This window comes from Pteronotus mesoamericanus, unplaced genomic scaffold (assembly GCF_021234165.1).
Source record: "Pteronotus mesoamericanus isolate MK-2021 breed Mesoamerican mustached bat unplaced genomic scaffold, CSHL_Meso_final contig_44, whole genome shotgun sequence".
NCBI classification, from domain to species: Eukaryota; Metazoa; Chordata; class Mammalia; order Chiroptera; family Mormoopidae; genus Pteronotus; species Pteronotus mesoamericanus.
Window position 1 is genome coordinate 5726112 of NW_026555166.1, and position 60950 is coordinate 5787061.

The 60950-nt window shown below is 41.8% G+C and overlaps 2 protein-coding genes, 1 long non-coding RNA gene and 1 other non-coding gene across 5 annotated transcripts; 1 reads left to right on the plus strand and 3 right to left on the minus strand.

The window, feature by feature from the left end:
- Positions 1-17451: 17451 nt before the first annotated feature.
- LOC129073996 (small nucleolar RNA U3) lies at positions 17452-17666 on the minus strand. The gene has a single exon (XR_008529484.1). It is a non-coding gene; the product is annotated as a small nucleolar RNA U3 (small nucleolar RNA).
- Positions 17667-34716: 17050 nt separating this feature from the next.
- LOC129073954 (uncharacterized) lies at positions 34717-39965 on the minus strand. The gene is made up of 3 exons (XR_008529480.1): positions 39737-39965; positions 37551-37653; positions 34717-34805 (listed from the first exon to the last, which is right to left on the minus strand). It is a non-coding gene; the product is annotated as an uncharacterized LOC129073954 (long non-coding RNA).
- Positions 39966-40349: 384 nt separating this feature from the next.
- On the plus strand, positions 40350-47587 carry MAT2A (methionine adenosyltransferase 2A). Of its 2 annotated transcripts, XM_054577645.1 has the most exons (10): positions 40350-40567; positions 42626-42703; positions 43026-43148; positions 43551-43663; positions 43748-43891; positions 44067-44285; positions 44528-44710; positions 44862-44995; positions 45658-45713; positions 46754-47587. In XM_054577645.1, the coding sequence occupies exons 1-10, from the start codon at positions 40477-40479 to the stop codon at positions 46864-46866; spliced, it is 1254 nt and encodes a 417-aa protein (XP_054433620.1). In that variant the 5' UTR covers positions 40350-40476; the 3' UTR covers positions 46867-47587. The 2 variants fall into 2 exon arrangements, with proteins under 2 accessions (XP_054433620.1, XP_054433621.1); XM_054577646.1 differs by having other exon boundaries at positions 45658-46895.
- A 238-nt stretch (positions 47588-47825) lies between these two features.
- On the minus strand, positions 47826-59799 carry GGCX (gamma-glutamyl carboxylase). Its single transcript, XM_054577644.1, has 16 exons — positions 59519-59799; positions 59156-59326; positions 57986-58144; positions 57465-57630; positions 55782-55860; positions 55225-55331; positions 54202-54365; positions 53604-53869; positions 53324-53455; positions 52798-52949; positions 52193-52362; positions 51843-51973; positions 51409-51556; positions 51034-51229; positions 47943-50596; positions 47826-47854 (listed from the first exon to the last, which is right to left on the minus strand). The coding sequence occupies exons 1-15, from the start codon at positions 59526-59528 to the stop codon at positions 50404-50406; spliced, it is 2244 nt and encodes a 747-aa protein (XP_054433619.1). The 5' UTR covers positions 59529-59799; the 3' UTR covers positions 47826-47854; positions 47943-50403.
- Positions 59800-60950: the final 1151 nt, after the last annotated feature.

The window sequence follows — 60950 nt, forward strand, 5'->3', positions numbered from 1 at the left end:
CCCAACAAACTCACCTTCTATATGTGTGGGGCTAATTTTCTCAGGGGATCCCCAAACTAACTGTAGGTCTCTCATATTTAGCACATTTCACCCATCTTCCCTATCTGAACCATCTCTCCCCTCCCTTCCCTCTGTCTCTTCAAAGCTGCTCATTACAGCTAAATCACCTCTCTCATCTTCAGGGGGAGGCAGCCTTCCTCAGTTCCTAACTCTTGATAAACTCTCCACTACCTAGAATGCCCGCTTACCATGGGTGTGTTGTTGTCTGTACCACACATCTTTCCATGTAATTACTGGCTGTCTGGGGCTGTTCTGTGCATCTATGTCTTATCTCTCCAGGAGACTGTAAACTTGAGAGCAGGGACAATGTTCATTTTTCTGTATCTTATATAGTCCAGTACCCATTCATTGGGCAATCAATCAGTGATAGATTTGACCTAGATTCACCAAATTGTGATATTTAAGAAGAATACATGGGGGAAATGTGTATTTTTTATAGCTATAAAAAGAAAATGTGGAATGCAAGGTTGGATTATGGTCTGATCACCACAATATAAGCTATGTATTCATATGAGTAAAACTGGAAGGCAAGGGGTAGGAATAAAATGTTGTCTTAGAGTGATTTGTTTTACAAATCTGTGACTATTGGTAGTGCATTTTGTCGATGTAAGAACATAAAAACCTGCAGAGAATTTTTATAAGACTTTATTTGAGTCAAACTGACAACATGAGAAAGCAAGGTCTCAAATGCTCTGGAGAATGACAATTTTGCAGTTCCCTTTATACATTTGGAATTAAAGAGGGAATTGAGGAAGATTACATGAAAGTAGGAGAAAGCAAGGTAAGGAAATCTGTATGATTGAATTACAGGATAGTGTACAAGATTATGTGCTCTCTTGAGGGTGGTTACACCTCCAAAGGGCATGAAAAAAGAGGATTATTCTGGCTTTTAAAATGTGTGTTAACCTAAACACACAAGAACAGTGGACAGAGCTTGCTTAAGGCAAGGAGTTTATAGTCCTGGAGCTGACTATCCACCATGACCTGCCCACTTAGGAATTTATGATCTGATCACCCTGTGAGGTTACTTTCAGTTAGATTTATAACAGAGCCCCCCCCCCTTTTTTTGGTCCACAATTGTTCGTGGATTTGAAAAGATTTTGAAAATTACATGGAGAGCTTTAAGTGTCATGGCAACATTCCAGTCTTGGGTAGAAACTCTTTAAGTCTTTCTTAGGAAGTAAGAGGGGAGGGGAATGGGGTGGGCAGGACTGACAGTCCTTTAGAGATTTTACTCCAATCATTTACACATAAATAAATGAGCAAAAAGGAAAAAACCTCAAAGTTCACTTTTTCCTTGCAAATATTATTTCACTGGGGATGGAGCTGAAAAAGAAACAGTTTTAAAATAACCCAGTGAAATCACATGAGCATAAGGGTTTGGGGTTTTTTTTTTCCCCTCTTAACAAGAATGGGAAACTCCACCAGTTTCCTGGTTCTTCATACTCTGAAGTTCCAGTAGTAGGGAGTGGGACTAGGAAAGGGAGAGGTTGGGTATACTTGTCCACCTAGACAAGAACTGTTCTAGACTCTGGCTTTTTTTGAGTCCTTAGTCTTTTTTACATATTTATTTTGTCCATATCAGATATGGATTCTCAAAGATGAGGACTCTACTTCTTTTCCTGCAAAAGAGATAGTCCCACAGTATACCTAACATCTATAAGGAAACCTAAGAGGTCATTGGTCCAATCCCCTCATCAGATGCAGGAAAACTAAACTCAGAGAATGGGCATGTGCCAAGAACATGCAGCCAGGGATTTTGGTGGGGGGAGAGGTTTTAGAGAGTTCTGGCATGTTCAGGCCTAGCCATTACACCCTCACTAGTTAGCCTGAATATTTAGAATATTCCTCTCGTAAGTGTATGTTAAGCATATATCCTTTGGGCCAGAAAAATGGTAAAAGACCAACAATAAACAAACCACGTTCCCTAACATTAAGTAGCTTAAAATTCAGAGGGAGAGATAGGGAAAGTTCATGGATGAACTCAAAGCAGAAAGGAGGGAGGATTGCCAGAGGGATGTCAAGGTGGGCCAAGAAAGACTCTGCCAGTATTAAGCTGGGCATTGAAGGGTTTCATGACAATGCAAATGAAGTCAGACCAGTAGCATTGATGTAACAGATACTTATTGATCAAATACCATGTGCCAAACAAAGTTCCAGGCACTTGAAAAGAAAATCTCTGCCCTCTTGGAGGTTACATTCAGGTAAAAATGGGAACAGATATTTCACAAAATATATAAGTATAAGCAGGTTACACAAGCTGGGGAGAATATGAAATTGTGTAGCCATTGTAGAAAGCAGAAAGTCAGTTTCTCAAAATATTAAACATGGAACTATCATTAGATCCAGCAATTCTACTTCTGGGTATATATTTGCCCCATGCAGAAATCTGGGGTAAGAGAGGTCCAGACAGAGCAATCAGCAAGTACAAAAGCCCTGAGGCAGAAACAGCAAGGAGGTTACTGTGCCAGAGCCCCTGCCATGAGAATCCATTGGTTTAGCTCTGTGCCTCTTCAGTCAATACCAATAGTACTAGGGAAACTGCTTAAGAGTAGAGCTGAAAAAACCTTCCTCAGTCCTGGGGGAAAATGCACAGTACATAGGTCTTTATTTGGGTGAGGGGTGGAGGGAGTGATGTGGTTTTATTAAACTTGTATCAAAGTTACTGTAGACACTAGCAACTATGCTTCTTTTAGAAACATGACCACTTAGACCATAAGCGCTACATGTGACCATAACTTCATTTCTCTGGAAAGAATTCTGCTGGGACAGGAACTGAGAGTTCTTTCTCCATGACCTCTGGGTGAGTTTGTGTTCTATGAGAAATTGGGTTTTGCATTTCTCATTAACTACTCTAATAGTTCCTGGGTTTAGCTGTCAGTAAACCCTTTTATGACTTTCGCCCTCATGTAACGAAGAATAAAGGTTAGTAAAAAACTCATCCAAGGTAGAACATTCCAACAGTCTGAGGTGATTCCTTTTCATAAAACCTAAAGTTCATGCCAGGGGCATTACAGAGAAATAAAGCCAGAATAGTCAAGTGCAAATGATACCATTCGTTATAGATAATGATGTGAGACAGAGCCTATATTTCAAGATACTTTAATTGCCAGATGCAAAAGGTAGTAAATACTTTTCTTCTTGAAACTTTGTCATCCTGTGGCTATTGCCCAGTGGAGCTGATTAAAGACTCTAGAACATTTCTGCCAACATGTGATGGCCAAGAGCCAGTAATGAATTCAGAATGAACTTTCTCAACCTGCCAGCCCACCATTTTGGCTAGGCCTAAATGCCAGCTGCCTGACTCAGTTTGATTTGCAGCTCCCATGGATTGTTAGTGTGTCCTCATGTAGAAGTTGATATCACAGTAAAATTTTTAGGAAACTAGTCTAAAGTTTAACGCTGAGAAATGTGGTGGACCTAATGGTGATCTCTGGAGGGATCTTCTATGTAAGCCACAGTGTTCTGGAAATCACATGGGAAGAAACAGAAGACAGGAATTTTGAGGTTTAACCATGGGTCACATCTGTGCTGGATATCTTTAGTTTGCTTAACCCACCCCAGAGCCACTCCTTACTCTTGTCTAACTTGTTCTATGCCCGAGGAGAGAGATCTATATTGATTTCAACAGGCTACCTGGTTTCACTGAGGCCAATGAGGATCTCTCAGCAGGACAGGCATGCTGAGTGTTAGTTCCCCTGATTTCCTAGGTCTCTGCAAGCTGCTATATCCTACTACTGCAGGTTTCTCTCCCTAGGCTCTGACAACTGTGCCTTCCCCTCTCCCTTGCAGGTCCAGGTAGCTCTGCATAGCACCACACTGTTCCTTGTGGTTTCCCCTTACCCTGTCCCCACTTTATTGAAATCTGCTGAAATTACCCAGTTGGAGTGTGCCCTCCAGGACCCTAGCTGATACAGCTACTAATGAGCTGGGTGACCCTGGTCTCACCAACATAGCACTATGGCTCTGGTTTACTCATCTTTAAAATGGAGATTAGAATGCCAGTTCTTACATACTTGTTTCTCAAAGTTTTCACAGGGTTACAATGGAGATAAAGCACTAAGCAAACATGTTTTTAAAACATGCCCCAAATGAAAGGGCAGGACAAAATTCGAGAAAAATAAAATAAAATAAACAAAATGGAGGCAAGCAATCTACCAGATCCAGGATTCACAACTCTGTATGCTCAATGAACTTAGGGGAAGAATAGATTAACTCAGTGAAAACTTACACAAAGAGATAGAAACCATTTAAAAAACCAGTTAGAAATAAAGAATACAATAATTGAAATAAAGAACACATTAAATGGAATAAACAGCAGAGTAGATGAAGCCAAGGATCAAATCAGTGATTGGTAAGACAAGGTAGCAAAAAAGGATCATTCGGAACTGCAAAAAGAAAAAAGAATTAAAAAAAATTAAGATAGATTAAGATACCTCTGGGACAACATGAAGTATAGCAACAGTCACATCACAGGAGTACTGAAAGGAGGAGAGAGAGAACAAGGGCTTGAAAGACCTATTTGAAGCAATAATGACTGAAATGTCCTTAACTTGGAAAAGGAAATAGACATACAAGTCCAGGAAGCAAGAGGGTTCAAAACAAGATGAACCCAGAAAGTTCATACCAAGACACATCATAATGAAAATTCCAAAGGTTAAAGACAAAGAGAGAATTTTAAAAGCAGCAAGAGAATAGCAGGTAGTTACATACATGGTGCTCCCATAAGACTGTCAGATTATTTCTCAACAGAAACATTGTAGGCCAGAAGGGACTATCATGAAATATTCCAAGTGATAAAAAGCAAAGACCTACAACCAAGATTATTCTCCCTAGCAAGGCTATCATATTTATTTATTTTTTAGAGAGTGGAGAAGGAAGGGAGAAAAGGAGGGAGAGAAACATCAACGTGAGAGAGAAACATCAATCAGTTGTCTCTTGCACATGCCCCGACAGGGCACTGAATGTGCAACCTAAGCATGTGTCCTCACCAGGAATTAAACTTGCAACCTTTCACTTTGCAGGATGATGCCCAACCAACTGAGCCATACCAATCAGGGTGTGGGCTATCATTTAGAATCAAAGTGGAGATAGAGTTTCCCAGACAAGAAAAAGCTAAAGGAGTTCATGACCACCAAGCCAGTATTATAAGAAATGGTAACGGGACTTTTTTAAGAAGAGAAATTTAAAAATATGAATAATAAGATGGCAATAACTATATACCTATTAATAATTAATTTAAATGTAAATGAATAAAAAAGATAGAAGCTCCAATCAAAAGACATAGGGTTGCTGAATGGATAAGAGAACAAGACCCTTACATATGCTGCCTCCAAGAGACATCCCTTCAGATCAAAAGACACACACAGCCTGAAAGTAAAGGAATGGAAAAAGATACTTCATGCAAATAAAAAGAAAAGCTGGTGTAATAATTCTTATATTAGACAAAATACACTTTAAAACAAAGGCTATAACAAGAGACAAAGAAAGACAGTGCTTAATAAAAAAGGGATTAATCCAACAAGAGAATATAACCCTTGTAAAAATTTATGCACCCCACATAGGAGCACCTAAATATACAAAGCAAATATTGATTGACACAAATGAGAGATCGACAGTAATAAAATCATAGTAAGAGACTTTAATGCCCCATTGACATCAATGGATAGATCATCCATTTTCCAGACAGAAAATCAACAAGGAAACAGTTATCTTAATTGATGCATTATATCAGATGGATTTATTAAAGATTTTATTTATTTATTTTTAGGAAGAGGGGAAGGGAGGAAGAAAGACAGGGAGTGAAACATTTATGTGAGAGAGAAACATTGATTGGTTGCCTCTTGCATGCCCCCAACAGGGGACCTGGCCTGCAACCCAGGCATGTGCCCTGACCTGGAATCAAACCAGCAACCTTTCAGTTTGCAAGATGAAGCCCAACACTCTGAGCTATACCAGGCAGGGCTAGACCAGATGGATTTAATTGATATTTTTAGAACATTTCATTCCAAAGCAGAAGAATGTACATTCTTTTCAAGCACACGTGGAATATTTTCCAGTATAGATCACATGTTAGGCACCAAAACAAGTCTCAATAAATTTAAAAGGTTGAAATTATACCAAGGTGGCAGCTGCCTACTATTTGGCATTGTGGCTGCCCTCAGACCCCTTGTGAAACTCAAAATCATCAAAAAGAGGATCAAAAAGTTTATTCAGCACTGGTCAGACTAATATATTAAAATTAAGCATAACTGTCAGAAATCCAGAGACATTGACAACAGGGTGTGCAGAAGATACAAGGATCTTTATGCCTAACATTGGTTATTGGAGAAATAAGAAAAAAAAGCACATGTTGTCTGGTGGCTTTTGGAAGTTCCTGGTCGCCAACATCAAGGAACTTGAAGTGCTGCTTACATGCAACATATGTTACTGTGATGCGATTGCTCACATCTCCTCAAAGAACTGCAAACCCATTGTGGGAAGAGCAGCCAACTGGCCATGGAGCAAAGAAAATGAATACACAACTTGTGTGCACATTGTTATCTGTGTAAATAGAAGAATAAAATTCTGCCATCTGGCAGGAAGGAAGGAAAGAAGGAAGGACGGGAGGGAGGAAGATCATACCACACATTGTCTTTGATCACAATATGAAACTAGAAATCAATTACAAAAAGAAAACTGAAAAAACACATGAACACATAAAGGCTAAATAACATGCCACTAAATGATGAATGGGTTAACAATGAGATCAAGGAAGAAATCAAAAGACACTTTGAGACAAATTATAATGAACATACAATGACCCAAAATCTAAAGGACACAGCCAAAGCAGTTCTAAAAGGGAAATTCAGAGCAATTCAGGCCTACCTCAATAAACAAAAAAAAATCCCAGCTCAACAATCCAACCTTAAATCTAAGGGAACTAGAAACAAAAGCCCAAAGTGAGTAAAAGGAAGGAAATAATAAAGATCAGAGCAGAAATAAATAAATAGAGTCCAAAAAAATACAAAATATTAATGAAACCAAGATCTGATTCTTTGAAAAGATACACAAAATTGATAAACCTTTAAGCAGATTAATCAAGAAAGGAAAAAAGAAGACCCAAATAAATAAAATCAGATGAAAGAAGACAAATGACACAACTTGTGTTTCTGACACCACGGAAATATGAATGATTATAAGAAAATACTATGAACAATTAATTGTATGCCAACAAGTTGGACAATGTGTAAGAAATGGAAAAATTCCTAGATACATATAACCTTCCAAGACTGAAACAAGAAGAAACAAAAAATCTGACTAGACCAGTAACTACTAACAAAATTGAATCAGTAGTCAAAAAACTTTCAACAAACAAAAGTCCTAGACTAGATGACTTCACAGATGAATTTTATAGCAAACATTCAAAGAATAACAAACACCTATCCTTTTCAAACTATTCCAAAAGGTTGAAAAGGAAAAAAGGCTCCCAGTCTCAATTTATGAGACCAGCATTACCCTGATTCCAAAACCAGACAAAGACATTTTTTAAAAAGAGAGAATTATAGGTCAATATCCTTGGTGAACATAGATGCAAAAATCCTGAACAAAATATTAGCAAACCAAATTAAGTAATACTTTAAAAAGATCACATACCATACATAATCAAGTGGGATTTATTACTGGGATACAATTTTGGTTCAACATTGGCAAATCAATTAATGGGATCACCACATAAACAAAATAAAAAATAAAAGTTATATAATCACATCAATGGGGCAGAAAAGACATTTGACACAATCCAGAATCCATTTATGATAAAAACTCTTAGCAAAATGGGAATAAAGGGAACATACCTCAACATAATAAAGGCCATATATGACAAACCCAGGATTAATATCATACTCAATTTTAAAAAGCTAAGCGGGTTTTTTTTTTTAAGATCAGGAACAAGACAAGGATGTCCACTTTCACCATTTGTTTTCAAGGCAGCATTGGAAGTTTTAGCCACAACAATCAAACAAGAAAAAGAAATAAAAGGCATCGAAGTTGGAAAGGGATAAGCAAAACTGTCATTATTTGCACTTGACAGGATATTATATAGAGAGAACCCTAAAGAGTCCACAAAAAAACCATTAGAACTGATAAATGAATTCAGTAAAGTAGCAGGATACAAAATTAATTTGCAGAAGCCACTTGCATTTTTATACACCAATAACAAATTATCAGAAAGATAAATTTAAAAGAACAATCCCATTTACAATTGCATCAAAAATTATACCTAGGAATAAATTTAACCAAGTTGGTAAAAAAAACCTATACTCACAAAATTATAAGTATTGAAGAAACTGAATAAGATACAAATAAATGGAAGCATTTATCGTGCTCATGGATAGCAAGAATTAACATTGTTAAATTGTCCATACTATCTAAAGTAATCTATAGATTCACTGCAATCCTTATCAAAATATCAATAATATTTTTCAGAGAACTTAAAAAATAACCCTAAAACATTTTTCAGAGAACTTTAAAAATAATCCTAAAATTTATATAAAAAAACAAAGGACATCAAATAGCAAAAGCAATCTTGAGAAAGAAGTACAAATGTGGGAGTATCATACTACCTGATATCAAACTATACTACAAGGCTATGATAATCAAAATAGCATGGGACTGGCATAAAAACAGACAAATAGATCAATGGAACAAAATAGAGGGCCCAGAAACAAACCCATGTCTATATTGTCATTAATCTGTGACAAAGAAGGCAAGAATATGCAACGGGATAAAGACAGTCTCTTCAGTAAATGGTGTGGAGGAAGCTGGACAGACACATGCAAAAAAATAAATAAAACTGGAACACTTTCTTACACCACATATATAAACTCCAAGTGGATTAAAGACTTAAATGTAAGATCCAAAATCATAAAACTCCTGGAAGTAAACACAGCAGTAAGCTTTTTGACATTGCTTTTGGTAATATTTTCTGATATGTCTCCCCAGGCAAGAGAAACAAAAGAAACAATAAGCAAGTGAGGGTACATCAAATTAAAAAGTTTTTGACCAGCAAATGGAACCATCAACAAAACACAAAGACAACCTACGAATTTGGAGAAGATATTTGCTAATGATATACCCCATAAGGGGTTAATATTCAAAATTTATAAAGAACTCATACAATTCAACATCAAAAAACCCCCAAATGATCCAATTTAAAAAATGAGCAGAGGATCTGAATAGACATTTCTCCAAAGAGAACATACAGATGGACAACAGACATATGAAAAGATGCTCAAAGTCACTAATCTTCAGAGAAATGCAAATTAAAACCAGAATGATATATCACCTCATACCTGTCAGAACAGCTATCATCAATAAGTTAACAAACAACAAGTGGCGGTGAGGATATGGAGAAAAGGGAATCCTTGTGCACTGTTGGAGGGATGTCAAATTGGTGTAACCACTACGAAAACAGTATGGAGGTTCCTCAAAAAACTAAAAATAGAACTACTATATGACCCAGCAATCCCACTTCTGGGTGTTTATCCAACGAAATCCAAAATACTAATTCAAAAAGATATATGTATATCCCTGTTCATTACAGCATTATTTACAATAGCCAAAATATAGAAGCAACCTTAAGTGTCCATTGATAGATAACTGAATAAAGAAGATGTGGTAGATATCTACAATGGAATATTACTTTGCCATGGAAAAGAATGAAATTCTGTTGTTTCCTACAACATGAATGGACCTAAAGGGTATTATGCTAAGTGAAATAAGTCAGACAGAGAAAGACAAATACCATGTGATTTCACTTACATGTGGAATCTAGAAAACAAAATAAACAATCAAACAAAACAGAAACAAGCTCATAGATACATAGAATATTTTGGTGGTTGCCAGATGGAAGCCTGGGGGCCTGAGTGAAAAAGGTGAAGAGATTAAGAAGTACACATTGGCAGTTACAAAAAAGTCTTGGGAATGTAAAGCACAACATAGGGAATATAGTCAATAATATAATAACTATATATGGTGTCAGGTGGGTACTAGATTTATAGGGAGTTCACTTCCTCAGTTATACAAATGTCCAACCACTATGCTGTACACCTGAAACTAATATAATACTGAATGTCAACTCTATTAAAAAATATAAAAAATAAAATGCACATTGTTTTTTATTAAATATCCAAAAAACTAATTGGATTTCACTGTGATAAACATAAAGACATTAGGTGGCCAATAACACTTAAATCCTAAAATCTATCCCAAAATCAGGAAGGTAGATAAGACAAAAAACATTTTCTTTTCTTTTTTTTTTAAAAGATTTTATTTACTTACTTTTAGAGAGAGGAAAAGGGAGGGAGAAAGAGAGGGAAACATCAATGTGTGATTGTTTCTGGTGCACCACCTACTGTGGACCTGGCCTGCAACCCAGGCATGTGCCCTGACCAGGAATCGAACCAACGACCTTTCACTTGACAGGCTGGAACTCAGTCTACTGAGCCATACCAGCCAGTACCATTTTCAATGTTTCATATCCATCAGGATAGTAATGATTAAACTTTTTATTAAAAAAAAATCTAAAAAACATAGATAAGAACATGTTTTCATTAAGAATAAAAATAGCTTTGTTCGCATTATTGACTACCAAAAAGTAAACTTGTATAGTAAAAAGTTTATTTTGGGGCTTAAAAGACTGGTATCAACTCTAAATGCCAGTCCTGACACATCTTGTATGTCTAACCTTAAACAAAGCTCTCAGTCCTTGATGTTTTTTCAGATTTCTAAAATGGGGATGATAGTAGCTTCCCTTATTTACATGTGAGATAACAGTGAAAGTCCATTGTAAATGAAACAAGGCTATTTTGTAATAGGTCCCCCAAGCCTTCTTTAAGTCCCTCACCTCAGATTATTCTCATCTGATTAGGGCACTGAGGACTGACCTGATTTGAGAGAGGGATGGCTTAGGCCTTGGGGAAAAGCACTGAGGGGAAAAGGCAGAACAAGGGCCACATTTCTGATTACCCTAGCATTGAGGAGGTTTTAGCCGTTCTAGGATGGCTGCAGTCCAGACACAGAAGTGAGTTCAGTGGTGAATAAGACCAGTCCTTGCCCTTGAGGACTTTAACCTTTAGCCAGGGATCTGAGAGTAACCCACTGAAAACTTTTCAAGAGGGGGTTCTGGTCACCAAAATATAGTGGTTCCCACAAAGCTCCATGCTGGTTGTGTAAGGTAGTATCTGCCTCAGGGTGAAAGAAAGAGCTGAACCTCCAAGGAAGCCTGGGGTCAAGGGTGGGACACCAGAGTACCAATGCACTCAGCAGGGCGTGGGCCAGCTGTGGGGCAGGATAATGACTTCAGGAAGATAAGAAGGGGCCAGATTGCTGGGGCCTCAGAGCCATACCAGGCTGGATGACATTTATATTCCATGCATTAGGAAACAGAAAACCACCATGCATTGTTGAGCAAGAGTCCCAAGGTGAAAGTAGATTTTTACTAGGATGGGTTTTGCAAAGATGGGTAAGATAGAATCATGAGGAGATGGGGGGGGGGGGAGAGAGAGAGAGAGAGAGAGAGAGAGAGAGAGAGAGAGAGAGGCTTTTTTTCACTTTTATTTATTTTTAATTATATTTGTTTTGATATATATATTGTTTATGCTATTACAGATGTCCCCACTTTTTTCCGTGCCACTTATAAACATGAGTTAGGATAGGTGGTTCTACTTCCTACCAAAGGTAAGTTCTTCCCAGAATATTTGTTTTCTTTTTAAATGCAGTTTATTTACCCTTCAAAGCAAGAAGCTTACACAACTGTGAGGTGACTGTCATGGCCCTCCAGGTGCTAAATCAGATGAGGTTTCTATTCAAGACCCTAGGTCTTTACAACCAATTGTCTCATGCTGATTTCTAAAGTTGTTTGTTTTGCGAGGGGGTGCGTTTTAAAAAACCTTTGAGCTCATGCAGTATTAATTCACTAGTCTGTCAGAGATGACCACTGAGGTTCAATTTTGCACTTTTTTCTTTCGTAATCAGCTTTCCTTTATTATCGACTCATCCTGCATACTTGGTTCAGTAGCAGACGCCTTTCTGGCTGTCCAGCCTAGCCTTTGGCTTGGCTCAGACTCAGAAGCACCTGGATTGCTTCCCTTTTGTCTCAGATCCAAGTTGTTTATTTATCTTCCCTAGGCTATTTGAGTCATTAAAAGAAATATATTAGTTTGCTATCTCAATTTCTCTATTCCTTAGAATTTTGCTTCCTTATTTTACACAGGATGGATAGAGTTATGCTGGGTATTTTATAGTAGAATTTGGGGAGCGGGGCGGTGGAAGGCCTAATTTGAAACAGAGGGCATTATCCTTTTATTTGTTTTTTTAATCCCCTGCATTATCATATTCACGATCACATCATGAAATGCAATATTTATTGGTACAGAAGATATGGAAGGTACTGACATACATAAACATTAGATTCCTGCTTATAATCCAGTTGGATGGTCTATATAGAATAAACTATGTATTCTGAGTCAGGACAGAAGTGTAGAGGAAGGGCGGTGGTCAAAGGCTAAGGGAGGCAGGGAAGGAATTGGGCCCTGTAGGATGGGTGGGACCTGAGAGATAGCAGAGTAAGTAGCTTGTGGGCAGGGAGAAGCCCCAAGCAAACCTGTGGATGCCTACACAGGCCAGCCGCATCTGATGAACTTGGCATATGCAGTGTGCTAGAGAAGAGGTGTGTGTGCGGGGAGAGTGGATGATAACACTGAGAAGGCAGGGCCCTGTCACAGGGCAGGGGCTCAGAAACCCAGTCTGTGGCTGGCTTCAGGGGCCCTGAGCCCTAAAACTGTGCTGAAAGTGGGGTGTGTTTGTGCAGGCTTCTGCAGAGATGACCAGAGAGGTCAAAAGAGTTTGGGGAAAACTTTGCATGTCTTGTCTGAAGGTTCTGGATTTTATTCTGTGGAAGTCAATGAGTTTGGAGCTGAAAAAGCAGTATCAAAGGGAAAACTGTTATTGTGTAAGGGTTTTTGCTCTTGCTGCTGCTTGGTTTTGTTTTGTTTTGAACAGTTTATCTATCTTCCTGGTTGCTGTGACTCAGTGGATTGAGTGCTGGCCTGTGAACCGAAAGGTCACTGGTTCAATTGCCTCAGGGTACATGCCTGGGTTGTGGGTGAGGTTCCCAGTTGAGGGTGTGTGAGTGGCAACCAATTGATGTATCCCTCATACTTTTTTTAAAAAAATATTTTATTTATCTTTAGAGAGAGGGGAAGGGAGGAGAAAGAGAGGGAAACATCTCTCAGTTGCCTCTCACGTGCCCCCAGCTGGGGACCTGGAAGGCATCCTAGCCATGTGTCTTGATGGGAATTGAACCTGTGACATTTTGGTTAGCAAGCTGGCGCTCAATCCACTAAGCTATGCCATCCAGGAAGTTTTTTATTTTTTAAAGATCCATCCAGCAGTGGTGGGTTAGAATGAGGGGAAACTCAAGCAGGGAGACAACTGCAGTCCCTTGTGGTTCAGGCATGAGGTGAAAAAGGTTCAAATGCAATGATGGAATGGGCAGGAGAAACAAAAGAACTGGCAAGGTTTTGTGGCTGCATGTGATGGGAGAAAAAGAATGTATTAATTTTGAAGTGAATTGAGGTGACTCAGGCCCCAGCCCTGGCTAGGTGTGACTAGCTAGGTTTATGCACAATACTGCCTTACTTATATAACTCATTGCTTCTACCAACAGATTTTGCTGATAAGCTGCCCCTATTTCAGTTTCCAGTGGACCAATTTCTTGAGGGATCAGTGTGCCTTCTCAAAAGGATATGAATGACCAACAAATTTTGAGTTTCTTCTTAGACAGAGAAGCTGGGCCAGTACATCCTATTAGGGTGACAGTGGGTGACCAAACATGTAAGCATTTTCTGGAGAAAGTCCCAGCAGGTCTTAAGGATTCATCAGGTTTCACTGTTATATCTTTCTTTTAAATTATCATTACAATGGCATCATAAAACCATTGAAGAGAGCACAGAAAACAGGAAAAAGAATTTACATTTCTGGCTTTGGCAGCCAGATTAATAGTAATCCTATTGACTCAGGCAGCAAATGCCCAAAAAATAAAGTTGATATTTGTCAAAAACCTACTACAGTCAAGACACTTCGGGATTTTAAAACAATTAAGTTCAATGGCAAAGGAAACTAAATTTTTTAAAAGATTTTATTTATTTATTTTTAGAGGGAGAAGGGAGAGAGGGAGAGAAACATCAACGTGTGGTTGCATCTCACACAGCCCCTACTGGGGACCGGCCTGCAACCCAGGCATTTGCACTGCACTGGGAATCAAACTGGCGACCCTTTGGTTCGCAGGCCAGCGCTCAATCCACTGAGCCACACCAGCCACGACAAAATTAATTTTTTATTTATTAAAAAAATGTTTCCTCAAATCCTCACCTGAGGATATGTTTATTGATTTTAGGGAGAGAGGGAGAGAAGGAAAGAAGGAGAAAGGGGAGAGAGAGAGAGAGAGAGAGAGAGAGAGAGAGACATTGATCAGCCACCTCCTGTGTACCCCTATAGGGGGATCAAACCCACGACCTTTTGATGTATAGGACAATGCTTTAACCAACTGAGCCACCTGGCCAGGGCAGAAATGAATGTTTTCAATATTACTTTCACTTAGGTGAAGAAATATTAAAACTTTTATTACTTTAAGAAATGAGTTAGAATGCTCTTTCTAGATTCCTGTTTGTTTTTTATAGAGCTTTGGGTCAATAGAATTTGCTCCTGTCTGTGGAGCTCTGAGTGGCGCTTGTGAGCCAGAGGGAACCCACCCAAGGCACAAGGAGGTATTTTCTAAGTGGCCTAGGCAGGTTGTCACCTCTTGAGCCCAGAAGTGGGGGCCATTGAAGGGCAAACTCAAAGCTCATTTCTGACAGGTCTGATAGAAACAAAAGATGAACATAGCGGGGACAGAAGATTCAATTTAGCGTTATCCAGATAAGTTGAAAATGCATAAACCGTAGAATCCAGGAGAAAAAAAACCAAAATAGAGAAAATCTTGACAATGGGCTCCAGTAGTCACATGTAAGAATGTTCATAGCAGCACAGCCAGCAATAGCAAAAAAACTGCAAACAACCCACACAGCCACTGAGAGAATGGAGAAGAAAACAGCAGAGTATTCACACAGTAGAATATTATACAGCAACATGCCACAGCATAGACAAATGCCACAACCATCAGGAGTGGTGTGTGAGAAAAGCAAATCAAAGAATACATACTGCATGATTTATTTTATATAAAGTTCAAAAGCATGCAAGACTAGCATATGTTCAGGGATATGTATTTTTTGGATAAAAATATGAAGAAAAACAAAGGAATATCAACAAAACTTAGGAGGGGGCTGAGATGGGGACAGGTGCACAAGGGATTCAATAATATGGGTTTTAACCTATATCTTAAGCTGAGTTATAAGTACTAGGGTGTTCATTTAATTAAATATTTTGCTCATATAACCGATTTTTTGTATGCATTTAATAATTAGATTTTGAAAAACTACATAGGGGCGGAAGTCTCCTGCAAAAGATGTAATTACAAAGCCTTATCCTCATAATCCCGGAACTTGGAACTTGTTAACTCTCTCTTTGTTTAACAATCAGACAAACAAAATGAAAAGGCCAAGTATATGAAAGAAATAGGTTAATAGATGAAGAAAAATAACCCAAGAGCCTCTGGTTTCTCTGTCTTCTGGATCGCATTTGTGTTTTACCATTTCTTCTTCTTTTTTTAAATCCTGACTTGGAGGATAAGTTTATTGATTTTTAAAATTTTATTTATTTTTTATTTTTATTTTATTGGTTATGCTATTATAGTTGTCCCATTCTTTTCTCCCCTTTATTCCCCTCCTCCCTGCACCTCATCTCACCAGCATTCTCCCTGGCTTAGTTCATGTCCATGGGTCATACAAATAAATTATTTGGCTTCTCCATTTCCTGTACTATTCTTAACCTTCCCCTGTCTATTTTGTACCTATTATCTATGCTTCTTATTCCCTGTACCTTTTCCCCAATTCATCCCCCTTCTTCCCCCACTCCCCTCTGATCTCCGTTTCTGTGATTCTGTTCCTGTTCTAGTTGGTTGCTTAGTTTGTATTTGTTCTTGTTTTTGTTTTAGGTTCAGTTGTTGATAGTTGGGAATTTGTTATCATTTTACTGTTCATAGTTTTTGATCTTTTTCTTAGATAAGTCCCTTTAACATTTCATATAACATGGCCTTGGTGATGATGAATTCCTTTAACTTGACTTTATCTGAGAAGCACTTTATCTGCCCTTGCATTCTAAATGATAGCTTTGCTGAATAAAGTAATCTTGGATGTAGGTCCTTATCTTTCATCACTTTGAATACTTCTTTCCAGTCCCTTCTTGCCTGCAAGTTGTCTTTTGAGAAATCAGCTGATAGTCTTAGTGGAACTCCTTTGCAGGTAACTGTCTCCTTTTCTCTTGCTGCTTTTAAGATTCTCTCCTTATCTTTAATCTTGGGTAATGTAATTATTATTGCCTTGACGTGTGCTTTCTTGGGTCCAGCTTCTTTGGTACTCTCTGAGCTTCCTGGATCTTGTGGAAGTCAATTTCTTTCACCAGATTAGGAAAGTTCTCCTTCATTATTTTTTTCAAATAAGTTTTCAATTTATTGCTTTTATTTTTCTCCTTCTGGCACCCCTTGTTCAGATGTTGGAACATTTAAAGTTGTTCCAGAGGTTCCTAAGCCTCTCCTCATTTTTTTGAATTCTTGTTTCTTCTTTCTGTTCTGGTTGAATGTTTATCTCTTCCTTCTGCTCCCAATTAGTGATTTGAGTCCTGGTTTCCTCCCCTTTACTGTTGGTTCCCTGTATATTTTCCTTTATTTCACTTTGCATAGCCCTCACTTTTTCCTCCATTTTGCAACCATACTCATCCAATTCTGTGAGCATCCTGATTACCAGTGTTTTGAACTGTGCATCTGATAGGTTGGCTATCTGTTCATCACTTAGTTCTACTTTTGGAGCTTTGATCTGTTCTTTCATTTGGGCCATATTTCTTTGTTTCAGTATGCCTGTTACGTTGGAAGGGGTGGAGCCTTAGGTACTCACCAGGGCGGGGCAACCCAGGTCTCTGTGTTGTGATGTTGTACATGCGGGAGGGGTCTGGGGGGAACAATGCTGTTTGCTAGGCTCCCAACCAACTTTCAGTCACTTTCCCCGCTACCCACAAGCAAATTGGGCCCTTTGAGTGTTGATTCCTGGATGAGTGGGTTTGTGTACATTCTAGGACCCTGTGGGTCTCTCCAACGAACTCTCCTGTGAGGCTGGGAGTTTCTCCCACTGTCTCACACAATCCCCATAGGTTTTTACAGCCAGGGGTCTTTTTTTTTTTTTTTTTTTTTTTTAACAAGAAACCACTCAGACAGCGTTCTCTCCCTCTAGCTCTCCCAAAGGGAAAACAAGAACGATCATCAATGGCAAGTGACAGTTACTGAAGCAACACCAAATGCCAGCTTCACGCTCAGGAGAGAACACCCCGTCTCTTCCTCGTGGTTTCGGGTGCTCTACACGTTCAGAGAAACTTCTCTAGTAAAGAACTATAGAAATGATCCCTGAAAGTATAGTCTTCAGCCAGGGGTCTTGAGGCTGTCTTTTCCCGCACTGGAACCCTGGATTGCGCAGTCTGTCTCGTTCCCAAGCTGTTCCTCATGGTTTATCTGCACACAAATGTGGGACTTCCCAGACTGCCAGCTGCAGCCTGGTCTGCCTGGTTCCCCAGCCGCTGTCTTGTCACACGTCCTCTCTGCCCAAGCTGCCCATCTCTGCCCCTCCTACTGGTCTGGATGAATGTTTCTTCTTTAACTCCTTGGTTGTTGGACTTCCATACAGTTCAATTTTCTGGCAGTCTGGTTATTTTTTGTTTTTAAATTTGTTGTCCTTCTTTTGGTTGTGCAAGGAGGCATAGTGTACCTACCTACACCTCCATCCTGGCTGGAAGTCCTGTTTATTGATTTTTTTAAGAGGGAGAGAATGAGAGAGAGGGAGGGAGGGATGGGGGGGAGAGAGAGAGAGAGAGAGAGAGAGAAACATCAGTATGAGAGAGAAGCATCCCATATGTGCTCTGACCAAGTATGGAACCCACAAGCTAGGTATTTGCCCTGACTGGGGTCAAACCCACAACCTTTTGGTGTATGGGACAACGCTCCAACCAACTGATCCACTTGGCCAGGGCCCACTTCTCCTTTTTAATATTTCATGTATTATCAAAGTCAAAAACATTTCTGCCCTGGCAGGTGTGGTTCAGTGGATTGAGCACCGGCCTGAGACCTGAAGGGTCGTCAGTCAATTCCCAGTCAGGGCACATGCCTGGGTTGCAGGCCAGGTCCCCAGTTGCGAGCATGCAAGAAGCAACCGATTGATGTTTCTCTCACACATTAATGTTTCTCTCCTTCTTTTTCCCCTCCCTCTCTCCCTTCTCTCTAAAAATAAATAAAGTCTTTAAAAAAGACATTTCTTACAAAAATAAATTAACAAAAAAACATTTCTTGAGAACAGATTAGATTGTAAGGATTGGACATAGGCTGAGTACAGTTTAGATGATAAGAACTGGACAGTGGAAAGCAAGACGTACGTGGTCCCTGCCCCATGAGGATAGAAGATTAAGCAATAAAGATACAGGAGGTCAGGTGCGACACAGAAGTACAGTGGCTAGGAGAGCACAAGCCATCAGCAGGCAACTAAGTCTTGGGAGATGTATTGTAGAGAGTAGTAAGAGCAGATGCTTATTGTAAGCCAGACCATGTTTTAAGCACTTTACTTATTCTGTACACTGTATGTTAACTCATTGAATCCTCACAATAACCTTAATCCTCACAATAATGTTAGGTAAGAGCTGTCAGTATCTTCATTTTTCACATCAGAAAACTAAGGCATGCAGGGGTTAAGTGACTAGCCAAAGGTCACACAGCTAGGAAGTGCTGAGCAAGGATTCAAACTCCAACACACTAGTGTTATGAAGCACCACACTCAGCCGCCCTTCATGCTTCCCTGAGCAAATGACATTCTGGCTGAGACCTGAAAGATAAAGAACCATCAAAGAGGAAGAGAGGAGGAAAATGAGAATTTTGAACATGTATGTATGCCTCACTTGAAGGTGGTACATACAGGAGCTAAAGTAAATATTTTGCCGCAAAAAGTATGAAAGATCCTTCCAGCTGAAAATAGTTCTCTTCTTTTTTTTTCTTTCTCTCTCTCTCTCTCTCCCCCACCTCCCCCCACTTCCCTCCCTCCCTCCCTCTTTCTTCTTTCCTTTCTTTTCACCTAGACCTTGGTCTAGAAGAGGCTGTGCAGGGATGAGGTGCAGCCTGTTCTGGCAGAGGTGGTCTGGACTCTATCAGTTTCTCTGGGTGAAACACAGACCTTGGTGACAGGGTTCCAAGGGTTTTTAAAGACCCATGGCAACAACTGCCAGGGCTCCTGGGAAAGTCCCCAGGCATCCAGAATCCTACGGCTTTGGCAGTCCCTTTGCCCCCTCTTGGCCTCATTTCCCAAATGGACCCAACATCAATCAAGCACAAGAACCTAAGGCATGACCTAGCAAACAGCTGGCAAACTAATTTTAAAATCCAATTTAAAGCTGTGTATGTATAAGTCCCTGTATATTCCTCTAGAGGGTTCTGTCTTTCAAGCAGTAATTTTTTATGGCAAATAAGGTCATCTGTATTTTGATTCCCATCAAGCCTGAGTGCAGGGCCTGTAGCCTCTGGTCAATGCTGATCCTCTTTAAGTACCCGCATAAGCAAGTCACAGCTTGGAAGTCAAGGTGACTCCAGGGCCCAAAGAGAAAGGTCAGGACAGCTGACATTTATGGTGTTAACAATGTTGGTGTGTGTTTGGCTTTGGCAGAAAAGAAGGCATAGAAGACATGAATTACAGTTGCTGCAGAGGAGGAAAGCGAGGCTTCTGGGATCTGCCACATGTTGTCCGGCTTCCTAAATCTTGGGCTCCCTCTAGCCTCCTGCCAAAAAAAGAAAGAAAGAAAGAAAGAAAGAAAAACAGAAGAAACAAGAGTGGAGAGAGAGCAAGGTTCTGGGACAGGGAATGGTGCAGAGAAAGCAAGACAGGGGGCAGAAAGGGGATACAGCCACCAGTACCTCGTAATACCTGTTTGTCTAACTCAGACCCCTGTTTTTTGGGTGATTCTGTGGCTGCCAGGTCTTGGTCTCAGGCGCCAATGGTGAGATAAAGCATCTTGTCCCAGGGCCAGCAGCACTGCCTATCCTGTGAGGATGACAGCATTTTGCTTCTCTTAACAAATGCCTGTTGCATTCAGCAACGCAGATTTATTTGTCTGGATTTTTCTTCTGAGACCTAAGCTGGATAGATACATCTAGAAAATTTCTCCATTTTTTTTTTTTCCAGGCACTTTCTAAATTTCATTGGTTTTGCCTCACACTTTTTGTCTCAAATAAACAAACTTTTGGATAACCCAAAATGATCCTTGACTGCCTGAAAGGTAAGCCTGCTGTGACTGTGCCCCCGCACCTCCACTGCCCCCCCCCCCCCACACACAAGCCAGAGTCATCATCCATGCAGGTAAAAGTTTTGAGTGATTGGAAGAAGAGATCGATGCTGGACAGGCATCCTGGAGAAGAGAGGAGGGGTCCTGGCTAGGACAGGCGGGTCAGAGTAGAAGGAAGTTTCTGACAGAAACACTTGATAATTTGCTTGCTGTGGTGAGACCCGGGGAGGCAGTTCAGGATATGGCTCTCAGGAAAGAAGGCAGTTCTATTAGGAGGTGAGTAAGGCAAGGAGCCAAGCCTGAGGAGGGCTTTTCCATGACGTTATAAATGTGACTTCCTGGGGCACGATCAACAGTGTCTGCGGCCATGAAGTGGTCACAGTTCCACTAGGCAGCTCATGGGCTAATGGAAACCAAGCCCTAAGTACATGCTAGGGCCTGGTGTATGGTAAATGGCCTCCAAATATGAGCCAGTATCATGATTACTATTGAACAGAAAGCTACTTCCCCAAATATTTAGCCATTGGCCCAGTGTTGTCTTCAAAAGTAACCTGGTTCATGTCTGAGCCTCTTGGTTTTGTTTCCATAATAAACGTCTCAGTGCCTTTCAGCATACCTGATACTGTATGGTTTCTAGACACACCACCATGGTAAATCTTCTATAGACAAGTTATCGATGGCCCTTTTAAACATTTTAAACACAGTACTCATGATTGAATCTAGTATTTCAGGTTTTTACCTGACTGAAACTGGAAAAGCTGGCATTCATCCTGCCTGTCACCTACCAGACCCAATAGAGAGAGACAGAGCTTGAATCTTTATGGGTGCTTTATTCAGATGGCCGGTGATCTGAGAAGAAAGCAGGTTTGTACCCTAACAGATCATCTTACATTTCCTTTCAAGCCAGCCTTTTTTTATAAGGTGGCAAGAGTGTAGGTAAGGGGTCTGGAATTCCAGGGAAAAAAGGGTACCTAAGGGATTTGGAATTCAGGAAAGAGGTTAATCAGATAAAAGCTGAAGTCCAGCAATTTTCCCTAACATCCTTCCATCCACTGACCATTTTCTTTATCTGTATCCTATATCCTGTGTCCTGTGTCCTGGGCAGTTTTCTTTATCTGTGTCCTGGGAGGCAGACTGTCTCTCCCTGGAACACAATGGCTCAGATACCACCTTGACTGCTTACGGTCCCCGTGGAACACCAAGGTCTATCACGGGTGGTCTCCTGGAGTCAGGGTGGGCTGTATCTACAGTTCCTGAAACAATAGCTTTTTACAGGCATTAACTACTTGGCTTATTAACTATTACCTTAAACTAAAATTTTCCAGCTCTTGACTCCCCGATCCTGGCCATCCGAGAATACAATGGAAAAGAACTCCTTCAGTTCTCCCACCTGATTATGAACAAGTCATTATGCCAGGCATGTGTGAAATGCTGGAGATATGAAAATGAATAAAACACAGTGTCTGCTATTTGCAGTAGCCCCAAATGGGGCTACTATCATCATACTTGAATGGATCAATAAATTGTGATCTATTCACACAATGGAGTATTATATGGTAATGGAAATGGACTATGACTGCATACAATACAAATGATTCTTACAAATGTGATGTTGATCAAAAAAGCCAGGTACAAAAGAGTACACACTATTTCTGGTCTATCTTTTAAAACTGTACAAAAACATGTGAAACTAATCTACGCTGTTGAAACACTGGATAGAGGTTTCCCTGGGGAGGGAGACTTAGAGAGTAAGAGCACACAGAAGGGTTCTGGGGTGATATGTTTGGTTTTTTTAATCTAGGGGCTGATTGCATACATATGTTCAGATTGTGAAAATTCTGTGAGCTGTACATTCACAATATGTGCATTCTGTTCTGCTTGGATATTACATATCAATAAGAAGTTAAGGGGGACAATATCATGCATAAGATCAAGCTAATTGGAGGAGACAGAGAGTGAGATAAATTTAGTTCATCATGGTAAACACCATGATAGAGAAATATATAATGTGTGATACAGTGATATAGACAGAAGGAGAAAGTGACTGAGGTTCAGGAATGGAACAGAATTAGCAGGTCTCTTGGAGGGACTCTAAAGTAAAACAAGAGGTGAACTTCATCCTCTGAGGCTGGATACTTGGGAAAGAAGGTGAATACTATTTTATATGCATTTCTAGAGAGAAGGTTGAGATGTTAAAGACACTCACCCCTGAGGGCCTCATCGGTTCTCTGATAAGAGTGGAAGTGAGATGTGAGAAGAGAACAGGATGATAACTAAGAAACCTGGGGATTGAGAGCCAGGGTCAACCAGAGATAAATTGAAAAAAAAAAAAAAATTGATGGGTTGTATAGAAAGAGCACCAAGGAGACATAAACCATAAACTTGAAGTAGAGCCATTTTCATTAGTTGGGTGGTCTTTTTCAGGAATATAAACAGAAAATCCGGATTTAGGATTTTACTTGAAAGATGTAGCAAAAGCAGAGCACCTGGCATTAGTGAGAGAGCAGCTTCAAATATCAGCTCCAGGGTTCAGCCGTGTGCAGAAAACAATAGTCTGTGATCCTAACCCATCCCATTTTCCTTTCATGGCTCTGATCACTACTCAGCCTCACTCCAGGTTCTCTTTCTCTACGCAACAATTAAGGGTTAGGTGATCTCTAGAGAGCCCCACCTTGAACCAGGCCTTTTTTCTTTTGTCTACACAATTTCCTTATGATCAGTTTTGAGTACCTAATCTTATCTGATACATTCCATCTCCAAACCAGAATTCTCTGAGTTCCATACCTGTTTGTTCAACATGATCAAATTCAGTATGTCCAAAAATTAAATTCATTATTTTCTTTTCCACCCTCTTCTAGTCTTTGACCCTCTTCCTCCTTCTGAGTGTTTCTTTGGGCAGCATTGTCATCCACTCAGCTGCCCACAGCAGGTGCCGAGCCTCCAGCCCTCCTCACCCAATCAGGCATCAAGACTGCCAGTTTTCCTTTTTAATAGCTGTCTTCTCTGGGGCAGTCTCTTCAACTCACCTTTATTTTCTAAATTTGAGCCCTCTCCTTTGCAACAACTTTATGACCAGTTGCCGATTCTATTGCCACATGCTGCCCTGGTGGTCTTCCTAGAACTCAAATGATCCAGTCACAGTATTTTTATTAATGTGGCTAAAATAAGATCACCCCGTATCAGAACATACCATAATCTCTCATCTAAAGGATCTTTCTTTTCTCTCTTCTTTATCCCTTCATGTTCCTTGTCTGCTCTTAAAATATTTAAGAAAAGTCTTATATTCACATAGTATTTAAAAAATCAGACATTATAGAAAAGTGTCAAATAAAAAAGCAAGTTATCTTTTTCTCTCTCCAAACCCCAGTGCTACTTTTCAAAAGTTACTACCAGTTCTTTCATATCCTCCCTGAAAAAAATGTCTATGCATACCTGTTTATCTATTTTTTAACAACACAAGTAAGATCATATTGCTGTGCACATTAGTTTTTTAACAAAACACATTTAGAGGGTCTTTCTATGTCCACATATACAGTTCTACCCCCTGTTTTAGTGATTGCATACTTTTCCATTACATAGGTGTATCTAACCTGCTGGTTGATAAATATTTAAGTGCTTTCCAATTTTGCAGTAAACATCCTTGCCCATGATTTTGGCATAATTTTGCCAGAATATCCCTTGAGTAAATTCCTAGTGGTAGAATTGCTGAGTCAGTGAGAACAAGCATTCAAAATGTTGACATTGCTAAATTGCCCTCCAGAAGAGTTGAATCTGTTTACACTCCCAGGAACAGTGTAGGAGGGTGCATATTTCCCCATAATCTTGTCAACACTGGGCATTGTGAAACTTTTGATCATCAATCTGATAGATGACAAATGGAGATTGTTTTGTGATGCATTTCTTTAATTATGAGGTGAAGACCTTTCTCATGTCCATTAGCTCTTTTCTTTTTCTTTCTTTTTCTCTTTTCTTTTTTTCTTTCCCTTTCCTTCTTTTCCTTTTCTCCTTCCTCCCTTCCTCTCTCCCTCTCCTTTTCTCTCTCTTTTTCTTCCTTTTTCCTCACCAGAGGCCATGCTTATTGATTTGGGGCAAGGGGGAGAGGGAGAGAAACAGAGATCGGTTGCCTCTCATATGTGCCCCACCTGGGGCAGAACCCGCAACCTAGGCATGTGTCCTGATCAGAAATTGAATCTGTGACCTTTTGGTTCATGAGACAATGCTTCAACTAACTGAGCCACAGCAGCCAGGGCTATTTCATTTCATCTAGAAATAAATTTTTTTTTAATTGTCTTTGGTGATTTTGGTTGCTTAGAATAAATAAGAGTGAAAACTCACTATGAGTCTTCAACATCTACTTTTCCCACTCATGTGCTCTCATGTGTGTCTGAGAAAACTTGAAGATGAAAACATGGCAAAAGGCCAAAGGGAAAGGTCAGATCCTGGCACTTTCACTGGTAGGAGCCGTAGGCTTGGCATGGGCAGGAGTCCAAGGAGAGAGTGGAGTGTGTACACACCCAGTCATGCCTGCAAGGACTACCCAAAGGAGAGATTGTGAGAGAGAAGGTCCAGCCAGAGTCCAGACACCATGAATGCAGTCCAACATCTAAGTGAAATTCTCAATCCAAAGGGATGTCTAGGGCAGTATCTCTGAAATAGATTCTCTGGAATAGGGCACCTCAGAACACTGTAATTTAGGCTGAACTATGGGCAGTATCCAGGGTGTGTGTTGGTGGTGGGGGTAGGGGATCTATTTTTGACCATTTATTTTGTAAAGTTTGTATATTTTTAAAAAATTAAAATTCAGTTGTCTCCCTGGGGACAAGGGATTTCAGAAGAACCAACACAATGTAACATGAGGGTGGTGTCCTTGTCACAAAGGGCTCTTCGGTGATGCTGGTACCTCAGAAGCAGGTTGTCTGGATTTGGGAGCTTCCCATGCAACATGTGCCATAGAAATGCCTAATCTACCTAGGGGAGCTGACTAGACTGAAAACTCTTCATCCACCACACTCCACATTCTAGAGATAACTCACTTCTGTTTTTGATGTTGTTGTTAATCTTTTTTAACTTATAGAAATAATTCTTGCAAATTTTTACAATTGTAAATAACACAGGGATATAGAAAAAGTATAAATCCCCACAGAGGTAGCCACTGTAAAGTTTGGAATTTAGATTCCCAGAATTTATTCTATGGATCCAAATATATTATACACTTGTATATCTGGACTCACAGGTATACAACAACTTAAACTTTTTTTATCCTCACCTAAGGTTTCCTTCATTGCTTTAGAGAGAGTGAGGAAGGAAGAGGCAGCAACATTGATGCAAGAGAGAAGCACTGATTGGTTGCCTCCCATATGAACCTGGACCGGGGACCGAATCTGCAACCTAGGTATGTGCCCTGACGAGGAATCAAACTTGCAACCTTTCAGTTATGGGACAAAGCTCCAACCAACTGAGCCACACTGGCCAGGGCTGTATAAAACAATTTTAACAAAAACAAGATGATAGTCTATATTGTTGCACATGTTTTTCACACAGCAGACTATCGTGGACCTATTTTCAATCTGTACAGATAGATCTATCTTGGATTCTCTTTAATAGCTGCACAGTATTCCATTGTGAATCAATTAAATTAATGTTTCAGTTTTCCTATTTGTATCCATTTAAACTGTTATATTTTTGCTAAAATAACAATGCTGATATAAATACACCCAACATATTTACACATAGAATGCTAATATTTCTTTAGAATGTATTGCTAGAGGTAGAACTGCAGAATACTAGGGAATGTGAATTTAAATTTATGAGATGTTAGAAAGGATATTAACTTGCAGTATATAGTTGAGCTTCAAAAATTATATATAGAATTGTGTGTGTGTAAGTGGTGCACGTTTCTAGGGAGAGATTCATAGCTTTCTTCAGACCTAAAACTTAAAAAAAGCTGTGAACCACTGAGTCACAGGGAGCTGGCATTTCCCTGTGGCTCTGAACCATGGGTAGTGAATTTGCAGTTCTGGAGCAATATTGAGCAGGCACTTGTCCAGCAAGGGCCACTTCTGTCCAGGTCCAGGACTACCTATAAGGAGAGCAGACAGTAGCATTCACTAGCATGTCTTGCCCCTAGAGTTAAGGTGAAGTGCCACTCAAAAACATAATTATGGCCACAAACACTTCTGTGTTCTTGGATGGCACTTGGGCGCAACTAGATCAGATATGTGTGATGTAAGGGTCAGCTGGTGTTCCCGGTTCTCAGGTTGGGAAGCCATCTCCACACTGTCTATAGCTTTGTCTCCAGGCAGTGAGGACAGTGGCCAGCCTCAGATCGGCTTCACCACCTCTCCTTGCCCATGTCGTTCTCACACCCAGTGTCCATAAACCCAACCAAGTGGGACTACTCCCTATCAGAGCCAGACTCAAGTCTGTGGTAGTCCACAGTCAGGGGCCTTACACTCTGCAGAGCCATGGGCTTTAAGACTTTTAAGACTTTTAGAGTCTTACATCTTCATTCCAATCCTCAAAGGGAAGGAAAACAAGGCTGACTTCCAGACGGGGTACAGGCAATCTGGACCCTGACTTCTGAACTCCAGCATTAACAATAATAACACTGCAATGTTTCCAAAAGCTCAGTGGTTCTTAACTGAGGAGTATATTTTTTGCTGTCACAGCATGGTGGGTTAAGGGGCAAGGTGCTATTGGCATCCAGTGGGTAGAGGCCAGGGATACTGCTACACATCCTTCAGTGTACAGAACAGTTTCACACAACAAAGAATTTTCCAGCACAAAATGTCAATACTGTCAAGTTTGGAGAAACCCTGCAAAAATATTCTATTAATAGCATCTACATACTATTTTGAACCAGAGAATGATCACACTGTTGATATTTATTTCCACATGTTACTTGGACCTGCTCACATGAAGTTTCTGCCTGGACCATCCTGGGTTGTCTCTTTTACAATCACTTTCACACAAACTCAGAGAAATCCATTTCTTAACAACTGAGGTTGAATTCTTGGATTACTTTCTCCTCTCAATTGGTCTAGGTAAGTGGTCTTCAAATTTTTGAAGCTTTTAACTCCAAATATGTATATACTTTAAATTACATGCTACCAGCATATTTTAAAGTAGATATTGCAAGTTTCTCATCATAAGTGCAGGTGAAAGTTTGTAACTTTCATTATATTGTAAATATTGGCATTTAAAAAATAATAAACCATCACTCCTAAATATATCCAATAGAATCTAAATATTGCAGAGTTAATATGTACCATCATTCATTTTAAAAATGCATGAAGAAAAAATAAACACTTGAACAAATCCTCCTTTAATATTAAGTGAGAAAAATTTCTACTGTTTCTTTTTCTCTGTGGACTCCAATCTATCTCTCCAACAGAATTTTATAATAATGTAACCTATTTTATATCTTGAAAGTTTTGATCACCCTATCACCTACTCTGTACCAAAATATGCATATAAATTAAAATATATTAAGAAAATGTTTATTATAAGAGAAATATTTTCTTTGGCTTGACTTATCAACATAAAATCAGTACACAAATTATCAAAATATGAAATATAACTTTATAACTATCAATTAAAAAATGAGTGTGTTTTATGAAGTGGAGGGTTTTTGTTTCCCCAATAATTTTAAAAGTCATGGAAGAATATTATTTATTTTTAGAAAGGCACAGGGTTCATTTAATTCTAATCTTATTTTTCATTTTATAGATGTTACTTGTTAACCCTGTTCATATAAATAGGTAAATAGTTATGAGAAGAGTTTTGTTAGAACAATTTTACTTAATGTTTTTAATTTCTTCTGAGTTAAATGCTAAAAAAAAAACAAAAATCTACACAGTGATCTGTCATCCAAATTATGTTAACATCCATCAGTTAAAAACATCACAAACTCATTCAAGTACATAGAAACAAAGGATTAGACAAGATTTAACTTGCAAAAAATAAAATTTGTTATCAGAACCATTCATTTTCTCAATACCTATACCTTTGTTTAGCACCCCAGAGATTTAGCTGAGTAAGAGGTCTTCCTTCTTTTAATCGCAAAAGAGAAGGGCCACTTGCCCAGGTGGCTCAGTTGGTTGAGTGTGTTATCTTGTGCAACAAAAGGTTGCACGTTCGATGCCCAGTCAGGGAACACCCCTAGGTTGCAGGTTCAGTCCCCCATTGGAGACCTTACAGGAGGCAACTGATTGATGCTTCTCTCTCACATCTATGTTTTTCTCTCTTCCCCACTTCATCTCTCGCTAAAAGTCAATAAAAAATAACCTCAGGAGAGGATTTAAAAAAAAATTTTTTTTAATGGAGAGAGAGAAGAGCCACTTGTGAAAGGGGAATTGGAAGATAAGAATTTATTCTTCCATTTCAGGCCGATCAGTTTTAGAAAATAGTTCACATGGAAGTTGGGGATCTGGAAATTGATTCAATTAAAACTATTAATGTCTGAACGGATCATGAAGAGCTTCGTGTAGTTACAGTACCCTATCCCAATTTGCAGACTGCTTATCTAGATCCTTGCTATTCAAAGTGTGGTCCATAGTCCAGCAGAATCAGTACCACCTGGAAGCTTGCTAGAACTGCAGAATCTTGTTAAAATGCTTAGTTTAAGGAGATCCCCAGGTGATTCATAGGCTCATTAAACTTTGAGAATCCACAGCTTTCAGCAAAAGTGTCCATGGTCCTGAAGGATAACACTTTATTTTTTTACCCCCCACCCCTACCCCACCCTTGTATTACCCAGGAATCTCACTTTAATCATACTTATAATATGGGTCTTGCAGGCCTCATGAAGGTGTAAGGTTATTACCACTGATTCAACCACTAACTGGATGACCTAACAGGTTTCAACACTGGTTATTTATTAGAATCACCCGAGTTGCTTTATAGATTATTTTTTTACATTTTTCAATTACAGTTGACATACAATATTATATTAATTTTGGGTATACAACATAGTGATTAGACATTTATAAAACTTACAAAGTGATCATCCCAGTAAGTCGTTGTGGACCTGGGTTGCTTTTAAAACATACCTAAGGCCTGTCCTAAACCTACAGATTCTGACTTACGTCTAGGGTGGGATCCAGATATCAGCTAATTTAAAGTGCTCCAGTTGATTCTAATGTGCAGCCAGGGGTGAAACCACAACTGTTCCTCTGAATTACTTTCTTGAGAAAGGTTGCCCATTACTCTGAATCCTAGCTGTTGTAGTTGTCAAGGGACCCCAGAAACAGATCCTGTCAGTTCTAACCTGCCATAACCTAATATATAAAAATTGGGCTGAAGCCTCCAACCCAGCTGGAAGCCTGAAAGGAAGGAATCCATGCAGGAACCAGTAAAGAGGAAAGGTTAGTTCCAACAGGACATACTGAGTGATCACTCTGCCAGGCTACCTTCTTCGTGACAGATGCCACAAACCCTTGGGATTACATATAAAGGGTAGCATCACTTCAGATCAAGGTTGGGGGCAAAGACTAGAGCTCTGCTCCCCAGCAAATGAGAAGATCTCAATTTCAGTGGATCCTAACTATGACCTGGTTTGTACTGTCTTCCTTTGCCAAGCCATTAATTACAGTGCAGTTAAGCCAAAATCTCTTTACATTTCTGCTTCATGGACTGCCTTTTTTAGTTAATTGGACTGTAAGAACACCAACTACTCAGGCTTCCTGGAGAACTGGGTTGCCTGGAGGACTTAAAAGCTATCTAAGTATTGTATGGCAAAAAACCTTGGCAAGCATGTAAGGTCTCTGTGAATTGTAAAGGCAACATCATTGAGGACAAGGTCACATGCTCCCCACCAATTCAGCATTCTCTCTCCTAGGAGTGACTCTCTCCTCCCTCAGAGCAGAATTGGGCAAGACAAAAGATAAAGAAGTTCCTTCCTACTTCTACCCCAACAGACTCAGGTTAGCAGGGGATGGAACAGGATCTTCCTTTGGCTTCCTGTGGAGGGAGTTTATGATGGAAGGATTCCAAGGCCAAATCAGGTATCAGTGGGAAGTTGGTCCAAATGCACTATGCCAAAAATTTAAAAATAAATAAATAAATGAGTGGAAAAAGAGAGATGAAAAGGTGGGTCAGGGAGCCTCAAGTACCAAGCAAACAAAGCTGGAGATGGACACAAAAGCAAGTAGGTATATACTAGTAGGACAAAGCTGACAATCATCCAGGGGCAGATTCAGCCCTCAGTTCAGGGTGAATCTAAATTAAGGCCAGTCAAAAGATTCCTGAAGTGTTGGGGTGAGGTCTAAAGAGGAAGTCTCCAAATGGTATGCTATCTCTGAGGAATAGTACCAGCCTTCAGATGAAGCTGAGGATTGCAGGTGGTAAGTATACGTGATAGTAAAAACAATCTCAACCTGTCCCAACAAAGATACAGGCGTAACTTGGAGTTACTTTGGGTTTGGTTCCAGAATAAAGCAAGTATCACAATAAAGTGAGTCATAATCTTTTTGTTGGTGGAGGATCTTGTCTTCAATTTTTAACAATTGCAGCACCTGCAAAGCTCAATAAAGTGAAGCACAATAAAATGAGGTATGCCTGCACTGATGATTCAAATGAATACAACCATGGCTCTAGACAACAGCCAAGTGGCTGGTCTAAGAATCAGCATAAATGGTGAGTAAATCCTTATAGAAGTCCCTTGGCTCAATCCTAAGAGCTCCATCCATACTTGGGTGAGACAGATTTAAATCCTCATGCTTGGGCTCTTTATACACCCATGAATGGCACCGTTAGAATTTCTGGAAAGCATCATCAGAATCATGAAAGCTCCACCAGAAGCCAAAGTAATGGGTGAGCTAGAGACTAGCATCCTATTATTTAGAGTTCTTCTATCCTCCCTGTGCCTTGTTTTTCCCAAATACCCCCTACAAATGAACTAATTCATTTCCCTGTCAATGAGGTTGAGCATCTTTTCATATGTTTGTTGACAATTTGTATCTCCTCCTTGGTGAATTACTCACTTACACACTTTTTCTAGTTTTCATTGGGCTGTTTGTCATTTTCTTATCAATTGGTACTGAACCCCTTTAAGTGTTGCAAATATTTTCTCCTATTGTTTGTTTTTTACTTATACAGTAATCTTTTATTTTTATGTAGTTAAGGCTACCAATTTGTGTATTTTGGATATTTCAGCTTGCTCGCAAAAGTCTCTCAAAAGTGTAAAAATATTCTCTTATCGCTTTTCCTTTGTCATACTAACCAAAATTAAAGGGCAGTAACAGCATTGATGAGAGAGCTGGGAAATGATATTCTCATATCCTATTGGTAGGAATGTGAGTTTTTACAGCCATTTGGAAAATAATCTGTCTGTAACTACTGGCATGTAAAAATGCACATATCCTTTGTCTAAGCAACCCCATGTTGAGTCATTTTTTCCACAAAACACTGGTTCACAAAAGAATGTATAGTGAGGAATAGAATGAAGAAATAAAATGGAGTCACTGTAGTCAAACTGGTAAATTACTAAAATCAAGTATGTTGACACATGAGAAAAAGATTCTATTCTTGTTTTAACTAGCCTGGGAACTTAACCTTTTGAATTTTCCAGTCCTGAATCAATGCCTGGATATACACCAAACCTCCAGAAAATCTGAAGAACTAAGGAAAGAATGTTCACGTTTCCAGACCACCTGACATCTATTATCCAGACCACCAGCCGCCTAGAGGATTACCATCTCAGACCAATCCAGAGACTAAGAATACAGAACTGATTCTTCTCAAGAATGTGCTCCTTATCCATGCTGCATCTACTATAGGATGAAGACCATTCTCAGCAATCAGACTATCGACATTCAAAAAAATGTCAACATCACTCTGAAGGGATGAAGTGATTGTCAAAGGCCCCAGGTGCAGCTTGTGGAGACACCTGAATCACATCAATGTAGAACTCAGTCTCTTAGAAAGAAAAAGAAGAGGCTCCAAGTTGATACTACCTTATTTTAAGTTCTCTAAGGTACTGATGAACTTCCTCAGCATATTCAGTCACATTTATCACACCTGAACCAAAATCTGATGCATAATCAGGCTGGGAATAAAGATCTGAATCTACCAGCATAGGGGAAACTGTGCTTAAATTCAGCAGGAAGTGAAAATCTGACTTGTCTACTGTTGTCTACTTCATACACATCCTCAAATGCCATCTTATAGCTCCCTGTGCAGCTGTTTCTGTCTTCTTTCTTGGGCTCATCCATGTAGGTAATGTAGGTATCAAATCCTTGCTTGGCTGAAACATGGATCCCACAGTCAGAGAGCACTTTCTTCTGGCTTGAGGGAAGACAGTTTCTGATCAAGAGAAATACCTGTGTTTTGATCCCCTGGTCACAGGTCCTCCTGTACTGCCCATCCTCAGTTAACAAACCTAGCACTGTTCTTTTGGGGGATCCTGGCTGAGCTGGACTCTGGTTATCATCTGACAGGCATCAGGACCTTGAGACACTGGAGCCGGGACTACTTGGCTCTTAGAGCTGCTGAAATGAATCGCTTTAGTCTCCACAGGCTGCTGCAATCAGGGAAGGAGAAAGAGAAAAGCTGGATTCGTCAACCTCTTTCACCAGGAGCCCCAAGGATGCAGCAAATCTCTAGGAGGAAGAGCACTAAGACTTGATATTCCCCGCAATTATAATGGCTGAAAGAATGACTCTTTACTAAAATAACTCTTAGCTTTTCTTTCTTCCTCAGAATACTCTGAGTATTGCCTAGTTGTGTTTCTCGTTTGCAAACTCTAGTCCCTGGAATAAATCTTTGTCATTTATTTCTAGCCAAAGTCTCCAGACTCTTTTTGAGTTCATTTGACAGTACAAATGTTAGGACAAGAGTCTCAAGGTCTGGGCAGTTCTTACTAAATGGTATCTTGCAAAAATGTTAAAATGTAGCACAGTATTTTGTAGATACAGCTTTAAACAGGATATGTTTGACAGGAACTCAACAAGATGAGTGTAGCCAACTGCAAAAAAATCAGTGTGTAATTGACCAAATAGTGTATATAAGCAATAGCTAAGCTGCCCTTCAGGGAGGCAGAGCTTTGAGTGTGAATCCTGTCTCATTTACTTGTTGCAAATAAATAAAACAATCAAATGACAACCGCATCTTATTGTTAAATAGGACATCCCAAGCAGGGAACCCCTTGAGTTCTGGTAACACATTTGGCAACTCAGATAGAACTCTCCTAAAGGGACCCCCTCTGGGCCTGGCGTGGATGCTTGGCGAAGCAGTCAGCAGCAGCAGCAGCTCGTCCAGAGCTTACTTGCCTATGTCTCCACTGGATGAGGGATCTGTTCTATAGGTGACTCCTGCTTGATGTTGACCACTGGAATGGCCACCTGACCTGCCTCCACCATGAAACAGAGTGACTACGTGAACCTCTTTTGTTCAGTGCATCAGAAGGGAGGTGGGTAGGTCAGCCCATGGTTGCTTTAATTAGTATTTCTATTCCTGTTTTGGATATAGGATTGTCAGAAGGATAGTTTAATTTCTGGTTCTCTCTTGGTTGCAGGTTGGTTGTGTGACACCAGATTTAGGGCCCCACCTAGGTCTAACTCGAGGGTTGAGGAATAACTGTAGGGTAATCCAAAACATCCTCTGGTGACAATCTCTGGTGGTGGTATTTGGTTGTCAGGGAACCCTGGGTCACTGATAGTGTCTTTGGTGAGCTAAAGGTTAAGAGATCATAGTTTCTACCATCCTTTAGTTTCTGTTTTGTAGAGGTGGATTTTGTTCTTTGTGCATATGTTTGCATTTGCCTTTTTTGTCTTATGTGTAAATATGCTGGCTATGGGGAACTCAAATTCGATGCCCGAATGCAGCCCCTTCAGGTGCATCCTCCAGAAATGGATAAAAAGAGCTGTGTTTGTTTCTTTAAAGAAATTAAGTGCTTATACAAATTAATGTAATAAATGGGTCAATGGAAGGAAACTGCCCGTCCTGTCCAAGGTGAATTCAGGAGGCACTGTTTTCTAAGTGCAGCTTCTTTGCTTCCTCAGGTTTCAGCATATCCCATGAGATCATTTACTTTATGCACAAAAGCTTCTCCCCTGCAACCCTCTCCATCCGTGCTTCCATCCAAGGAGTACACTTTCTGGAGTACCCACAGCCAAGGTGGAACTCATCATGGGAAATAGGAATGGCATCCAAGCCTTGCAGTTCCCTGAACAACAATGAGGTTCCCATCAGACTGGCCTCATGGTTTCCAGTGGAGGCGATCTCGGATAGAAGAGAGGATCTCTTACCTAGAAGACAAGCAAGACTGAGCAACAAAGGTTTGGCTGTAGAATTCAGGGGCCAGTCCATGGTTATTGGTGTAAAGATATATGCGTGGGGTTATTTGGTAAGAAACTGGTTTCATCTATGAGCCAAAAAAAAAAATGAAGCACATTTTGTAGGCTGTTTTAATAAGACTCCCACTGCTTCCCTTTGTCTGAAGGATAAGGGGAGAAAAATTACATGCCACATCTCTCCAAAGAGTCTCACTGATATAAAGAGATGTTCTATTAGCAGATGTGATTTCAAAAATTTTTCCAAGGGGGTGATAACACAGGCCATATGCCCTAGGAATACTGAAAATTAAAGAAAACTAAGATTACCTGATTGAATTGGTGTAAAAAAAAAAAAAAGAGAGAGAGATAAAAGTCTGCTATGATTTGAAAATGTAGGTAGCCCTGGCCAGTGTGTCTCAGTTAGTTGGAACATCATCCCGTATACCAAATGGTTGTGGGTTCAATTCCTGGTCAGGGCACATACCTAGGTTGCAGGTTTGATCCCAGTCAGTATGCATACGGGAGGCAACCAGTTGATGTTTCTCTCTCACATCAATGTTTCTTTCTCTATCTCTTTCTTTCACTCTCTCCCCCCTCCTCTCTAAAAATCAATAAATATATATTTTTAAAAATTATTTAAAATGTAGGTAGAATCAACCATATGTATGTATTTTGAGTAACAGAAGCCAAAAGTTTGGGCTTCCTAGCCACATAGTATGGGAGGAAGGTGGAAATGACACAGGGAAATGAACTGCCTGTAGTGTGATGAAAAATTTGTTAGGAAATCAATTACTGGTTCCCTGTCCATTTATCTGCAAGGATGGTTTTGAGTGGACAGGTAAACAGTCATGCATTCCCTGTGTCAGTCCAAATCAAGTCAAGACTCTTGAGACTTCAGCCTCTTTTCTGAGCAACAGCCTATTAGCTCCTCCTCTCTCCTCCAAAGCTGTGGGGTGGAACAGGTTGAGGTCAGAGAGCTTGCTTGCTCTCTGTATCCACTAGGTGCTTCTAAACTGTGTCCCCTCCTTGAGAAATGACCCTCACTCAGCCAGGGCACAGGCCCCTATGGCTCTCGGAGTCTGCTGACTGGCAGTGGAATGGGCTGACCCGGGCAGTTGCCCTGCTGTGGAAGCAGCAGATAGAGCAACCCAGTGTCTGTCACAGCTAGATGCACTTGCAGAAGTTCAGGAACCGAACACTGCACTGCTAGGGTGTGAGCTGGGAGGGAGACAGGGAGGCCACACCACCCAGAACCTCTTTTAGCAGAGTGGGTCTGAATTGTGGAATGTGAAACAAAATATTAATCAAGGTATCCTGGGCCTGTCCTCTGCCTCCCACAGTCGCACTTGCCTAGAACATGGGGAAAGCCTTGGGGGAGGCCTTTTCAGCTTCTTTTTTCTAGAAGTCCAGAAGCTAGAGGGCTGATAGGAACAGCAACCTATAACTGTTGTAGGAGGTGACTCTGCCATTGTGGGCATCTTCGGCTGGAGAGAAGAGGTGAGGCAGGGTGGTGCCTTATGTGAGTAGCTTTTCATGACATTGCTAATTCTCCTTAATTTTCCCTCCTGTTTCATTATTTTAACTACCTCTGCCTGCAGCTGTTTCTAGTACCTTCTTGAGCTCAGAATCAGAGTTTCATGACTAATGTTTCTAAACTGGGGGTGGGAGTGGAGGGGGTGGGGGAGCCACAGTCTGTGAAAAATGGAAACTAAGGGTATATAGACCCCAAGTGACCTGCTCATCTCAAACCTTGTCCCATGCTGAACTAAAAGGGGGCAATGAAGTTGTATAGGCACCATTTAAAAAAAAAAAAAAACCTGGGTTTGGACTACCCAGGATCTTTCAAAATGACAACGGGGCAGCTTTCACAATGGCCATGATAATGGGACCAGTAGGCTCTACAAATTAGGTGGGCCTTACATTCTTCATGGAGACCACAGTCTTCATGAAAAACACTCAGAAAGACCCTGGCCAAACTATGCTAGGAAACCAGTGAGATCTGGCTTAAATTACTACCAATTATTCTGTCCTGGATCAAGGCACCACCTAAAGAAATGCTTACGTAAAGTCCTTTTGAATTTGTGAATGATAGGCCCTCCTGGGCTCCTCCCAAATTTTATGATACCCAGACCCATTAATAGAATAGGCTGTTAAACATATTATCCAATTAGGAAAAGTAACTGAAAACTTTAATTTGAATTTACCAACACCAACAGGTACACCCATATGATCCAGGGAACTGAGAATATTTAAAAACCTGGAAATCAGGATCCCTGTGAGAACAACAGAATTCAATATGGACAGGTCCTCGTTTGGTATTATTAACAACTCATTCTTCTCTGAAACTGTAAGATAAAGCTCCATGGATGGGATATAGCTTTCTCAAATGAAGCCAATTATACCACTCAGTGAGGAGGAAGAAATAGATCCATAGTTCTACTGTGAACCAGTCTGACCTCAAGCTGCCCTTCAAAAGACAAGTGATGCCCACTTACTATTATATATTCCTGTTCTCAGAAATCCCAGAACCTAGGGTACCCCATAAGTCAGGCAGCCAGAGAATTTCACTCATCTTACTCAAAGACATACCCATTCCTGTTGAGCAGGAAGTAGTTAAAGTATGACCTATGTCCCCATGCCCTCAAGAATGGGGAATGAAAAAATCTTAGGTAGAACTGTTAGATAGGACAAGGTTCTCAAGGTCTGGGCAGTTCTTACCAAATGCTGTCTTGCTAAATGTAAAATGTAGCACAGTATTTTTGCAGATGCAGCTTTAAACAGGATGAGCTTGACAGGAATTCAACATGTTAAGTGTAGTCATCTGCAAAGAAGAAATCAAATGTAATTGACTAAATAGTATACATAAGCAATGGCTAAGCCTCCCTTCAGGGAGGCAGAGCTTTGAATGTGATTCCCCTGTCTTCTTGACAACTACATTTTATTCTTGAATAGAACATCCCAAGCAGTGAACTCTGTGAGTTTAGTAACACAAAGATGTTAAGTTCATCAGCATTTTGTGTAGGGCAAAAATGAGAAACAGCCTGAATTTCAAACAGTAGGCAACAGCTGAATGAATTGCATGGTGGAGGTAATTGCATTCTGTAGTATATTTTACTGTTATTAAAAATAATGATTTGGGCCCTGACTGGTGTGGCTCAGTGGACTGAGTGCCAGCCTGAGAACCAAAATGTCGCTGGTTTGATTCTCAATCAGGGCACACGTCTGGGTTGTTAGCCAGGTCCCCAGGTGGGACTGTGCAAGAGGCAACCAAACAATCTATCTCTAGCACATCAGTGTTTCTCTCCCTCTCTTTCTCCCTCCCTTCCCCTCTTTCTAAAAATAACTATATAAAATCCTTTTTAAAAATGCCTATTAAAGTGCTAGATACTGTGCTAAAGACTTTACTTGCTTGATTTCATTTAATCCTTGAAGCAATCACATGATAATATTATTCCAGTTTTACAAACAGAGGACACTTAAGTGTAGAAAGGTTATTTGCTCAACACTCTTAAATAAATGACAGAGGCTGGATTTCATAACCCCTACTATTAACCAGGATATTACACATGTTATGAGCAAGAAAAAGTAAGCAAGTATGAACAGCTAATCCTAATCTTCTTGGCAGGAACAGCCCCACCGTGGAGTGGGTAGCATAGAGGTATCAGGGTTTAATAAGCTAATCATTGAATTTAACTAATTCCCTTTTTCCGACTCCATTTTGGTCAAATAACCTTGTAATTATATTCTGGCTTCCCATATAGATTTTTCTGCGGGAAGATAATGCACTGGCCAGCCTACACATGCAATTTGTTCCAGCTGGCAATTTTATTACTTACTGTGAATTAACAAATTGGAATTCTGCTTTTTCTTCCTTAAAAAAAAAAGAGGTGAAATACACTAAAACAAAATATGAAATAGTCTTAAAGTTTTTTCATGAAATTAGTTTTTAAAATAAAAATAATATATAGTCTTTTCACAAATATGGTCATTAAGTCTACTGATGAGCCCCCTTTCTTTACCTTATTTGTCAAAGCCCCTACCATAGCCCAAGAGCTTCCGTTGTTTCCCAACTGGTAAAGTCCTCTCCTTCTGCATGCACTCAGAGGATTGTTCGTCATGAGGATAAGCAGCAGGAGGTTGCTACTGGGGTCTCATGCCTGTCCGCCGGGATAATATACACTCTATTCCAGGAGCAGGCGCCTTCCCAACAACACCATTAAACCCGATGTTAACGTGCTTGGGGCCACAACAACAGCAGCCCCTGCCAAACCTGCACCCAGTCTGCAGCCCCTACCCACCAGACGAAGGGACAGCCATCCTCTTTTCCGCTTGTGGGCTCCTTCCAAACAGGGACTCCATGAAATCTGTTCCTGACTCCCTACTCTTTGTTGGCTCAAGTTTTGTTCTTTTTTCTTCTCTCCCTATAATTTCTTTCATGGGCAAAACCAGGACAAACGCAGGTGGACATTTTAAAGTGAAAGCTTCATGAAACATACTGTTTCCCCTCGTTAAGATGTCTGCTTAACCACATACAAGGGCTAAATAGGGCTTTCCCTCAAGAACAATATTCAAGTCTCTTGAACAGAAGATTGAGATGACACTCCAAACATCTATTCCCCCCCCCCCGCCCCCGCCCTCAACGACGTAGGAAAAGTCAGCGAATGCAAGGTCAGCTTTGTGAGAGGCCTCCTTTCCTGAATGGAGAAAAGAACGGAGCAGAAGGATCAACAAAGGGAAGGGCCTCTCAGCAACTTTAGCTCTGGGTGTGGAAGGAAGACTGCAATCGTTTAAATCGACGACAGAACTTTCACTATTCTGATTTTCAGTCATTTTCACCAAAGAGGCTTTAACCAAGAAATTACATACAGGAACACGTCTTTCTAGCCAAAAAAGAAAAAGATTACTAGCAACTAGGCGTCCCTCCTCAGGATTTCCAGCTGCCAGCAGCATGCAAGGGTGGGGATGGATCGGGCGGTGCGAAGAATCGTACGCTGACCAGCCAAGATGGCCACTTTCACAGGGCTGAGGGGCACTGGCTCCCTGTCACCCGGGCATCCAAACGCGGGGCCGCCAGAAAGACCCACGGGAAAGAGCCAGAGGACAAAACCTTCACGATTCCCATCGCCACCGCTGGGGGACGCGACCTCACCGCCAGACACTGGGGCCAACGGTCAGCAGGGAGGTGCCATGTCACAGCACAGGGGAGCAACTCCATTAAGCCGTTGTCGCTTTTCCTCCCACATCATACACAGAAGGGTACAACGACTCGTACACTCGTGTTTCAACTTATTCCTTGTTATAAGTGCTTACGATAGTTAAACATTCGCCGGAGGAGAGAATAACCTCCACTCCCTCTCACTGCCTCGTAGAGTGGTTTCGCCCGAGCTACCCTCGGCGCACCGCCCCTTCACCCCCCGCGCTAGTGGCGCATAGGCTCGCCGCTTAGAGAGGCGGGCCCGAGCCCGGCGCGCGCGGGCGCTGTATATAAATACTGCGCCGCGTCGCTTGCTTGGTCGTTCCGCACCGTCCGCCCTGACTTGAACTCGGTGTTTGGCCTGCGCATTTCGCAGTCGTCGCCTCACTGCTCCCTTTTCTCTTTCCTCAACGTCACTTTCACTCACCGCCACTTGTCACCAACACCAACATGAACGGGCAGCTCAACGGCTTCCACGAGGCGTTCATCGAGGAGGGCACGTTCCTCTTCACCTCGGAATCTGTGGGGGAAGGCCACCCAGGTGAGGTGACGGGGCCCGGCGCGAAGGAAGGGCGGGGTGTGGGACCCGGCCGGGCTGGCTCCGACTGGCGGATGGTGGTGCCCACATAGGTTGCCCTCGCTCACTGGGCTATAGGAAAAGCGGCGGCTGCGCGCCTTCCTCGAGTCGCCGCCGGTGCTGAGCGCGTGTCCGCTGTTCCCCTCCCCCTTCTCTTTCCTTCCCTTCCCTCCCCTCCCATCCGGCCGCGCGCCCCGGCACGCGGAAGATTCCAGAAAACGAGAAGGGCGGAGGCCGCGGCAGCTTGTGCTCTACCCGGGGAGGGCACTATTTCCTCCTCTCCGCCCCGCTCTCCGAAAAGCCTCGAGTGGGCGACCCGCCCGGGGTGCTCGCGCCCGGCCCTCGGGAGCGCGCGCCCCGCATTGCAGCCGCAACCACGTGTCTGCCTCATGTGGCATCTGGGTCGGGCGAGTGACCGGGCTGCCGGGCTGCCGGGCTGCCGCAACGCTCGGAATTGTGGAGTCCGGGGCTAGTGCCTCCGAACGCCCTCTTCCATGAGTTCCTTCGCTTGGGTCACTGTTACTCTCCGAGAATACGGACCATCCCTTAGGCAGTATATGGTCTCTCCTTTGAGGTGACAGTCTCCAACTAAATATAGCGCGTGTTGGGGAGAAGGCATGCCTTATTTGGGCCGCGATTGAAAAGGATGAAAGCATGAATTGAGCGTAAGCTGCCATTGCGTTTTAAAGTACCTCGTTTCCTTCTCCCGGCTTTGTCCACTGGTCCGCCATTATGGGGATCAGTTTACACGTGGGTGAGTGAAGCTCTTCCAAGGAACTTTCAACCTGAAAACGTCACCTGGTAAAGATCATTGTTTTGCTGGACGGCTTCTGCTCTTAGGTTGACCACAATACATAGTTATCTAGCGTGATGATTTAAGGGTCCATTTCTCTAGTAAATCTACTATACCTTTGATGAAGTTCTACAAGCACAACCTAGTGGTATAGAAGACAAAACCCAAGACTCTGATGAGTGAAGGTCGGGTCACTTAATCATTTAAGTCACAGGCATTTGTGACAGTTTGTAGATTGTCTTGAACCTTTGTCTTGACTGGAGTGTTCATTTTGCTTCGTTATAGAAAATTCAGGCAAGTGATAGTGGGGTATTTCTATTCCTATCCCAATTTTTAATAGATGACAATATAGAGGAAAAATGAGCAAGGATTCGGAATACATTTGGGCATTTAGCAGTCTGTTCAGCTTTTGTTCCTAGACTACACGTAGCAATCAAATAATCTGCTGTTTCATTACTTTTGTTAAAAGTGTCCTTGCTTTCATTGTTTAATCCTCATTAACGTCATTTCTCATTGCTGTAATTGGTGTTCCTCAGATCAGAGAGAAATTAGTGAGGGAAAAAAAGTTTACCCTTCTGGTTGGTTGGATTTATAATGCAAACTTTCAAAATTTGGGGATAAAATGTTGAGTATTGTTTGAAAATCGACACTCTAAAGCTAAATGTTTCCTAGCTTTGCTTTGGATGTGAAGATAAAACCATTTTATTTGTACTTTCACTTGAGTAATCTCAATAATGTGACTGTTCAGTTTTAACAGTGGAAATTGTTTTGCCTGGGAACTTAATTTTTCAAAATGTCTGAAATACTTCAGAGATGGGACTGAAGTCCATGTCATGTGTAAAGTACATATGCCGCACAAAATTGAAATGTATCGCCAGGCATTCTATTGGCTTTATCTGAATTGGTGAGCTTGTGGTACAGCTATATGAAGACGATGGTGTCAGGTTTTCAAGTAAAATGCAACACTACATTCAGTATTTATTCTTTAGGCAAACGGCTCCTGGTAAAACAGTGCTTTGATTATACAGCAGTTAAGATCTCCATATTTGGAATGCTACTGAATTGTACACTTGAAAATGTCCAAAATGCTAAGCCTTATGTAGGTTTTAATCACAATTATGAGGAGAAAGCTCTACCAAAGATCTTTACAGCTGTGGTTACCTGGAAGGGGGCATGACATACATTAACAGTAAGTTAAAGAGATTGAGCTAGGAATTGCTTTTTTCCAGATAAGATTTGTGACCAGATCAGTGATGCTGTCCTTGATGCTCACCTTCAGCAGGATCCTGATGCCAAAGTGGCTTGTGGTAGGTTCAGAACACTGCTGCCTCCTTTTTCTTTTTTTTTTTTTTAGAGAGAGGAAGGGTGGGTGGGAGAAACTAACACTGATGTGCGAGAGAACCATTGATTGGTTCCCTGTCACGTCCTCCTATCCAGGGACCTGACCCACAACCCAGGCATGTATCCCAAGTGGCAATCAAACAAGCAACCTTTTGGTCTGCAGGAGAATGCCCAACCCACCGAACCACACTAGTTAGGGCCAGAACATGGCTTCTTATCAACTAATGAAAAGATAGCATCATGAAAATTATAAAAGTGACCCTTGAGTGTGAACCTCTGTTTTATTAGAAACTGTGGCTAAAACTGGAATGATCCTTCTTGCTGGGGAGATTACGTCCAGAGCTGCTGTTGACTACCAGAAAGTGGTTCGTGAAACCATAAAACACATTGGATATGATGATTCTTCCAAAGGTACATTTGAATGAGTTGGCTTTTCTAAGCTTATTTTTAAAAATTTTTCTTCAGTGCTCTCTAGCTCTTTCTCCTAAAGATGTTCCTGTTAATATTTAACTCCACTTACATAGTTTCCGTATCCTTTTGTTCCAGCCCTGTTCCGTTCTCTAAAAGTACTAAGTTTTAGCTATATTTGATTTCTTTAGCAATACAGGTGACTCTTGAACAGCACAGGGGTTAAAGGCATCAACCTGACCAATGGTACCTTGCTCCCTTCCCCCTACACACAGGTGGTCTTATGATCTATGGCCAAGTGGCAGAAGTGTTATTCAAGGGTCAACTGTATAGAGTTCCAAATAATTTTTGTAAGAAGGTATTAATTATGGCCTTTTTAAAGAAAACTGCTTTATTTTATTATAGGGTTTGACTACAAGACTTGTAATGTGCTAGTAGCCTTGGAGCAACAATCACCAGATATTGCTCAAGGTGTTCATCTTGACCGGAATGAGGAAGACATTGGTGCAGGAGACCAGGTATTGTGATAGGCAGTATCTGCATCTCTTTTAACATTGCATTTTGAGGCTTGGATTGATAACATTGGTGGCTTTGCTTTGTAGGGTTTGATGTTTGGTTATGCCACTGATGAAACTGAGGAATGCATGCCTTTAACCATCGTCTTAGCACACAAGCTCAATGCCAAACTGGCTGAACTGCGCCGCAATGGCACTTTGCCTTGGTTACGTCCAGATTCTAAAACTCAAGTAAGTGATGATAATGTAGCTAAATTACATATATGCATTGGTCCAGGATATTAGTGAAGTTGTTTGATTAAAGCTAATAAAAGAACAGTGTTTGTCTTTTGTAACTTAGGGTAGAGAACCAAGAACGAAACTTGTTTAGTAGACTGATGTCCTGATGACCTGTGTTTCCTTTAAGGTGACTGTGCAGTATATGCAGGATCGAGGTGCTGTGATTCCCATCAGAGTCCACACAATTGTTATATCTGTTCAACATGATGAAGAAGTTTGTCTTGATGAGATGAGGGATGCCCTAAAGGAGAAAGTCATCAAAGCCGTTGTACCTGCAAAATACCTTGATGAGGATACAATCTATCATCTACAGCCAAGTGGCAGATTTGTTATCGGTGGGCCTCAGGTAAGGCCTTACAAATGTAAAATCAGTTTAGTTTTCTGAATCTTCTGTGATGGTTACTGGCAAAAATGTGGCCATTACCACCTTTTTTCTTGATTTTTTTTTTGGGGGGGGGGGAGGAGTCTACCTGTGCATCTTTTGGGGATATTTGTTGAGTGATACAGAATGGGCATTTAACAAACCCAATCTAGAATCACTTACTGGAAAGGATAAGGCATAAGGTGACTTAAATCCTTTAATTTCAGGGTGATGCTGGCTTGACTGGTCGGAAAATCATCGTGGATACTTACGGTGGTTGGGGAGCTCACGGAGGAGGTGCCTTTTCAGGAAAGGATTATACCAAGGTGGACCGCTCTGCTGCTTATGCTGCTCGTTGGGTGGCAAAATCCCTTGTTAAAGGAGGTCTGTGCAGAAGGGTTCTTGTGCAGGTATATACTCTTTAATATAATTGGAGTGATTCAAAGGCATGTAAGCGGGAGGGCATTTAGTAATTTATCTACTTGTCTTTTTTTTATACCAGTGTACACAAGAGTGTGGGTCTGTTGATGATTGACTCTTAAAACATTTCAATCTTTTTAGGTTTCTTATGCTATTGGAGTTTCCCATCCATTGTCTATCTCCATTTTCCATTATGGCACCTCTCAGAAGAGTGAGAGAGAGCTATTAGAGATTGTGAAGAAGAATTTTGACCTCCGCCCTGGGGTCATTGTCAGGTAAAGATGGTAAAGCCTATTGCTAGTGAAAAATATTAAGGGTGTGGGGGTGTGAATATGTATGAGATATATTCAAGTCTGAGAATGTGAAGGAAGACTCCTTAAGTAGGGGAATGTTTTTAATTTCTAGAATGTGTTGGTGTTCTAAGTTGCCTTCAGTGAAGGCCTACATTATTAAGAAACATCCTAAAGTATAATGCTCCATGGCTTGGACTTAATCCCCCTAGAGAGTCTTCCACATTTGATACTGGGCTTTTTGCTCATTTTACCTAAGAATGTTTACTTCAAAGAAATTAGTGCAGATAAATGGGATGTTCAAAATCATTAATAAATAACCATGTAGGCTGTGGGCATTGGGACTTTGGTAAGTATTTCATGATCTCAAATGAGCTTTTGACACTTGAAATTTCTGAGAATAATGACGAGTTTTCATATTTGTTGAGCCAGGGATCGAAAAACAAGAACTATAGTTACTAATAAGGACTGTGCAAGGAGTTTGGACACCAGGGAAGTAACGAACACTTTTGCCACAAACTTTTTTCCTAGCGTACTCCAGGGAACTGAACTCATTTGCCAGAAGTCTTGAAAATGAGTCTTGCTGATTGTTTTTGTTTAATTTTAATTGATTGCTACATATTAAGTTACGGACTTATATATTCCAGGGATCTGGATCTGAAGAAGCCAATTTATCAGAGGACTGCAGCCTATGGCCACTTTGGTAGGGACAGCTTCCCATGGGAAGTGCCCAAAAAGCTTAAATATTGAAAGTGTTAGCCTTTTTTCCCCAGACTTGTTGGCGTAGGCTACAGAGAAGCCTTCATGCTCTGAGGGAAAGGGCCCTTCTTCCTAAATTTTCCTGTCCTCTTTCAGCTCCTGATCAGTTGCAGTCACTCTAGTCAATGACATGAATTTTAGCTTGTGTGGGGGGCTGTAAGTTTGGCTTGCTATTCTGTCCCTAGGTTTTTTGTTCACCATTATAATGAATTTAGTGAGCATAGGTGATCCATGTAACTGCCTAGAAACAAACCAACAACACTGTAGTAAATAATGCTTTGAAATTGAAACTTTGTGCCCTATTACCCAACCCCCTAAAATTCTAATTGCATTGACTTGCTCACCAAATGCTGAAAATGTCCTTGTAATGTGCACGTAAAGTACTTGTAGTTCCATTATAGCTTCTGTCTGGCAATGCCACAGCCCTGTCAGCATGAATTTGTAATGTCTCGAGCTCTATTATGGATGTGAAGCTTTCCCTTTATCGTCCCTATAACATGGTCCATTTTTAATTATGTAGCTCTTTGTCAGGGAGTGTTCCCTATTCAGTCATTCTTGCATGTAACGCAAGTTCCAGTTGGAGCTCTAGCCTGACGTTAAAAAAAAAAAAAGGGCAGTTACCATTAAACCATCTCCCTGGTGCTTATGCTCTTAATTGCCATCTCTTAAACAGCACCAAATCAAATCTCTCCACTTACTCAGCTGTCTTTTGGAGGACGTACGTAATAAGGTTTTTATTTAGTAAACCAATCCTATGCATGGTTTCAGCACTAGCCAAACCACCAACTCCTAGCTCTAGAAAAACAGGCACTTGGCACCCTTGTGATGTCATACAGATAAGTCATTAGGGCAGTACCTGAGGGTCTGTAGGTTGCACACTTTGGTACCAGATAACTTTTTTTTTCTTTATAAGAAAGACTAAGTACTCCACACTGCACAATAACTCCTCCCAGGGTTTTAACTTTGTTTTATTTTCAAAACCAGGTCCAATGAGCTTTCTGAACAGCTGGTGTAGCTACAGAGAAACCAGCTTTCTTCAGACAGCAGTGCTTTTGGCGGGGAGGAGGAAAATCCCTTCATACTTGAACATTTTCTAATTGCTTATTTATTGTATTCTGGGGTATGGCGTAAGTACAGAGAAGCCATCACCTCAGATGGCAGCTTTTAAAAGATTTTTTTTTTTTCCCTCAACACCATGATTCCTTTAATATGTTTCCAGCATTCCCAGGTAGGCCAAGGTGTCCTACAGAAAAACCTTGGGTTAGACCTACAGGGGTTCTGGCTGGTGTTAACAAGGGAGGGCAGAGCTGGTGCGGCTGGCCATGGAGAAAGCTGACTTGGCTGGTGTGGTACAGAGAAGCCAGCTTGTTTACATGCTTATTCCATGACTGCTTGCTCTAAGCAGAAAGTGCCTTTCAGGATCTATTTTTGGAGGTTTATTACGTATGTCTGGTTCTCAATTCCAACAGTTTAATGAAGATCTAAATAAAATGCTAGGTTCTACCTTAACTGTGTCCATTATTTTAAAGTGTTTTGGTATGAATATGATCTGAGAACATACTCTTGAACCTTGGTTAATTGTAATTATTCATTGCTCTGGGCAATCACCTCAACCCTGACTGCAGGCATTTTACAAGTGTGAAAATTCTATCCCTAGCACTAAGAAAGTTGATGATTGATTTTGGTTTCTCAAGCACTGCCTTTTTTTGGCCAATGGAATGGCTAGAGTTTCATGGGTCTCCTTATAGCAACAGCCACTGCTATAATGCCAGTGCTTTAAATTAAGGGCATGAAAACCACAAATACCAGCTTCTCCCACTACCTGAAATCTTACATAGGCCAAAATGGCATAAAGCAGACTGCAGTCTTTCAGAAAAAAGCACTAAAAAGCCTCATAAGATTTTTTGGTTAGCCAAAATGGGTATTAACACACCTTTTGTGAAAGTGGCTTAACACAAATAGAAAGCAAGGGGCGTACCTGTATTATAAAAGTGGTACTGTTCAGTTATTTTTAGACAGCTGGGGAGGGAGGAGACATCAATTGGTTGCCTCTTGTAATGCCCTGGCCCAGACTGAACCTGCAACCTAGGCATGTGCTTGGACGCAGAATCAAACCGGTGGCATTTTGCCTTGTCACTGGACCATGGTCAGGGCCAGTCTTGAAAGTTTCAACCTGTTACTTTTCATCTTGACTATTGTGAATTAATACACCTTAAATATTAATCTTAGTGTTACAAGCTGTGAGTACGTGTTCAATACACATTACAATTTGAAAAGTTTCTGAACAGGAACAAGCTTGCAATCCAACAAAATAAATGAACTAACATAACGGTGCAGATGATGAATTTCCAGAGGGTTACTCTACATTTGTAGCAGCTTACAGAAAGTCCACACAGGTTTAACTATCCTTTCTTGAGCCTAAGAGCTAAAAAGGTACAGGAGCCAGGTGGCATCTTACACCAGCATATAAAAAATCCAGTAGTGGTTCAGCTTTGACCTGCTGCAGACATGAGACCCAGAGAATGCTTGCTTATACCTGTTTGCCTGGAGGCTTAAGAATTTAGAAATGGAGGGGAGACAAGTTTAAATCTTTTTAATTTGCTCAGGAACTTGAGAACTGCTTTCATGACAGACAAGCCCCAGGATGTTTTTAAGTTTTTAGATGTTAATGCATTACTGTCTAAAGTTAGATACGCCTGTTCACTGAATAAGATGATTTGAAGACTGGATGCCTGTAACCTGGTGGGGGCAGCACCATAGAAGTAACTGCCTTGTGGTTATGTTCAGTATTTGCTAGGAGGATGCCTAAGGAGAGGTGTTTGTCTTCTATATAAGGGGTGGGAGGGATGGGACGGTGTAGAGAATTTTGAAGGGAGGAAAGTGTAGGAGCATTATTAACTCAGAAGGCCTTCTGGCCAAAAGGACACTGATAACCCACTCACAAAACAGCTGCACTTGAACAGGATCTGATTTACTCCCTTGAACAACTTTACCAGTATTAAGATGACCACACTTAACTTTCCATCCCATCCCAACATCTTCACTGAGAGAGTCTCAGTGTTGGTACACTAACAATTGGGGACTAGCAACATCCTTGTCTATATTAAAAATGCTTTTGCAAGAGTCCTCTCTCAAAGTGAAGAGCTACTTTTCTTACCAAAGGGAAGAGGGTGATGTTGGTTAGGGGAACAGAAGATAACTGAACTTAGTGGCAAAAGACATAATGCTGAGGTATACTGTGTCACTGAGAGATGTGCAAAAATATTGAAACCAGTGTTTCCCCCACACAATTCTTTCCAAGTGCTCAAGGTACCCTGTGGCACAGCTGTTGCACACAATGCTTTGTATGAATCAGGACTCACTGCCAGGCCCCACTTGCATAACTGCATTGTAGGTCTGCTCTGGGCTCCCTAACTAGATTCCAGTATAAAGGCTGAAAGAACAGACTAGAGATCAAATTAGTAGATACAAGAAAGAAGAGGTAGAATTGCTAGGATGTGAAATAAGAAATGTGAGGAAAAGATTTAAGGCTGATGACTCAGATGGCTTGGTTGAAAAATACAGTTGCCATTCACTAATAAAGGAGAAGCAGGTCTTGAGTTGGGGATGAGGGTAAGTTCTGGTCAGGACAGAGTTTGAAAGCTCTGGGATATCCAGGTGGAGATAGGTAAAGGTTTCGGGCAAGGAAGAAATCTAAGCATCACTAGAAATGATGGAATAGACAATCATTCCAAGTGTGTACAGTGAAAAAGCTGCCTGGGGGTGAAACCACCATCCAAGTGGGTGAGGTGGGGTGGGGCATGAGAAGAGAAGCATGAAAACATATGCAATCCGTTATCAAAGATACTGGGACTGCCAATTTGCTAGTAGTCTCTGTTCCAAGACCAGTTTTTTTTTGTTGTTTTTAAGTCTGCATTCTCACTCCTAGCCTGGTGCCAGGACTTTGAATTTCCACGAACTAAATTGCTTCCATTATCACCCTTGTATATACAAACTTACAAAGTGACCAAACATTCCCTAATACCTCACCAAGTTTGGTTAATACTTCACATTACCTTCTCACTAAATGACAGAATAATGCTAAATATTAGGCTTATTTTTAGTAAAATACTCCTACCAATTATCTAAATCTCCTTACTGGTTTTAACTCTATTCTAACTATTCTCATTACTGCTAGTGGAAAAACTCACCAGCTGTATAGACAGGAGAAACAAATCAGAATTGTGAAAACTGCTCTCTGTGCATTTAGAACCTGATCATCCTAATCATACTTAAGAAAACAAGTTTTAAGCTATGTTATTTCAGAATTATTGTGACTCCAAAAATTACAAGAGGCAGGGTGCAAAACCTTAAGACATACAGGAGGTTCAAACCATCAATCCATCCCTTGCTAGGTTTATGTCTGAACAAACAGTATTACCTATCAGCCTCAGTTTCTCCAACTGTAAAATAGGAGTATGTAGGCACAGTGCTTCACACAGTGCCTAGCATAGAGCAAGCACTTGGGAATAATTAGCTACTATTTTCATTATGGTACATCAAATATCTGTAAAGATTTTTGACAAATTTCCACTGCATAGGTAATGGTCCTGTAACTGGCTGCTCCCATATCTGTACCCAGTGTCTGGCCCCATTTAGAACTCTGAGTGGATGTGGTCAGGATTTGATTCAAGAGGATTAGAATTTGAAGAATCTGTGTTTGAAGGACTTGACTCCACAACTGCCTCAAAGGGTCGCAAGTTTGCATAAGTCACCTCTTGAGCCAGTTGCTCCAGGGAAGGGCGGCCTAATGCCAGATTTCGAAGAGAGATACATGTCATCAGGAAGCTGAAAAAGAGGGAAAAGGCCATCCAGTCCAAACTCCTGTTTCAGCATAGGCATTCCTACCAAAGCCCTTGGGGAACACCTGGTCCTACCTCCTCTCACCCAGGCATAAGTAAGAATTCCCTCCTCTCCAGCGACCCTCACAACCCAGATGGAGCAGCACCCTACTTCTTATACAGCCTAGTAGAGAATTCAAGGGTGAGGCAGGAATAACCCTTGGGGAGGCTAGAGGTAAACTGAGGCAGAGCAAGATGGCAAGGCCATCAGATACAGGTCCCTTACTCTTCCATTAAATCAGGAAGAGGAGAATGGAGGGAGGTTATTTAACTCTAGATTGCCCTTTCCTGGGAGAGAGTCCCTACTGTTACCCTCACTAGATAAAAGTTACCTAGACTGCAAACATCTGGTGACAATGATAAGTACTGTTGGGTAAAACTTACCTGCGGCGAAAAATATAGAGCTTTCGCAGGAAGAAGCGGAAAAATCGCTCATGGAAAGGGGTGTTGCGCCGGCGTTCAATTTCCTGAAGCCTTTGCTGGCGCTTAAGAAAGGTTTGAACCAGAGGTGTTGGCTCAGGACCTCCTTTTACTTCCCCTTCCAGCAGAGGTTGCAGCTCTGGAGGTAGAGGCCCTGTTTCTGCTCAAAAGTCAGCAAAAAGAGGAATCACTGAGAGAGAGATCATTCTCTCTCCTAGAACTCCCCTTTCACCAGCTAGAGGCTTCAAGTTCATTTTTTGATGTCTAGATTCTCATTCACTATCCTAACTAACTTCTTGTACCCAGGGGCTACCTCAGCCCAAACCTTTATATACTCACCACTTCCATTCTCCACCTTCTCTTTCAATTCTTGCAGATATGCCAGGTCCTGCTCCAATGTAAGCTCCGTCGTGTTAACATAGATGTACATGTAACATGAAGGACTGGGTGATACTGTGTATACCTTATGGTATTCACCAGCAGGCAACTGACAAGGGAGTAGAAATGCCTTATTTCAGTCTTTAAGCTTTTCCTAGCCAGCCTATGGGCTCCTAACACTCCCTGTTGCCCTACCCCCCAGATCTTTCTTCTCACTGTGATTTGGAGTCCAAAGGAACTGACCTCTAGAATCCTGTATGAGACTATTCATGGCCAGGGGGTCTTTGCTTTTGGAGGCCCCACAGCATTACTGCTATGGTTAAGCATTTTGCATCTATAATAAGCAAACTCTAATCATTCAAACTTTTCTGCTAGTGTTACTTCCAGCAAAATACCTGCATTTTCTCTCCCTCCTGAAGAGTCTGGTTCTTCTGTTCTGCCACCAGCTCCACAGTAACCTCCCCCTGCAGCAGCTGGATGCTAGTGTTGCCCAGGTCTTCGCTCACAAAATTCTCTAGGTGCAGCCCTGACAGGTACAACAAAGTTCCCCAGTTCACACCATGGCAGAGTGAGCTTACTCCCGGCAAGAACAGAAACATCACATTTTCACCACTTCCACCCCTCAGATTTTATAAACATTTCCCCTCACCAGGAGTACACCTTCCCCTCTCTACCACATGCAATGTCCCTGACCAAAGAAGTGAGGAGGAAAGACAGCAAAGCCTCTCCTAGCTTTTTTCCATACCAGGGAAATCTGCAATGAAGACCACCTCAGTGTGGTTGTCTAAGCTGCTCTTGATTTCCTGTAACTTGGCCCTCCAAGGAGACAGATCCATCAAAAGTGGCTGTAGCCATGATGTACGCTGGAAGGGGGACCAGGCAGCCTGCACAATGTCCACACGAGGGTCAAAAATCCTTAGGAAAGAAAGCCATGTTTTAAGAAGGCCACAACCACCTACCCACCAGAATTTCCAGTTGTTTCTTTCATCATCATTCCCCGTAGAGAGAATAAGGCTTCTAGGTAGAAAAAAATGGCCTACATCAGCATATTATTACCAGTCCAGGGCAGGAAGAGAGGGGAAAGAGATTCTAGAGCACTGGGAAGAATGAGGATTAGTGGCCATCTGAGAATTGTGTTAAGTTTCTAGCAGAACAAGTCATTACCTTTTCTTCGGGATGATGGTGCCCCCTGCTGGAAGCAATCAGCTATGCCCACAACCAGGTCAACATGGACATGCAACAGAGAAGGAGAGCCTTTCAAGCAAGACAGCACTGGGGAGCATGGGCTTTTCATCTTGGCAAAAGGAGCTGGACTTCATCTCCCCACCCCCTTCTGCTCCCCTTGCCCACCTCTGTTGGAAGCGGTCATTGATGGAGACCCAAATATCAAAGTAGATCTGGGGCTCAGTAACATTGTACTTAGGAAGCAGGCGGCTCAGGCAAGTGGCATATTGCTTCAGCATGTCTGCATGATCCTTCCATCGCCGGCTCTGTGTGAATACCTGTCCCAAACCCCCACATTAGTCCCACCTCATTGTTATTGACCTACTGGATGAGTCAGGCACTGCCAATGGTACAAAGAGCTCTGGCTGTTTGGACCGGGAAAAAACAAAAACAAAACAAAACTTGTCTCTAGGGAAGGATTTTTCATTGCTGGGCTAGTGGTGGTACTTACCTTTCTTAAATCTAATCTCAATTCAAGGAAGTGAATGACATTGCCTTATTTCAACCCACATAAAAACAGGTTCAACCTGGCTCCTGAGAAAGGCAGTGACCCCAATTTGTTTTATTTTATAATTGTATTTGGGCCCAAACCAGACCCCAAAGCTCAAGGGAGCTTTGAAGAACAGTAAATTGTCAGCATCAGAACTCTCACCCCAGGGTTAAGGTAGCCCAGCTCGCCAGTGCGGCCATCACGGTAGGTGATCTTCACATGCTGGTGGGAACGGGAGTGCACCATCATGTCCCAGGAATAGCCATACAGTCCATTTGTCCAATTATTATAGCCCTGAGAAGGCAGGGCAAAGGAAATCAGCTCAGTGGTTCTTGTGCTAATCCCATCCTTTACCAAAAAAGGACTATTAAAACCAGACCCATTTTTTCCCTACCGCTGTCAACTCTGCCACTTTCCAAGCTAACCCCTGGCCTACACATACCTGGGTGAGGAAATGGGAATAGGGCAGGAAGAGCTGCTCCAGGAGATACAGCAGGGTGAAGGCAGTGCCCAGCTGATGGCGCAGGCCTGGCTTCTGACCACCTTTGGCCCGGTTCCTTTTATACATGCAGGAAGCACTGGGCTGAGGGGCAGCCTTGAGGGGCAGCAGTTCTTGCACCCTTTTGGGACAGTGAGATATCAGCTTCCGAGGCCACTCAGGGGAGCAGAAGAGAGGGCTGCTGGCCAGCATGACATAGGGGAACATACCTAGAAAAGCAAGGAGAAAATAAGCATTTCAGGCATTTGGTTTGGGGAAATGTGGGTAATCCCCTCAACCCCTTTCCCTTAAGAAATCCCTCCCACGTATCCCACTTATGACAGAATTTCTTAACTAAAAGATACTTCCTAGAGATTCCTTACAATACTAGCTGAGCCCAGAAGCCCCAATCCTCTCCTCCCCATTTACTGCGATTCCACAGTGACTGCATCTGGCTCAGTTTAGCTCCTATTCTCATCTCCCAGTCCCAAGCAATGCCTCTGGCAAGCCCCTCCCTGCACACCTGTGGCTTCCCATTTCCTACCACACTATAGGTACTGACCAATGCTGAAAAGCTGGGAATTCATGCAGTGGAAGTAGGACACGAAGAGGAGGCCAATGGATCTTGAAGCATCAAAGAAGAGCAGGAAACCAGCTGAGAGGTCAAGGAGCAGTCCACACCAGTGCACCACTAGTAGACTAGTCATCTCCTCAGACAAAACTAGTCTGTGGACATCAGGGACAGGGTCAGGCACCAAACCACTGGAGAACCCAGCTTTCACAGCACATTTATAGCAAATGTACATCTGCTACCCTGTCCTTGCCAAAGCATCCACCCAGCAGGTAGGTAGAACTCTGCATAAAGACACTCCATGGGTTTTCCAGCCCCTTTACATTTCCACACTTTAGGTGTCCAACTGTTTTCAACATACCCTATGTAATAAGCAAGGGCCAATCTCCTAGGGCAAATTTGATTGGGAAGTGTGTGTGCTGTGGTGGGCAGGTTCCTCATAGAGGTTATAAATGAGAAGAAACTTTAAAAGGTGAATGCTTGACTAACATGATACTAAAGTCAAACTACAGGAACTGGGAAATAACAGGGAAGAGGGAAAAGAACAAAGTAAAATAAGAGAAAAGGAGAAATGAAAGGAAGGGAGAACTCAGAGAAGTACACCTCTGCTTTGTAAAAAGTTGGTAACACTGGTTCGGTCAGGGCAGGAACACTGACTGTCCACCTTCTCAGTATACTGGCTAAGAAATCCTTAGTGAGAGGCTGGGTGGCAACACAGGGACACAGGCACTACCCACAGCAACTGCTCAGGGCACCAAGTCACCCAGTTCTGGCTCTCTCCTCTCCTTTTCAAATTTCGTTCTCTTTATTCCCACCATACCGTAAGTTTCACAGGGGCAGCTAGGTCTAGATCCTTTGATATCATCAATTCTGCCTTATGCTGAAGAGAGAATGAGTGGACAGAGGAAAGCATGTTGCAAAGTGAGGCAAAATAGGAACTGCACACATAGCAGAGGTAAGTCACCCATTCTGTATCTGTGCCTCAATGAGGCCTCTGCCCTGGCTGCCACTCACTTAAAGGGACTGAAGAGCCAGTGCCGGGACAGGTGCTCCATGGAATAGCCTTCCACCCAGTCTGCATCCAGCTTTTTCACACCCGCAATGAAGTACACAATGAAAATCTGCAAACACAAAATGTAAAACAGATTATTAAAACAAAAAAAAAGGAACCTTGTTTTCTGCAGAGAGTCAAAAATAGAGTAAGCTCTCATTTCTGTTCAGAGTCCAAAGATTAGTTCCATTCTTTTATTCACTCATCTCAGATACTCATCCAGCAAGTATCTACTGATATCCCACCAACACCAGGCATGGTATTAGGCACCAAGGAGTCATAAAGTATAGACATTATTCTCTAATGAGGATTCTGCCCTGGCAGGGACAAAGCGCTATTCCCTCCATGACAAGGTGAGAGAGCTCAGAGATTAGGGTACTGGAAACAACAGTAAAGCCTTCCAGCAAAAGGAAAAAAGGATAAGATCCAGGGCAACAGGGTAGAGTGCAGTCTGGCAGTAGGAAGACCATGCTAACAATGGCTATCAAAGAATACCTCCCTGCCTCCTAAGATCTTGTACCTGGCCACGCAGCACAGCATAGTTCCAAAGGGGCACATGGGCATTCCGTTTTCGGGCACTCAGCAGGCCATCCACAGACCTACATCAGGTAAGGTAAGGATTGAAAAGAGCTTCTTAATCCAGCCACATTTCTACCTTCCTTTTTCAATATAATACTCTATCTCGGGACAACTCCCATATCTTGTCTGGTCCTCTGGGTTATTTTGAGGCCCTTTAGAATTACATGAGCAAATTTTAACTGTGATTATTTTAAGTCATAACAGAAATTTTACTAATGAGTTACAACAATAAGAAATTCAGTGTTTACCATCCTGATAGAATAAATCAGGAAATAAGACCACAACGCTACAATATGACTGAATTTGAAAAAGAATGAATTTGAGGAGTACTTAAAAAGCTCCAGGTGTATATAAATATATACAGTATATTTTTTAAAAAATTTCAACATCCAAAACAAACTGACATTTCATAGATCTGGATGCTAGGACCCAGTGCCAGAGAGTACCCAGTAATAGCCTACCTGGGGAGAGAACCGATAAACCCAGGCTCTAAGACTAGATGTATTCTGGAGAGGCAGAAACAAGAAAGGTTTTCAAGATACTGAATAAGCCAAAGAGTTGGGAAAGGGGCAGCTTACACTGTGGTCAAGAGCACTGTAGTCTGCAGTAAAGGAGAGCTTGATTCTTACTTGTGCCTCTTCCTGCTATGTGACCTTGGGTAAATCTTTTACTTCTCTAAGCCTTATTGTCTTCATCTATAAAATGGGAACAGCACCATGGACCTCATGCGGTTATAACGAGGAAAAATTAAAAGTGTCTAGCATGGCATGTGGAAAGCCCTCAGTAAGAGGTATTTTTTCAAATTGTATAAAGGTCATAAAAATAAAACTTTTCAGGGGTATTCTGTCAAATCTGCCTTTTAATTATGGCCATTCTGAATGAGTTTAATATTTTACAAAAGGAGTATTTGTATGTGTGCATTAACAAATGGACCTTAATGACTGATAAATCACTAACAAATTCAATGCTTGAAATCTCTTACCTATACATCCTCATCTTACTAAGATCTCATATTTGCTTTTCACTTAATAATGGAAAGAATTCTTAAAGGTCATCTGCCCTGCCACCCTGCTTCCAGATCCCTTTTCCACGTCCCTTGAAACATGGTCACCTAAGGGAGAGGTGGGGGAGGGTTACCTCCTCCCAGGATAGCACTCCTGAACAAGCCCTGCTGGGCCCTCTCCTTCTGACATGACTCTGCCTCACAGCAACTTCTACTCTTGGCTCTAACTCTGTCCCTCTGGGCTCACAGAAAGAAAGTCTGCTCCCTCTTCCACATGACCACCCTTGAAGTATCTGAGAACGGCTATGTCTGGCTTTAGTCTTCTCTTCTTCTCGCTAAAAGGATTACAGGAAGTAGAATAGATCAAGGCACCTGGGAAGATATGGAAAAAGTGAAGGGGTAGGAATGGAGCCATTTTGCTTTTTTGCCATCCCAAGTGCCCCAACCTCACTGACCTTTCACCCTCCCAAATTCATCCAAATTAAAATGTGCTTGTGACCTTTGCCAAGCATGGTAGAAATTATGCTCAACGGGGCAAATTCTAGGATTTCAGTGGGTTCTTATCTCTGGTAACCATCCTGACCCAGCCAACACCTCCCCTCTTTTTCCCTAGACTCATACCAGTAGTGGTTTGCATCCATGAATGTCAGCTGAAAAGCCAACAAGCCATATAGATAGGAGTGGTTGTTCCATGATGTCTTGTCCAGGAGAAACACATACCAGTATGGCAGCAGGAATAACATACAGCTTATCCGGTAGCACAGGCCCAGCATCATGCCCAGTGCCCCTGGGATTTGTGGGGGAGAGGATTAAGAGGTCAAAGGGTCACCACAGGCCCAGCTCCCCTAGGACAGGCTGTGAGTAGGATTAAGAAAGGTCTTCAGACATTTTATAATCAGGTACAACTAAATAAAAGGTCCTCAGACATTTTATAATCGGGTACAACTAAATTAAATGTTATTTTAATATCTGTTTAAAAAGAGCTATAGGGTCACATCTCAGATGACATATAGGTCAACAGGGTGAAATTATGAGTCACAGCAGAAGTGAAATAAGGAACGCAACACCTTGATCATTCACTAGCATGCTTTGTATTTCTCTGTTTTAGATAGGCCAATCAACAATCCCATAGTTTTCCTTACCCAGAAACATGATGGTATAGACAAGATACATCCAGTCAAGAGGCAGTGGCTGCAGGGCATCCAGCAAGGGGAAACGGCACACCTCTAGCCCATCCAGGTATCTTCGGTCCAGGGAGCTAAGTCCCCGCTCCTGGGGAATGTCCAATACCATTAACAGCCCTGAGAAGGTAGTTGGGAAGGGGGCCATTAGGTCTCAGCAATGGAGGCAGTCAATCAAACCTAGCTCCACAGTCAGAATTCTTTCCTAATCCTGGCTCTTCCATTTATTCATTCATTCAATAAAAATTACTGAGTGCCTACTATATGCTAGGCACTATGCCATTTATGTGATCAGCCACTGCACCTCACAGCCAATTCCCCATTTGTAAAAGGGGGCTCATAATATTTTAGAGTTACAGAGAAGATAACATGAAAGAAGCATACAAAATGCTATAAAAGCTGTTCAGGTTTTGATAGTTAATATTCATACAGGTCTAGCTACAGAGAGTGCTCTAGGGTGATGCTTCTCAACTTTTTCCACTTCCTGGCATACCCAGAAAACAGCACACTGGGGTAAACAGAAGGGGCTACTCAGGTCAGGAAGCAAGCTCCAGTTAAAGCAGGGTTTTGCAACCTCTGGACCATTCACATTTGGGACTGGTTAATTATTTACTTGGAAGGGCTATCCTGTGCATCATAGGTCAAATAGCAGCATCTTTGGCTCCTGTGTAGATGCCAGTAGCCACCAATCCCCACCCCAACATACATATGACAAATAAAAATGTCCACAGACATTTCCAAATGTCCCCCAGGGAAGCAAAAACGTCCCAAGTTGAGAACCACTGGGCTACGAGATTAATAGCGCGGCATATCTGCAACCATTCCAAAAGGAAGCTCTGGATTAGGGAGTCAGCCAAAACGTCTGCCCTGTCACCTCTGCCATTTCTCTTCAATCTAGTCCTCTGCCTCTATATTTCCTCCTCAGATCAAAGCTTTTCTAGCCTCCAAACCCTAATCAAAGAAGACAAAGTTGGGTTTGATCCTAAATTCCACAAATGCCTCTTCCAGGATACTGATATCTTCAGCTGTGAGAAAAAGGGAGATAAATCCACTAATTAAATAACCAAGAAATGGACAAAGGACGGTTCTCCCACTGCAACCACACGCGCCCCTCCCAGAAACTGGACTTACCAAAGAGAAAACGGAAGACAGCCAGGCTTGCAGGATCCGTTGGTCGATTCAGCAGGGTCACCAGGCTCCCCCAGCTGGATACATCCGTCCACTCAAAACCCAAGAGTTTCCCCATGCGGCTGGCCTGACTGGACCTTGAGGTCTGTCCAGCCTTGTGTTTCTGTACTTTATCTACAACCAAGGAATGGAGAAATATGCGTTCGCGTTTTAAAATCGGCTCACATCCCCAACAGCCCAGGGTCTCTGCTTACCTGGGTTCTCCCACTGTTCTCTACCAGAAACACCCCTGCGGTGCAGCCCCTCCCCGAGCATCCGCCAATGCCCCAGAACCTCTTTCAGGCTCTAGCCCCGCTAACCGCTCACCGAAAGTCATCAGCACTCCGAAGCAGCAGACTGTAACCTCTCTCTCTCTGCAAAACCCTTCCCAACCGAGGTCCTCTCCACCAGGTCCCACGGGGCAGTCCTCCAGCCTCCGCCACTCTGAGACCAGCACTCCCCTCTCTCTCTCTCCGCCGCAGGGTGGGGCTCTGAGCCTACCTGAGCCGGGCGGGCCCCGCACGGACCAGGCAGACACTGCCTTGATCCGGCAAAGGTAAGTCTTCTACAAAAGCCGCCTCCGAGGTATGGGAGTAGCAAGGGGCAGCTCCCCTAAGCCACGCCTCCCCGACACATCAGCAAGGAGCGGCCGGCCGGAAAGCGCCGAGACTGTCGTGAAGGGCCGTAGCCGACGGCTCCTGGCTCCCTGCTAGACGGCAGAGTGAGAAGCCAGAGGGTATTGGGGCGGGCGCGACAGGCCAAGGGCTGGCCTTGCCTCACCTAGTGACAGAGGAGGCGTGAGGACAGGGGTGTGTCTGAGGCCTCCCGACACGCCGCCCCCGGCCCCTCGGCGCTTTCAACTTTAGGAAGACTCGGATTCCCGCAAGTTCCTTGGTTCATTCCCCGTTCCCATTCAGCCTCTCCCTGACGTGAGCAATGCAGACGCACCTGTCAGACTTTTCCCTAGAGAGGTTGACCGCTGAGTTGAGGACGCACCTGGAAGGGCTGCCCAGCCCGGAGAGAATGCCCAAGTTCCTTTCTCTTCTCTTCCAGTGCATGCCAAGAACTAGAGGTTTGAAAGCAGCTGGGGAAACTAGCTGAAGAGATGCAGAATGTGGGTAGTGAGTAGAGTGTGGTTCATCAGGAAGATTTTTAGAGAAGCCTGCCTTGAACAGCGCTGTAGTGTCTTAGTTCTCCGCCCTGGAATTGGCCAGCAGGATAAGAGGAAGGCACACAAGAGCAGCAGTGCTCACATTTTTTGGTCTCAGGACTCCTTTACAGTTTACAAACCATACTGGAAACCTTAAAGAGCTTTTATTTATGTAGATTATATTTTTCCATATTTACCATATTGAGAAATGTCTGTATTGAGTCACTAAAAAAGTGGAAGCCCACTAAATGTTTGCATAAAAAACGTTTTTATTAATAAAAGTGTATTTCCACAAAAAGTGTAGTTCATATTGTCTTACATGCTAATCTCTTTACTGTGAGGGCTTAAATGAAGACATCTGGACTCTCATATATGCTTCTGCATTGGATCTGTTGTGAAATGGGATTGGTTGATACAAGGATAAGAAGGAAATCTGGCCTTTCAGATACTTAGTTGGGAAAGGGAGGAGCATTTTAATGGACTCATAAATAATCATGGATATCCTTCTTTGATAGCGCACCTGAACTTGCAAGTGGTAGTTTTTTTTGTTTTTGTTTTTGTTTTAACATGCAAGTGGTGGTTTTTAAAGGTTTACTCAGATGTGGAAAT

Coding starts and splice junctions, on each gene's coding strand:
- MAT2A (XM_054577645.1), top strand. CDS start 40,477: ATGAACGGGCAGCTCAACGGCTTCCACGAGGCGTTCATCGAGGAGGGC. Junction 42,704..43,025: donor TGATGCCAAAGTGGCTTGTG/GTAGGTTCAGAA, acceptor CTGTTTTATTAG/AAACTGTGGCTAAAACTGGA. Junction 44,711..44,861: donor GCAGAAGGGTTCTTGTGCAG/GTATATACTCTT, acceptor CAATCTTTTTAG/GTTTCTTATGCTATTGGAGT.
- GGCX (XM_054577644.1), bottom strand. Junction 55,332..55,781: donor ATGCTGTGCTGCGTGGCCAG/GTACAAGATCTT, acceptor TTGTGTTTGCAG/ATTTTCATTGTGTACTTCAT. Junction 54,366..55,224: donor TGGCTCTTCAGTCCCTTTAA/GTGAGTGGCAGC, acceptor TGATGTCCACAG/ACTAGTTTTGTCTGAGGAGA.